At 41.8% G+C, this 72,089-nt stretch overlaps 2 protein-coding genes across 2 annotated transcripts; both read left to right on the top strand.

Moving 5' to 3' along the window:
- Nucleotides 1-1,112: 1,112 nt before the first annotated feature.
- LOC131023087 (uncharacterized) lies at nucleotides 1,113-2,340 on the top strand. Its single transcript, XM_057952630.1, has 2 exons — nucleotides 1,113-1,515; nucleotides 1,562-2,340. Exons 1-2 carry the CDS (start codon nucleotides 1,113-1,115, stop codon nucleotides 2,338-2,340), a joined length of 1,182 nt encoding a protein of 393 aa, XP_057808613.1.
- A 26,556-nt stretch (nucleotides 2,341-28,896) lies between these two features.
- LOC131023086 (uncharacterized) lies at nucleotides 28,897-29,373 on the top strand. Its single transcript, XM_057952629.1, has one exon. The coding sequence runs from the start codon at nucleotides 28,897-28,899 to the stop codon at nucleotides 29,371-29,373; it is 477 nt and encodes a 158-aa protein (XP_057808612.1).
- The last annotated feature ends 42,716 nt before the right edge of the window (nucleotides 29,374-72,089 follow it).

Genomic DNA, 72,089 nt, shown 5'->3' with positions numbered 1-72,089 from the left:
TTGTGATTTTGGGCTTTCTTGTGTGGGGAAAATGGCCTCCTTTATCTTGATTGTTGCTTGGCTTCAAGTAATAATGCACACTTTGATGATTTGTTCACAAGTAAATTTCATGAATTGTTTTGGCTTGGTTGCTATCTTTGTCTCTCAAGCTATGCATATTCCTCACTTGATGTAAGTTGTTTAATGTTTTGAATGCAACACCCTTATGAGCTATTCTTGACGTGATTTGTCCGGTAGATGCTAGAGGGAGTGTTTTAATTGTGATAGCCTACGATCTTATCCTTTGAGTTTGAATGTTGGTTTGTTGTGAAGTTTTCTATAGCTCTGGGTCTCTGCTCCTCTGACGGTAGTGTTATGATCATGGAAAACCACGTGAGAACATTTTGGATTACCTCCAAAAGTGTTGATCTCACGAAAGTTGGCCCATCTATTGAGAATGGAATAACATCTCCTTGAAAAGAAAGATGTATAAAATTAGATTTGGTTTGATTGTTTATCATCTTCAAGGAAAATGGGATTTGATTATAAAGGCAATCACATTAGGGAATTCACCTCTAGCAGAGAATCGGGTCTGATCGGATTTAATTGTATCATGTGGTTCTTGCTTCATAAAATCTTAACAATGAACATCTTGTGAGGAATGTAATGGCAAAGAGACTTAGATTGGTTGGAGATGTGAATGGTGAGGAAGTTTTCTTGTGAACTATCATTTGGTGTAGTGACTTTGCTTGAGGACAAACAAAGGATCAAGTGTGGGGGGGGGGGGGGGCGTTCGTTGCTATCCGGGGAGGCCTCAATTTGAACAGAGGCCCATGTTTACTCAAGGGCAACAAGGCTCTAATTCGGGTTGGAGAAATCAGCAGAATTCGGGATGGAGGAACCAAGCCCCTGGTCAAAGGTCGGGATCAAACCAAGGCAATCAGTTCCGCCGACCTCCACAGCAATTTGGGTATCAGAACCAGCAGCAGTTCTACCCATCTCAACAGCAGTTCTACCCATCTCAACAGCAGTTCTCCTTCCCTCAGCAGCACCAAAATGCACCTCTACAGTTTCAAAAAGTAGTTGTAGTGGCACCCCAAAAGCCGTCTCTCGAGGATACTATGCAGTCATTTATGGAGATTACCAAACAGAGCATGGAGTCTCAGTCTGCCACTATCAAGCGTCTTGAGACAACCGTTGGGCAGCTCTCTGGGACCTTGAACCAGATGCAACAGCCAAGAAAGCTCCATGGCCAAGGATTGCAGCTCCACCAAGCTCAAGCAGTCACTGTTTTACGCAGTGGAAAAGTGGTGGACAACAAAGTGGAAGCCCCTGTGGAAGAACCCCCCAAGGAAGTCCGCATGGAAGAGCAAGTAAAGGAGCCACTGCAGCCAAGAGAGGAGGAGAAGGAGAAGGAGTCCGAAGTGAAGCTCCACAAGGCTGTCAAGCCATATAAACCCCCGATCCCTTACCCGAGCCGATTGAAGAATGAGAAGCTGGACCAACAAATCACCGATTTCTACAACATGCTGGCAGGTGAATGTGAACTTACCTTTGCTAGATGTGATTAGGAACGTACCAGCATATTTGAAGTTCTTCAAGGAGTTGGCCTCGAAGAAGAGGAAGTTCGAGGACAACGAGAAGATTTTGGTGTCCGAGGTTGCAAACTCCATAATGCAACAGCCCTTGTCGCCCAAGCAACGAGACCCAGGTAGTTTTGTGATTAACATTGCCTTGGGAAATGGTAAGGAGGCCTCGGGGATGTTAGATTTAGGGGCTGGAATCAATTTAATGCCTTACTCTATTTTCAAACAACTCGAGTTAGGAAATTTAAAACCCACTCGCATGTGTTTGCAATTAGCTGATAGGTCTGTGAGGTATCCTCATGGGGTAGTCGAGGATATCCTTGTTAGAGTGAGTGGTTTGATTGTGCCCGTTGATTTTGTTGTGTTAGAAATAGGAGAGGTACATGAAAATGGCAAGGAGCATACTCTACTGCTAGGAAGACCATTCATGGCAACTACTAACACGTTGATAGATGTTAAAAATGGCACCATTAAAATGACCGTGTTAGGAGAGTCAGTGTCTTTCTCCGTGCATTATAATCGAGCCATGCCATCATCTTCACTCACTAATGAATGTTCTTACATTGATGTTATTGATGGCTTGGCCGAGATGTTCTTTGTGCAGGAGCAAGAAGTTGTTGAGGTTTTTGCAGGGTCAGCAGACATGGAGGAGTTTGCCCGTGAAGCCGAAGAAAGAGAGAGGGCCCGCAAGGCTAAACTGCCCATCGATGAGGCCGTGGTGATTGATTATGCCACGAAGAGTAAGCAAAAGTTGGAACTCAAGGAGCTCCCCTAAAACCTCAAGTACGTATATATGGAAGGAGAGGAGAAAAAGCCAATGATCATATCTGCCGAGCTCACTCAGGAGCAAGAGTTGGCGTTGATGAAACTACTGCGGAAGAACAAGGCAACTTTTGGATGGAGTCTTGCCGATAATAAAGGCATTAGCCCCGTGATGGGACGCGCGCGCCCGTCGTCCGGCGTGCGGTTATCAAAATAATTATTTGTGTATGCCCAAGACGGACAGTACACGCTCCTATTGCTCGCAACCAAAGAATAGTCTTAGCAGCAAGTATAGGGTCGATCCCACGGAGAGTGAGGAACTACTTTACTCTTCGGGTGCACAAATTGAGTTGTCACGGTCTCAACCTGTTTATCTGCACAAGTAAACTTAAACAAAGATCAAATATAACAAGGGGTAAGGTTTACGGTTAGGTCATAACTGTTGTCAATATTTATTTCGGTCATAGGCATACTGATGATCCGTCCATGATCCGTATAGACTCAAGGCGTGGCCCAAAGATATTGGGGTGTTTCAAGAGGCTATACTTCACACTTAGGATGGTTGAGTCCATTGCGATCACTTGGTCCGAAGGTCACACATTCCCCGGTCACAAGGCAGTGCTTCACTCCTCCTTAGATAGTAGTCATACCCGTTACTCACCAAGTATGACCCTCACCAACCTTCTCTCCCGAGGTCCCCAACTCCACGCTTTTAGTGACACATGCCTCCTGGACTCAACTATTTCCGACTTTGTCAGCCGACCAGTCATAGACATGCTACGGCGCCGAGATTGCTTTCCTCGTTTGATAACCATGGCTTTATGCCTCGTCACAGTTGATGGATAGTCTCTAGAGAAGCCCAAGACTGAGGAAGGACAGTGTATCCCATCAATCCTTTCCCCACTTTCCGGATCTGCAACGCCTTTTGTTGACGCTGCTCAGCTACTCGGTCGTGGGTATACCGGTTGTCACGCCCTGGTATGCCCTGGCCTTTGCTTAACACGAACAGCGTTTTACCGAACGGAGATCACCCGTTAGGCCCCTACTGTCCATGGTTTGGCACAAATCCGTCTGGAACCACGAGACTCAACCGAAAGAACAAATGCCTCTTGAATGTTTACATATTGACAACAATTATTTCCACCCCTTAAACCTTTCCAAGGGGACTACTCACACATATTGAAAAACGTAAATGTGAAATAAAATAAACACATGAATGAAAGGAAATTTGAAATACTTAATATAAAAATACCTAAGGCAACAACCTTGGCTTTGTTCGTCACAACGAAATTGAAATACGAAAAGCAACTAAATCGTTTGGTGCGAAAAATGTAAAAGAACTAAAATAAATTATTTCTTGGTGAACTAACTAAAATCTAAGTCTAGAAAACCACTAAAAATACTATGTAAGTAATGAAAAACTCGTGGATCACTCTCCTCTAAAAAACTGCTCTCTGCCAGCCACACATGTTGAGGTTTATATAGCAGTTCGGTAAACCCTAGCCGGCAGACCAAATCTGGCAGATTATTTCCTTCCATATTTAGCTTGATCTTTGATTTGATTTGATAGATAATGGATCTCCAGCGGATTTGGGGTTGACTCCACATTATTCCAGATCCTTCCATTGCTAGAATTCGCCAGAATCTTCCGGGCAATCTCCTCCACACGTCTTTCCATATATAGCTCCAGCTGCTGACTGTTGTAGACGGGAATGGTCATACTAGCTTCTTTCTTCGGTTGGCCTCATACCAGGTGGTACACTTCGAACGTTCCCGCGCCTCAAATGGTTCTGAGGGGTACTTCATCGAGCTCTCTTCCTGGTTCATATGTAGCTCATCTGTGCTGACTGCGACTGCTGTTATGGCTTTACCAACTGCTTCCTTCGGTTAGCCTCACACCAGGTGGTACACTTCGGAGATTCCCGCGCCTCGAATGGTTCTGAGGGGTACTTCGCCGAGCTCTCTTCCTGATAAGTTTCACTTCTGGAAGTTTGGATAGTTTTGTTCCGGTAATGCCCATTCTGACCACATTTCGTGCATATGCCCTTGACTGAGCCTTCTTCCTCCTGAATACCTGTTTTCTCCCCTAGAGGACTCAAACAAAACAAAAGAAAGAGAAAAATAGGGCCAAATGGCCCAAAAGTCGAAGACGCATCACACCTACACACTTAAACCATACTTGCCCTCAAGTATGCAGATGGATTCACAAAAGACACCAACGAAAAGAGAGGAAATAAAAGAAATAAAGACTCAAGACACGAAACTGCACATTTATCAGTTCAGATCAAACATGCATGCATCATCCGTAATGTCATACCGCAAACCATTGAGCAGAAAAATCACATGCAGAGATAGCAGTTTCTCTCAAACACTCAAGTGTATGGCTAAGTATATACTCTCATACTATGCTGCATTAGCTCACCTATAAGCTTGATCACGGATTCATAGCAAGTGTTCAAATTGATATAATTCATCAAAGGGTCTTTTAAAGGTTGTAGTGGGGCATACGGAGTGGAGGTAAGGATTTCTGGATAAGTAGCTTAAAACTTGGTTCCAGTCATACCGACCTATCTTCTTCAGTACTAGCACACCCACTTCATTTTCTCCCTTTATTTTCAGCAGGGATTGATTTAACTTCTTCAATTCAAGCAAATTTATTGTTTCATTTTTGTGCCCAGACCTTCCTTTCTCAAGTTATGCTTTTTCACTTAGAGCAATAAACTTCCCTTTATCTTTTGCATAGTGTGGAAGTCACACCTTTTAATCCATTTCAATTCAAGGGTTTACAAAAGAGATAATTCGGCTCAAAGTGGTTTAGCAAAGGTTTATCATTTAAAGCTCAAGGAAATAATTCTGGGGCTCTAGATTGAAGAAATTGCCCTAATCATGTAAATTATACCAACTACCTAAAATCCATTAACAAGTTCTAGGGTTACCAAGCAGCATAGTCACACAGAAAATAAATGCAATTTTGGCTCAGATCTCACAGGTGGGAGTATTCAGTATGCTCTCTACTGCTATCATGTGATCATGCTCATCATACCAACAAACCAGTCAAACCAAATAGCATGCATGAATCACCAATACCAACAACATGTGCAGACAGACTCTAACTCAAGACTCAAAAGAAAAACAAAGACTACACTAGGGAGAGAAAACTTATTCATGGAGTGTGAGGACTCGATGGAATGCATCCCGAATGTCCAACAAAATTGCCTTGACATCAGTATGGCGTTGAGATCATGTGTAGCAGCTATGGAGTGGTGGAGAGTGGGCGAATGAATTTCCCAATCCCTCAAAATGCAAAGGTCTTGCCAGTCGGGCAGACCCTCACCAATCATACAGCTGATGCGGTAATCCCTTGACCACCTACTGTATCTCCACCGGCCCCACCTACACACTTTGCTTCGCAAAGTGGGTTTTGATCTTCAATGCTTAGGGTCCAGCTCAATTCTTCTACATGGTTAGTCCTCCAAGAAACACAAAACACAAGAAAAATAAAAGAAACATGAAACTAAAGCAGTAATGGTCATACCAACGACCTTATTCTGGGTTGCCTCCCAGTCAGCGCTCTTGTTTATTGTCTTGAGCTCGACGTTGCCCATCCCTACATTAGTTAGATCAGGTTGGGCATCAAGTTCAGGTCAGCCGGGAATGCCAGCTGACGTATGGTCTGCGGGGCAGCAGTTGCCATCCTGCGTCTCGCCGTACCGCGTCTCACAGTAAGCGGAAGATGAAAAGTGAAGAGTAAAATTGTTGCGCGTCACTCCCCGGCAACGGCGCCAATTTGATGGGACGCGCGCGCCCGTCATTCGGCGCGCGGTTATCAAAATAATTATTTGTGTATGCCCAAGACGGACAGTACACGCTCCTATTGCTCGCAACCAAAGAATAGTCTTAGCAGCAAGTATAGGGTCGATCCCACGGAGAGTGAGGAACTACTTTACTCTTCGGGTGCACAAATTGAGTTGTCACGGTCTCAACCTGTTTATCTGCACAAGTAAACTTAAACAAAGATCAAATATAACAAGGGGTAAGGTTTACGGTTAGGTCATAACTGTTGTCAATATTTATTTCGGTCATAGGCATACTGATGATCCGTCCATGATCCGTATAGACTCAAGGCGTGGCCCAAAGACATTGGGGCGTTTCAAGAGGCTATACTTCACACTTAGGATGGTTGAGTCCATTGCGATCACTTGGTCCGAAGGTCACACATTCCCCGGTCACAAGGCAGTGCTTCACTCCTCCTTAGATAGTAGTCATACCCGTTACTCACCAAGTATGACCCTCACCAACCTTCTCTCTCGAGGTCCCCAACTCCGCGCTTTTAGTGACACATGCCTCCTGGACTCAACTATTTCCGGCTTTGTCAGCCGATCAGTCATAGACATGCTACGGCGCCGAGATTGCTTTCCTCGTTTGATAACCATGGCTTTATGCCTCGTCACAGTTGATGGATAGTCTCTAGAGAAGCCCAAGACTGAGGAAGGACAGTGTATCCCATCAATCCTTTCCCCACCTTCCGGATCTACAACGCCTTTTGTTGACGCTGCTCAGCTACTCGGTCGTGGGTATACCGTTTGTCACGCCCTGGTATGCCCTGGCCTTTGCTTAACACGAACAGCGTTTTACCGAACGGAGATCACCCGTTAGGCCCCTACTGTCCATGGTTTGGCACAAATCCGTCTGGAACCACGAGACTCAACCGAAAGAACAAATGCCTCTCGAATGTTTACATATTGACAACAATTATTTCCACCCCTTAAACCTTACCAAGGGGACTACTCACACATATTGAAAAACGTAAATGTGAAATAAAATAAACACATGAATGAAAGGAAATTTGAAATACTTAATATAAAAATACCTAAGGCAACAACATTGGCTTTGTTCGTCACAACGAAATTGAAATACGAAAAGCAACTAAATCGTTTGGTGCGAAAAATGTAAAAGAACTAAAATAAATTATTTCTTGGTGAACTAACTAAAATCTAAGTCTAGAAAACCACTAAAAATACTATGTAAGTAATGAAAAACTCGTGGATCACTCTCCTCTAAAAAACTGCTCTCTGCCAGCCACACATGCTGAGGTTTATATAGCAGTTCGGTAAACCCTAGCCGGCAGACCAAATCTGGCAGATTATTTCCTTCCATATTTAGCTTGATCTTTGATTTGATTTGATAGATAATGGATCTCCAGCGGATTTGGGGTTGACTCCACATTATTCCAGATCCTTCCATTGCTAGAATTCGCCAGAATCTTCCGAGCAATCTCCTCCACACGTCTTTCCATATATAGCTCCAGCTGCTGACTGCTGTAGACGGGAATGGTCATACTAGCTTCTTTCTTCGGTTGGCCTCATACCAGGTGGTACACTTCGAACGTTCCCGCGCCTCGAATGGTTCTGAGGGGTACTTCATCGAGCTCTCTTCCTGGTTCATATGTAGCTCATCTGTGCTGACTGCGACTGCTGTTATGGCTTTACCAACTGCTTCCTTCGGTTAGCCTCACACCAGGTGGTACACTTCGGAGATTCCCGCGCCTCGAATGGTTCTGAGGGGTACTTCGCCGAGCTCTCTTCCTGATAAGTTTCACTTCTGGAAGTTTGGATAGTTTTGTTCCGGTAATGCCCATTCTGACCACATTTCGTGCATATGCCCTTGACTGAGCCTTCTTCCTCCTGAATACCTGTTTTCTCCCCTAGAGGACTCAAGCAAAACAAAAGAAAGAGAAAAATAGGGCCAAATGGCCCAAAAGTCGAAGACGCATCACCCCGCCACTTGCATGCATAGGATCCACCTGGAGGAAGGAGCGAGGCCCAAGAGAGATGGCCAAAGGAGATTGAATCCTGTTCTCATGGAGGTGGTGTGCAAAGAAATACTCAAGCTATTGGCGGAGGGGATCATCTACCCCATCGCCGATAGTGAGTGGGTAAGTCTGGTGCATGTGGTGCCGAAGAAAGGAGGGATCACGGTCATCCTGAATGACGATCAAGAGTTGGTGCCAACTCGCCCCGTGAGGGGTTGGCGCATGTACATCGACTACAGGAAGTTGAATGCAGCCACCAAAAATGCTCGATCATTTAGCCGGCCATAATTTTTATTGTTTTCTTGATGGCCTTTCAGGTTACTACCAAATAGCTACCAGAGGACGAAGACAAGACGACATTCACCACTCCTTTTGGCACCTTCGCTTGGTCCAACGGTGCATGATGTCGATCTTCGCGGAAGTGATAGGTGATTTCGTTGAAATTTTTATGGATGACTTTTCCGTGTTTGGTTGCTCTTTTAGTGATTGCTTGGCTAAAATTGATGTGGTTTTGCAAAGGTGCATAACTAGTAGTTTGACCTTAAGTTGGGAGAAAAGTCACTTCATGGTGACTAGTGGCATTGTACTTGGCCACGTGGTGTCTAAAAATGGTATAGAGGTCGATAGGGCTAAGGTAGATGTAACACCCCGTACTTTTCCTTATGTTGTGGGATAGTGTCTTAACACTATTGAGAATACTGAGATGTCGAGATGTGAGATTTTTATTTTTATGACCAGATAAGACAGATTGTCTTTTAAATAGAGATACGAGTGAATAAACCGATGATGGAATTAGAGTGATGAGATTTGAGAAATGAGTTGAGATAGAGATGCTGATTGAATTGAGCTGAGATTTTATTTTATTTCCAACTACCGGGAATAGAGTTACCGGATACCGAATTATTAGAGTTTGACTGTCCTATTAAGAAAATAGGAATAATGAGTTGGAAATAGAGTCGAGGAAGAAAGAGTGAGAAACCTTGATAAATAAAGTCGGTCTGAGAGACGTCTAGTTGTTTGTATTTGCCGACTGCTTTGACGTGATGTTATGTGAATTTACGTGACTGATTGATTATGTGATTTTCGTTACTTGTGTCTTTATGAGCAAGTTATTATGTTTTTTTTTATTTGAGACTCTAGCACTTGGAATTTTGATTAAGTTTCCAAAGCAAGTGCGGTTTATTTTTACCGAGAAATCGAATGATGACGGTTTATGGAAATTTTTTCCAAGCATAATATTTTTTTAAATTAGTTTTTTTCCTACGAAGAGGAACATTATAATTGAGTGAGTGCACTAATATTAGTGCCATAATTATTTCATTTTGGTCACATGAATAATTATGTTATGGTATTTTATTAATGAGTAACATTATCATAATTATTGTGATTAATATTTAATCACCCTTCTCACACTATTATTTTAATTTCTCAAGCATGTGACTAAATACCACAATTTACCAAGTGGATTGATTGAGAGAGTAGAGATTGAGAGTGTAGAGATTAGAAAGAGAGTGTAGAGATTAGAGAGAGAGAGAGAGATCAAGGCATTAATGCCAAATATCCTTTAAGATCACAAATCTTTCCTAAGATTTCCAAATCAATTCATATCTTGCTAAAGAATTTCTCTCTCTCCTTCACCCCAAATTTTTGACCACTTCACTCTCTCCCTCATCTCTCATATTTCCTCCATTTTCCTCCATTGTAGAAACCTTCGGAGCTTCCAAAAATTATACCAAACACCTCAATCCACTCTTAAATCTTACATAAACACATCCTAGCTACTTGAATTCAAGAAGATCATTGAAGAAAGGCTTCCAAGCTAGAGTGAGAAAGTGTGAAGTTTTTGTGTAAATTTGGGTAAGTGATCATGCATTCCATAAATCTTGCTTGAATGATGTTGTATGTGAGTATTCTTGAAAGATTGAAGCAAGAAAATCACCCCCTTCCTTTTTCTAAAGTTTTCGAAAATATGGGTCTTCAACCCATCAGAAATTTTTCTTTTTCTGTTCTTGATTTGGGGTGAAAAATGAGATTTATATGATGTTTGTTGATGATTGATGTGTGTTGTGAAGTATGTGCCTTGAGATGTGAAAGTTTGATGGAGTTTAGTTTAACCAAAATTGGGAACTTTTGAGTCAATGATTAAAATGATGAATTGAGGATGAAGATGAGTTCATGAGATGTATATGATGATGATTGATGGAGTAAATTGAGTATATGATGTCAATTGATGATTTTGATATGAGTTAGTTTAATAAAATTAGGGATATGTGTATCTATGCTCTAATTTGTAAATTGATGGATTATATGTGAGATAAATGGGTTAAAATTGGTAGATCTATGATGAGATTAAAGATCCATGTGTGTTTATAAAATGTCAAAGAGTTTAGTTTAATATAAATTAGGATTTTCTTGTCTATGTGCCTATTAAGTGATTTGGCTTAAGATATATGTTTTTGAGCATAATATTAATGTCTATGTATGTTTGATTGGGTCTTTTATTGGCTAAGTAAAATTTTGACTTAATTTAGTTTATGTGAATTTTTGAGTTGTGTGATGTAAGAGGTCATACATGAGTGTTTGAGTAATTTTTGAGCATGAGAATGAAAAGAGAATTGAATTGATGCGTTCGTTGAAACGTTTCCCTTGAGATTTGAATTAAAATGTAAAAGAGGAGAGTTAATTTGAGTATGATGAGTATTATAATGTGCTTGAATGTTTTTGAGTGTTATATGTGTTTAAAATGAGCTTTGATGAGTTTTTTCTTTGAAGGAATGATGAGTTGAGCATTTAAAGAGTTTGAGATGAGATTTTGGTAATTTTCGTAGGCCTACTGACCTACTGTGATCGACGGTTTGTCGATGTCAAAAAGCTTTGAAAATTTTATAGAAAGTCCCTACATGAGTTCTGAGCACACCGGTAAAATTTCAAGTCATTTGGACTTCATTTACTATTTTTATAAAATGGAACACTGAAACTGCACATTACTACCGAGAGTTTCGGAGAGCAGGGGAAAGAGTCATTCTTTTCAGTAGCTTCCTGTGTGATCCACCAAATTTGAGCCCATTTTGAGCCCATTTTGAAAACATTTACTATTTTTGAAAAATCCAAGTTTTCGATTGCTCAAACCTGCCGAATATCGTAGACTGTAGTAAAACAGTCATATCTCCTGCAATACTTGGAGTTTTTGACTCTATTTTTTTTATATGAAACTAGACTGGAAGACCTTTCTTTTGGTATGAGTCTCGAGTCCAGGAGATGTCGGAGTCAGAACAGGTTAAAGTTTGAAGTTGAGTCTGTGTAAAAACAGGGCATGTTTTGATAATGTTTGATTGTGTTTTCTTATGTGCCTTATGTGATTGTGTTGTCTATGTGTTGAATGAGATTAGACGAGCCTTATATGAGAGATAAATCGAGACTTAGAACCATGATTTTCTTGAAACCTATCCTTGAGCTTAAGGATTTGAGATGAGTGAAGAGTTTATATAGAGTTGAGTAAGAAGATAGAATATGAGATAGAATATGATGACGATGATCCCTGAAGACACGAGCAGAGCAAGGAAGTAAGTAACTCCGCTTTGACGGGAGATTTTTGAGTAAGGTCTTCAGGTGGGCAATATTTTGAGTATATGTTTATCATACGAGCTTTCTAGAATGATTTGATGATGTTATGAGATTAACAAATGTTTTGAGATAAATGATATTTGAGAACTGTTTGACTTGCCAATTTTTTATGTTGAGCTTGTGTGTTACCCTCTACTGATGAGACGAATTCGGTCCTGCCACAAGCGGGATTTTGTGCACAGAGGTGACTGCGAGCCGTCTTCGGGTCGGCCGGTCACGGTACTTGAGAGGGAGGCCTACTTCTCAGTACCTTAATTATGATGATGAGTTGTAGATGCGGTACATATATGTCGATTACTTTGTCTGCAGACACTTATTTATGATGTTGATTATGAAAACTGCATGCACAGATTCAATTATATTAACTTATTTCTGTGTATTGCTGAGATGTGGCAAGCTTCAAACTTATAGCTCTAAGAGCACTTTTCTTGTTTTTCGGCGTTTGCCCACTGAGTATTATGTACTCACGCCCTGCATGTATTTCTAAATGTGCAGGCTAAGCGAGGAGTGAGATTGGTCTGGTGCTGGTGGGGGATCGTTAGATGACGTATTTACTTTATCGTATTTTTTTTTATTGATAAAGTCTTGATGTGGAGTTACTTTGAATATGAATCAAGTAATATACTCACGGTTATGTGTCTTCATACATATAATCGGTTCGCTTTTTGCTGCAATACTCTGCGTATTATTCTTCCTTATGAAAAATAAGCTATACCTGTTTTGTTTTTGTTTGTGAAATTCCTGATAATTAAAAAGTTATAACGATGTTGACGATTTTACCCTTGGGTTCATTTATGATGATTTTCCTTAGCATTCTTTGATGCGAGCTTCCGCTTGATGTTCGACCTATTCTTCTTATCTTTTATTCTTTTAAAAATAGTCGTATCGATACTCGTACCCCACTATCACTAGTGTCGGGATTTCGGGCTGCGACAGTAGAGGTCATTCAAAAATTGCCGCCACCTATTGATGTGAAGGGTTCCTCGGTCATGCCGGGTTTTACCGGCGTTTCACTAAGGATTTTTCTAAGATTAGCCAACCTTTATGCCGTTTACTTGCCCAAGATGTGCCTTTTGAATTTAATGATTCTTGCATGCATGCTTTTGAATTGTTAAAGTTTAAGTTGAGCACGGCCACAATTGTGGTTGCACCCGACTGGTCAATCCCGTTTGAAATTATGTGTGATGCATCTAACTCCGCCGTGAGTGCAGTGCTTTGTCAACGTGTTGACAAGATGTTGCGTGTGATTTACTACCCTAGTTTGACATTGAATAATGCACAAGTAAATTACACTACTACAGAAAAAGAGTTGCTCGTTGTGGTGTTTGCTTTAGATAAATTTCGTGCTTATATCATCGGTTCTAAAGTAATTGTACATAGTGATCATGCCGCTCTTAGGTATTTGTTGACCAAGTCTCAGGCCAAACCACGTCTTATTCGTTGGATTTTGTTGTTGCAAGAATTTGATGTTGAGATCAAGGATAGGAAGGGGAGTGAAAACTCTGTGGCCGACCATTTATCTAGACTTGAGCATAATGTGATTGAATCAAACGATGTTACCATTCATGAGTCTTTCCCATTTGAACATGCATATTCATTGACTTCGGTCCCTTAGTTTGCAGACATTGTTAATTACCTTGCTTGTGGAGAACTCCGACCTAACCTCACTTCCCAAGAGAGGAAGCGTTTTCTGTCTCTTTGCAGGAAATACTATTGGGAGGACCCCTACTTGTTCAAGTTGGGAAAGGACGAAGTGATAAGAAGGTGTGTTCCCAACGACGAGCAACAATGCGTCTTACAGTGGTGTCATGATGCTCATTGTGGAGGCCATTTTTGGCGGCCAAAAGACGGCCCACAAAGTGCTCCAATCCGGTTTGTATTGGCCAACTCTCTTTAAGGATGCCCATTCGTTCTATTTAGCTTGCGATCGTTGTCAACGAGTGGGAAACATTGGCCGTAGGAATGAGATGCCCCTAACTAACATTTTAGTTGGGGTGACTTTCGATGTGTGGGGTGATTTATGCCTAATTGTTCTAAATTTTGGGGTTTTCATGTGCATATTTTAAGTTAAATCTTCTGGAAATTGGTGCGTTTTATGGTGTATTTTATGCTTTGCAGGAGATTTAAGTTTTCGAGATGAAGAGTGCAAATTTTGGAGAATTTGGGCTAAGAATTACGTTTTTGTGCATACTCTGGCGATAGCAGAGAAATCATCATTCCGCTGGCGACCCATTCCGCTGGCGACTCATTTCTCTAGCGAGGTCAGAGAAATTATCCATTCCTCTGGCGTGACCCGTTCCCCTGGTGACATCCGTTCCGCTGGCGAGAGCCGCGTTTTCCGCCAGAGTGGAGATTATTTCCAGAGCGCGCGTCACAGCTGGAGAGTTGCCTTATCTTACACGATTCTATTGCCTTTAGAGTTCTACTTTGCATGGCAACTTCCATGGTGATCCATAGGGATTTGAAGTCTATAAGTAGGGCCATACTTTTCATTGTAACAATAATCCCTTGCCCTAGTTTTAGACGCCATCTTTGCGATCTGTTGGCATCCGAAGCTTAGGATTTAATTGCTTTCTTCGTGCTTTCATAGTTTCGAGTTTACATTGTTCTAGTTAGGTTTCAATTTAGTTTTATTTAGTTTTTATTCTTGGATTGTGATTGAGTGACACAATTACACGTTCAAGACATTTACGGTATTTCGTATTTAAATTCAATTTATTTCTGTTTAATCATGTTTATGCTTTTCGTTTATGTTTATGCTTTCTTTTTAATCATGCAATTTAAATTATGCACTTTAGTTTCACGTCTAGATTAGAAGTCTTTAAATTTACAAGTATTTAATTTCATAAGTAGGTTTAATTTAAGTTCTTTAAAATCTTGCCTAGGGTTTAATAGTTTAATTCGCATAGCTTAATTTTAAGTTCGGTTTTTGCTTAAGTTTTTAATTCTAAGTTTTAGGTTAATAATCCAACTCTTTACTGATTTCTTTACTGTTTTTCCTGTGATACAATTAGAAGCCCTTTAAGACTTTCCTTGTGAGATCGACTTGGGTTAGCTTACACGTTACAATAGATCTCGTACTCTTGCGAGTCAATCTAGAGTAGTGTTTAGGTTGAGTCAAATTTTGGCGCCATTGCCGGGGAAGGTTTTAGGCGTTTAGTTGTGTCACTTTTCTTTTCAGTTTTTAATTACTTTCTTTACTTTACGTTTTGTTTTTACTTTTCTTTCCCGCCAGTGCGTTTGATCCGTTTGTTAGTGTTTGTTCAGACGAGTTCAGCACTCCTGCCGAATTCAGCGCTGCCAGCGCAGCCCAGGCCAGCCCTGCTAATTTCAGCACTGAGCAGATTACAAACGAGGAGAAGAAGGAGATAGCGCAAAATATGGAGTACATGGGAGATTTCACCCGACCCGTCATCGGAGACACCAACACATCGGCTATTGTGCTTCCCACCGCCGTCAGAAATTACAATCTAAAGCCGAATGATTCAAGTCTTCTACCTTTGTTCCATGGGATGCCGAGTGAAGATGCCCTACAATTCATCCGTGATTTTTGCACGTAAGTTCAAACCATTCCATTGCTGAATCTCACGGAGGACCAATTAAAGCTCAAGTGTTTCCCCTATGCACTTAGAGATAGAGCAAGGACGTGGATGCTCACTCTGCTGCCCAACTCCATCACCACTTGGGGAGAAGCTTGTGAGAAGTTCATGCTAAAATACTATCCCAACCACAAGACACAAGAGCTCAGAGCGCAGATCGTAGATTTCATCCAAGGACCAGACGAGCCTTTACATGAAGCTTGGGAAAGATTTCAAGAACTACTCCGTCAATGCCCGCAACATCAACTGACGAACGTGATGTTAATGCAATACTTCTACGATGGGTTAGTGCAAACTGCCCAATTCATGGTGGATAGCACTGCAGGAGGTAACATAGCTCGGAAGACTGCAGCAGAGCTGAAGGAGATTTTCAAAACCTTAGCAGAGAGCTCTCAACAAAAGTCGGTGCGTGGAAACAGAGTTGAGGCCAGCGTTGTGACGAACCAGTTTGAGATGCAGAAATAATTGGCCTCAATCATGCGCGATGTACAGCAGCTCAAGATGAGCCATACGGAAGCTGCACCTGTCCCTACGCAGAGCATAAATTATAATCAAAGCAATGGTGAATGGAGAGGTCAGCACCAAGGGAATTTTCAGCGCAATCAATTCCAGAGTGCACAGCAAATTCTAACGCAAAAACAATCTCTGGAGGATACGTTGCAGGCGTTTATGGAGGTTAGCAAGCAGAGCATGGAGTCTCAGGCTGCCACTATCAAACGCCTTGAGACCACCGTAGGGCAACTGTCGGGCGCACTGGACCAGCTACAGCAGCAGCAGAGCCAAATTCATCAAGTGCTAGCTCTGGCGAGGATGCCAGAGCAGACTAGAGAGTCAGCTCTGACTCGGCAGCCAGAGCAGGGGAGAAGGTGAAGGAATATTAAACTGAATTAACGTTCCACTTTGCCCGATGATCGTTTCTTGGTTATTATTAATTTACCATACAACGATTAATCCTAACATGCTCCTATGAATTTAACAGCTGCACACAAGTGTTAGGATTTACTTACTTGTGAATCGGATGCACAGATGATTGATGATCGTATCGAACAACTCCAGTTCTGATCTTCTAGACTGTATCCCGCTCAAGTCTCACCGTTGGATGGACAACGAACTGTGAGAAATCCCAAGCTAAAAATCCCAAACGTGTTTCTGCGCCCTTCTCAGTTCTCAAACTCTAATATTTTTATCAGTGTATTTCCTGAGAGCTGACAGCTGTATTTTATAATACAGAAATAAGGAGGAGGCGCCAGATTTAGGTTATGGGGCATTTTCTAGCTCTTTCTGGGCTAGGAGACTTTGGGCCAGTCCAGGGACCAAATACAAGGAATGAAGATGGGCCTCAAATAAATTAATTATCTATGGTCAGCCCAGACCATAATTAATTTATAAATATTAGTTCATTCCACTAGAGAACCAATATTGACTTACCCCTTTATTATCGGTGATGAGTCGGGGCTTGTATTTAGACTTATTAAATCCTCGTATTTAAAATATCCGACATCCATTAATTAATTAGAGCTCTGACAGCCTAAATTGATTAATCTCTTTCTAATCCTTAAGCAGTACCACTCAAACCTTATTATTGCGCCTGAACTTAATCAACCTGCAGGGTTTAGCGCAATAAACATTATTGAGCTCCTTAAGGGGATGTCATTATCCTATACGGATACGAGTACCAATACAGATAATCAGATATCATATATTAACTGCTATCACCCAAGATACAGAGTACTCAAGTTACTATATAACTCTTGCTCATAGTAAGTCAAAGTGATAGACGAATCAATATATATATCTGACATCTTATTAGTATTAAGATCTTATAAGTCACCGAGATCTCTAATTCTTCAGTTAAGTCAGATAGAAGAATATATCTCACTGTGGTCCTATCAATACGTATTACGTACCAGTATAGATAAGTAGTCAAGACAAACTACCTTTCATCTATACCGCAACCTAAACCAATAACTTGTCCTAGAGTTATTTCGGTTGTGATCATATTATATCTCTTAAGGTTAATCCAATTATATGGTCTTCTGTGATCTACAACACACCATATAATCTACTTATATAGAGATAAAGAACATACATATGCAATCATGAACCCAATCACATAGGAGATTAAATAGTGAAAACAAGAATCATTGTATACAAGCATAAAACGTTCTTGCTTTCAGTATACAAATCCAACAATCTCCCACTTATACTAAAGCAAAACTTTTAGTATACAATGTGTCTAAATACTAGCTATTACAACATCCACTTCACTCTTTACTTCTTCTCCCACTTATACTGAAAGTTTTTCTCTAAGTGGGTGGCATCAACCGCAGCCCCATCCCTCGAGCATGCTTCTCGTAGGCCTTTTACGGTATGCTCTTCGTGAAAGGATCAGCTAAGTTCTCCAAAGTGTTAATCTTCCCAACTAGCACATCTCCTCTGCTTACGATTTCTCGTATGATGTGGTACTTTCTCTCTATGTGTTTGGTCGCCTTGTGGCTCCTGGGTTCCTTAGAATTTGCCACTGCACCCGAGTTATCACAATAAATTATGATACTCTTAGGAAAATTAGGTACCACTCCTAGATCCAAGAGGTAGTTCCGGAACCATACAGCCTCTTTAGCAGCTTCGGAAGCAGCTACATACTCGGCTTCCATGGTGGAGTCTGCAATGCACTTCTGCTTTGCACTCCGCCATGATACGGCTCCACCTCCCAAGGTAAACACATACCCAGAGGTAGATCTCTTCTCATCCCGGTCAGCCTGGAAATCCGAATCGGTGTAACCCAAAGGAGATAGACTGTCTGATTGGTAAACTAGCCTATATGCTTTACCGCAGTCCAGTGTCCTGGTCCAGGGTTCGACTGATATCTTACAACCATGCCAACGACATAGCAAATATCAGGTCTCGTGCATAGCATTGCATACATGAGGCTACCTACAGCGGAAGCATAGGGTATCTTCCTCATCTCCTCAACCTCACTAGGCGTCTTAGGGCACATGTCCTTAGACAGAGGAATGCCATGTCTGAAAGGTAGCAAGCCTTTCTTGGCATTTTGCATGCTAAAACGAGCAATCACAGTATCAATGTAGGTCGCTTGAGATAAGCTCAACATCCTTTTCTGGCGATCACGGACAACCTTGATCCCCAGGATGTATGCTGCATCTCCTAAGTCCTTCATTTGAAACTGTTCGGATAACCACTTCTTTATGTCCGATAATAGCTCAACATTGTTGCCAATGAGGAGGATATCATCTACATAAAGTGCAAGGAAAACCACGTCACCATCGGCATCTAAACGGTACACGCAACTCTCGTTTTCACAGCGAGTAAATCCATAGGATTTAATCACCTCGTCAAAAAGCTTGTTCCATGACCTCGAAGCTTGCTTAAGTCCATAAATAGACTTCTTCAACTTCCAAACAAGATGCTCTTCGCCCTTTTTCACAAACCGTTCGGGTTGCTGCATATAGATGTCCCTTCCTTCTTCAAGGAAACCGTTTATAAAAGCGGTTTTGACATCCATTTGCCAAATCTCAAGGTTCATGTGGGCTGCTATGGCAAGGAGTATTCGGATAGACTTAAGCATGGCAACCGGAGAAAAAGTTTCATCATAATCTATACCCTGTTCCTGGGTATAGCCTTTCGCCACCAGTCTAGCTTTAAAAGCTGCGACTTCGCCATCCGAATCTCGCTTTCTCTTGTATACCCACCTGCTACCTATAGCTTCAAAGCCATCAGGTAGTTCAGTTTTCTCGTATACATCCATAGCAGTCATGGATTCTATTTCAGAAACCATGGCGTCGTACCAAGAATCTGCATCCTGATCTTTCATCGCTTGTCTATAGTTATCAGGGTCGACATCCTTTTGTTCATCAACAGGAAGAAGATCCGAAGATTCTCCCAAGAACATAAATCGATCGGGTTGAACTACAACCCTCCCACTACGACGAAGCGGTGGTGGTACAGCTGTGACAATGGTTTGTGCAGTGTCCTGTGGTGCATTCACTTGCACACTTGGCTGGGGTAATGGAATCGCCTGTCCATTGCCTTCGATTTCTTGAAGGACAATCTCGGACTTTGACTTGTGTTTATTTATAAAATCCTATTCCAAGTATCGTGCGTTGGTGCTAACAACCTCTTTCTGATCCTTAGGATTATAAAAATAACCACCTTTCGTTTCTTTTGGATATCCTACAAACAGCATTACTTCGCATCTAGGATCCAACTTTCTTGCCTCTTTGTCAAGCACGTATGCAGGACAACCCCATATCCTCACATGGCTCAGGCTAGGTTTTCGACCTGACGATAGTTCAATGGGAGTCTTAGGCACAGATTTGGACGGTACTAGATTCAGCATGTAAGCCGTTGTTTCCAAGGCATATCCCTAAAACGAAATAGTCAACGACGCATAACTCATCATCGATCGCACCATTTGCAAAAGAGTTCTATTTCTTCTCTCCGCTACACCATTCTGTTAGGGAGTACCAGGTGCAGTCAATTGGGATGTAATCCCGGAATCTGACAAGTATTGCAAGAATTCGTTTCCGAGGTATTCGCCACCGCGATCAGACCGCAATGACTTGATAGATTTACCCAACTTCTTCTCCACTTCCGCCTTGAATTCTTTGAATTTCTCAAAGCATTCAGACTTGTAGCGAAGTAGGTAAACATACCCATATCTTGAATAATCGTCAATGAAAGTGACGAAATACTCATACCCTCCACGAGCCTTTGTGGACATCGGTCCACACAAGTCAGAGTGAATCAATTCTAACACATGCGATGCCCTATTCCCCTTGGCCTTAAAAGGCCTTGCCGTCATCTTTCCTTCTATACAGGATTCGCAGGTTCTAAATGGAACAGCTTGAAAGTCTTTCAAGATTCCATTTGAAACGAGCCTTTGGATCCTGTTTAGATTGATGTGGCCTAACCTTAGGTGCCACGCATGCGTATATTGTTCATGAGAATAATACTTCCTCTTATTCGGATTTGGAAGGATTTGTGATGTAGATGCAACATGGACAGAATTTTTAATTGGACATGTAATAGTATAGAGAGAGTTGTTCAAAATTCCAGAACAAATAGTCATGTTAGTTTTCATGATAGAAACGCCTCTATCAAAAGTAACAGAATATCCATCCAAAAACAATTTTGAAACATAAATTATGTTCCGCCGAAACTCCGGCACATATAAAATATCTCTCAAAACTAAAATGTCATCACCAAAACATAAAGATAAATCTCCAACAGCAACAGCTGCGACCTTCGACGCGTTGCCCATGGAGATGGTGATCTCATCACTTTCCAGCTCCCTTGTCGGCTTGAAGCCTTGCAAGGTGTAACAAACATGATCAGTTGCCCCCATATCCACTACCCATGAATGAGTAGAAAACGAAGGTAAACATGTTTCAGTTACTAAAACTTGTGACGTACCTTGTCCCTTTGCCTTGAGCATCGGACAATCTTTCTTCCAATGCCCAGTCTTGCCGCACTTGAAGCACTTCCCCTTTCCGGTTGGCTTCTTCACGCCGCCACTAGGGCCGTCCTTTTTGGCTTTGCCACTCCCGCTAGCTTCGTTGTCATTCTTGCCCTTTGGACCTTGCCACTTCTTTTTCCCGCCTTTCGACGAAGAAGTAGATCCCTTGGCAGCGACAAGAACCTCTTTCCCTTTTCGCGAGCCCATGACTCCCTCTGCCGCAACTAGAGCATTCAACAACTCATTAAGAGTATAGTTGACCTTGCTCATAACGACATTGAGACGAAAATTCTCAAAGGATTTGGGGAGAGTGTTGAGGATGATATCGACCTTGGCTTCGCCCTCGATACCCCCTCCTAGCAGATCAAGCCTGTTAAACAGATTTATCATATGCATGACATGATCGTGCATAGGACTGCCCTCGCTCATAACACATCCTAAGATTTCTCTCATGATGTTAAAACGGGCAGACCTTTCGAATTCCCCATAAACCTCAGTGAGATTTAACATGATCGTCGCTGCATCGTCCATGCCCTGATGCTGGAGTTGCAAAGTTTGCGACATAGTCATCATAATATAACACTTGGCCATATTATCCAACTTATGCCACTTCCTATGCGCCTCGCATTCCGCATCAGTCGACAGATCAGTTAAGGCCGCGGGACGTGGAGTGGTAAGCACAAAACTGTGCTCATCAGCGTCAAGAATGTACATGATGTGGCGTTTCCATTCGGTATAGTTAGGACCGGTGAGAGGATTACTAGCTAGAATGTTAATAATCGGAGACATAGACATATCTGAAAGTAAACAATTAAACATGTAAGAACATGAAACGCATATAGTTCGTAACAATAATATTGTAACCTTTTGATAAAACAATATTAGTGAAACCTCCAACTGCCCAAGAAATCTCACGGGTAAGCCACGTTAGGGTGGTCGTTTACACATGAATTTCTCAACCAGACTATTCACCTAGTCATTTAATTTCCATCCATGTCAACTTAACTTTTTGACAAAGGAAATTAATAGTTGGATCTTAACTAGACCATATCTTATTCAAGAAGGGACTCCGTTGGGGAGTTGTACATTGTACTTGAAAAGATATCTAACCAGCGACCACAATTTAACCTTAATAATTAAATTCTCGAAATTAGCATACTCACGAGGACCATACCGCTTTCAATTTAACCTCTTGGTTATCTTATTTAAAATCCATCCTCTAAAGTACTTATGAAAATCATACGAGTAAGCCACGTTAGGGTGGTCGTTTATCGCATAACTCCCACTACTTAAACGGATTTAAATATTTTAATAGAAATCTCAACTTGACAAACTCGTGAAATCAAATATGAAGTAAGCCACGTTAGGGTGGTCATTTACTCACATTCTCAATCACTTTGTCTTGAGACCGCATGTGGAGGTCTAAAATAATTTTTAAGTACTTAAAAATTATTAAAACAGCTTAGTCTTTTTAACTTCAAAAGGTTTGTTCATGCTCAAGCACATAATCCTAATCATGCTTTTCTAGAACGCAACATGTAAAACATGCTCGCAGAATTCTAAAACATGCTTAAGAAAACGATAAACCTACTATCATGCTTGTCTAAGCACAGTTAATAAAGCATATTAACAAGCAGAGACGAACAAAAGCAAGTTAAGAGCATAAGGGATTAACACCACGGCATGCAAAGAACAGTAAAAAAAAAATATTCTTCGCGGCCCATTCGTGGAATCCCATTTCTAATCTATTACAATAAAACAATAGAAAAGAAAAATAAAAATGGGCAAAAAACAGCCCAAAACAGCCACTAAAAGGCTGGAAAAACTCTCCAGTCCAGCAATTGGGCCCAAAAGCCGCGGCCCAGCCGCCCAGGCCCGTTCAGCAGCCGCCCAGACCCGCAAGGAGAAGACCAGCCGCAAGCCCAAACCTTCTCTGGCCCAGATCCGCGCTCAGGACCCGTCGACCCGCGCCCTGCCCGTCTGACCCGCCATCGACCCGCGTCTGGATTTAGGGTTTGCGAGAAAACAGGCGCCGCCTAGGGTTTCGCCTCTTAGCGCGGTGCCGCCCTCTTCTTCAACCGCTGCGCTGCACAACCGTCGAGTAGCACCAGCACACGCCGGAGATCAAGCGCCGTCATCTACCAACTGCACAGCCGCCCGGCGCTGCAGCAACCCGGCGTGCAGCAGCGACAGCAGCCGCCTTGCTCGGCCCCCGGCGCACAGCAACGTCAACAGCAGCGTTCAACCTTGGTGTCTCCAGCACAGGCGCAGCAGCAGCAGACCTCGGCGTGGGCGGAACAGCAGCAGCGGCAGCGGCAGTGCGTCGCCCGCCGGGCACGCCGCGCGCACAGCGCGCAGGCGCTGCCCCAGGCGCGCGCTGCCCCCATCGCTCGCCTCCTCCTCGCCAGTTTCCGGAAAGTCTGAATACATCGATTTGTTCCCGTTCTTCGTGTTCTTCGTTTCGTTCTCCATAATTACAGATTACAACAGAAAAACGAATACAATTCGAAAATCTAATCTAACCACATATTTTCTCGTGGTAGAAAAACAATTACAACGTCAAACCGACATATCCCACGAATCAACAAGCCACGAAGAACAACAGAAGTAAAAACAACGCACATTATTAATCGTACATAAATTAATAATAGAGCCAAGAAATTAATCCTGGGCTCTGATACCAATTGAAGGAATATTAAACTGAATTAACGTTCCACTTTGCCCGATGATCGTTTCTTGGTTATTATTAATTTACCATACAACGATTAATCCTAACATGCTCCTATGAATTTAACAGCTGCATACAGGTGTTAGGATTTACTTACTTGTGAATCGGATGCACAGATGATTGATGATCGTATCGAACAACTCCAGTTCTGATCTTCTAGACTGTATCCCGCTCAAGTCTCACCGTTGGATGGACAACGAACTGTGAGAAATCCCAAGCTAAAAATCCCAAACGTGTTTCTGCTCCCTTCTCAGTTCTCAAACTCTAATATTTTTATCAGTGTATTTCCTGAGAGCTGACAACTGTATTTTATAATACAGAAATAAGGAGGAGGCGCCAGATTTAGGTTATGGGGCATTTTCTAGCTCTTTCTGGGCTAGGAGACTTTGGGCCAGTCCAGGGACCAAATACAAGGAATGAAGATGGGCCTCAAATAAATTAATTATCTATGGTCAGCCCAGACCATAATTAATTTATAAATATTAGTTCATTCCACTAGAGAACCAATATTGACTTACCCCTTTATTACCGGTGATGAGTCGGGGCTTGTATCTAGACTTATTAAATCCTCGTATTTAAAATATCCGACATCCATTAATTAATTAGAGCTCTGACAGCCTAAATTAATTAATCTCTTTCTAATCCTTAAGCAGTACCACTCAAACCTTATTATTGCGCCTGAACTTAATCAACCTGCAGGGTTTAGCGCAATAAACATTATTGAGCTCCTTAAGGGGATGTCATTATCCTATACGGATACGAGTACCAATACAGATAATCAGATATCATATATTAACCGCTATCACCCAAGATACAGAGTACTCAAGTTACTATATAACTCCTGCTCATAGTAAGTCAAAGTGATAGACGAATCAATATATATATCTGACATCTTATTAGTATTAAGATCTTATAAGTCACCGAGATCTCTAATTCTTCAGTTAAGTCAGATAGAAGAATATATCTCACTGTGGTCCTATCAATACGTATTACGTACCAGTATAGATAAGTAGTCAAGACAAACTACCTTTCATCTATACCGCAACCTAAACCAATAACTTGTCCTAGAGTTATTTCGGTTGTGATCATATTATATCTCTTAAGGTTAATCCAATTATATGGTCTTCTGTGATCTACAACACACCATATAATCTACTTATATAGAGATAAAGAACATACATATGCAATCATGAACCCAATCAGATAGGAGATTAAATAGTGAAAACAGGAATCATTGTATACAAGCATAAAACGTTCTTGCTTTCAATATACAAATCCAACAGAAGGCAGCCAGAGCAGAGGAGAGAATCAGCTCTGACTCGGCAGCCAGAGCAGAGGAGAAGGACGCCAGAGCAGAGGAGAATACCAGAGTTGATAAGGCCAGAGAAGAAACTTCATAAATCCAATACGCCATATCAACCACCGAAGCCCAGCCCACCTCTGCCACCATCAAGTTTTGATCCAACCCAACCTTTACCGAAGCAAGAAGATCCAGAGAGTTTCATTATTGGTATTGGATTGGGTCGAGCTGGAGAATTCACGGGCATGTTAGACTTGGGTGCGGCAATCAATTTGATGTCGTATGCTATTTTTCAGAAATTGGGCAGGAAGGAAGAGGAGCTTAAAAGCACGAAAACAAGACTTCAACTAGCTGATGGGGCAAATTGTAGCACTCGTGGTATTTTAAAAGATGTTAAAGTCATGATGAGAGGAATCACGGTGCTAGCCGATTTTGTTGTGCTCGAGGCAGGGCAAGGCATTATAGGAAAGAATGGGCAAATTGTTCTACTTGGTCGGCCTTTTATGGCTACTACCCAGACGCGCATTGATGTGGGTTCTGGAACTTTGAGCATGGCCGGGTCTGGTAGATCGGTAACATTCTCCGTTTTTAATAAAAAGCCTATTATTTCTAACTTCTCAATGCATATCTGTTCTCTTGTTGAGATTGCTGACCATGAGGAAGAAGTAGAAATTTTCAGAGCTAACTGTCTTTCGCCAGCTCTGCCAAGCGCTCCAGCCCATACTCTTCCGCTAGCTCTGCCCGTTCAGCCAGCTCTAACTACTCCAGCTCTGCCGCTGAATGACAGAGCAGAAATTCCTCCGCCAGCTCTGCCTAATCCAGCTCTGACGCTGGATGACAGAGTAGACATTCTTCCGCCAGCGCTGACTACTCCAGCTCTGCCATTGGAGGACAGAGCAGAAATCTTACCGCCAGCGCTGACGAGCTCAGCTCTGAGCAGTACGCCAACTCTGAACAGCACGCGCCAGAATTCTGCTAAGGAGAAACTGATAGTCACCAGCCCGGAAGAGGAAATAATTATTCAGAATTTTCTTGATAATTTGCAGGATGAGGAAGAACGGGCTGATGTGCTGCCATGCAAGGATGATACCGTGCTAAGAGTGTAGAGTGCACTACCTTTGGAAGAGAAGAAAGAGGAGAGATCTCGACATAGCTTTTGGTTCGAGAGAATGATGAATGCAATGAGCTCTGCTTGCTCATTAAGAGGACCCGCAGCTGAACTGGAGGATGATGTGCTTTCACGAGGACTAATTCAGCTGACGTTTCATAGCGATTTTGGTTAAGGGATCCTCTACGTCGGGCTGGCGACTTTAAAACTAGCGCTTGGTGGGAGGCAACCCACCGTTGGTTTAGTTTTTGTTATTTTTGTTTTTCTTGTTCTTTATTTTCCGTTTTTATTTTGTGTTTTCCTAAGTTTTGGTTGCTTTGCGGATACTATGATGCTTGGTGTGCATGTCTTGTTTTCAGCGCTGCAATTCTCAATATGCCGCCAGCGCTACTGCCACTTCTCTACGCTGCTCTGCTAGCGCCATACTTCTCCGCGCTGCTCTGCCAGCGCTGACCTGATTCAGCGTGGCCACTTTCTACTCTGCATCGACCACAAACTCCACTCTTCACCGCCTCTCACGATGCTTCAGTTTCCCCATGCCAATAATCAGGGACGTTTTCTCAACTCTTCTTATTTCTTTTGTGCCCTGAGGACATGGCATGCTTTAAGTGGGGAGGGGGGTGTTTTGTTGTGCTTATATTGAAAATTGGGCGAAATTGATTTTTCTATGCTTAGTTTTTGGTCTCGAATCTTGCTAATTTTTATGAATTTGTGGAAGAGTAGATGGTTTTCGATGCGAATTTCGGGTTTGTGAATGAATGGTGGTTATTCTTGTTTTACTCTTGATATATGTTTCTTGTTTATGCAAAGAATTTGAGTTTTGTTGCAACATGATTGTAAGTTAGTAAAACGTGATTTGTCCGGTAGATGTTAGAAGGAGTGTTGTCATTGTGATTGCCTACGATCGTATCTTATCTGTGATAATGTTGGACGAATTGCCAACTCTAAAATTGCTAGCTCTGAAAACATCTGGCCTGTTCTGAAAATGTGACAGCTCTGAGTCTCTGCTCCTCTAGTCCAACTATGAGCATGGGAAACCACGTGAAAAGACTTTGGATTACATCCAAATGGTTTTTATTTCACGAATTATGGCTCAACTGTCGAAAATCTTAAGCACAAAAAGTGTGAAAAATGGTGATATTGATTATAAAGGCGATTACATTAGGGAATTCACTTCTAGTGGAGAATTGGGTCTGATCGAATTGCTTACATTACTGTTTTGTTGTTTCTTAAACTTTAAGTTACTTGCATGATCGAGAGATGTGAGTTGATTGTAAAATTTTGAATTGGCTTTGTGAATGTTTGGATTGGAAATTAGCATTGTTGAAATCAATCTCTTCCTAGGATTCATATGGATTTTTCTTGAGGACAAGCAAAAGGCTAAGTGTGGGGGGGTTGATTTATGCCTAATTGTTCTAAATTTTGGGGTTTTCATGTGCATATTTTAAGTTAAATCTTCTGAAAATTGGTGCGTTTTATGGTGTATTTTATGCTTTGCAGGAGATTTAAGTTTTCGAGATGAAGAGTGCAACTTTTGGAGAGTTTGGGCTAAGAATTACGTTTTTGTGCATACTCTGGCGATAGCAGAGAAATCACCATTCCGCTGGCGACCCATTCCGCTGGCGACTCATTTCTCTGGCGAGGTCAGAGAAATCATCCATTCCTCTGGCGTGACCCGTTCCCCTGGTGACATCCGTTCCGCTGGCGAGAGCCGCGTTTTCTGCCAGAGTGGAGATTATTTCCAGAGCACGCGTCACAGCTGGAGAGTTGCCTTATCTTACACGATTCTATTGCCTTTAGAGTTCTACTTTGCATGGCAACTTCCATGGTGATCCATAGGAATTTGAAGTCTATAAATAGGGCCATACTTTTCATTGTAACAATAATCCCTTGCCCTAGTTTTAGACGCCATCTTTGCGATCTGTTGGCATCCGAAGCTTAAGATTTAATTGCTTTCTTCGTGCTTTCATAGTTTCGAGTTTACATTGTTCTAGTTAGGTTTCAATTTAGTTTTATTTAGTTTTTATTCTTGGATTGTGATTGAGTGACACAATTACACGTTCAAGACATTTACGGTATTTCGTATTTAAATTCAATTTATTTCTGTTTAATCATGTTTATGCTTTTCGTTTATGTTTATGCTTTCTTTTTAATCATGCAATTTAAATTATGCACTTTAGTTTCACGTCTAGATTAGAAGTCTTTAAATTTACAAGTGTTTAATTTCATAAGTAGGTTTAATTTAAGTTCTTTAAAATCTTGCCTAGGGTTTAATAGTTTAATTCGCCTAGCTTAATTTTAAGTTCGGTTTTTGCTTAAGTTTTTAATTCTAAGTTTTCGGTTAATAATCCAACTCTTTACTGATTTCTTTACTGTTTTTCCTGTGATACAATTAGAAGCCCTTTAAGACTTTCCTTGTGAGATCGACTTGGGTTAGCTTACACGTTACAATAGATCTCGTACTCTTGCGAGTTAATCTAGAATAGTGTTTAGGTTGAGTCATGGGGCATCGATTTCATGGGGCCGTTTCCCATCTCTTATGGCTTTGAGTACATTTTACTGGCGGTTGATTATGTGTCCAAGTGGGTTGAGGCAATCCCCACGACGACTTGTGATGCTAATGTCGTCCTCAAGTTTGTGCAGGAGAACATTTTGTGCCCATTTGGTTTTCCCCGTGCTATCATTAGTGGTGGGGGAAAACATTTCTGTAACAAATTATTTGAGAAGCTCATACGAAAAAATGGCATCACCCATAAGGTTGCAACCCCTTATCATCCGCAGACCTCAGGGCAAGCCGAAACCAAAAACCGACAAATAAAGAGCATACTTGACAAGACCGTGCAACCATCTCGCAAGGATTAGTCCATCAAGCTCTCTGATGCCCTATGGGCATATCGGACCGCCTTCAAAGGAGTTTTTGGGATGAGTCCCTACCGCCTCGTGTATGGCAAAGCTTGCCATTTGCCGGTTGAGATCGAGCATAGCGCTTATTGGGCTATCAAGGCTACAAATTTAGACCTTCGTACCGCAGGGAAACACCGAGCTTTAGAAATGGAAGAGCTTGATGAGTTGCGTAATGAGGCATATGAGAATGCACGCATTTACAAGGATAAAGTGAAGAAAATGCATGATCATCGCGTTGTGCAAAAGGACTTCCACCCGGGCATGATAGTACTATTGTTCAACTCAAGGCTGAAACTCTTTCCGGGAAAACTCAAGTCCCGTTGGATTGGCCCCTTCATCATCAAAGAAGTACTTAACCATGGAGTCGTGGTGTTGACCAAGGAAGGCACCGATGAGCAGTTTACAGTCAATGGGCATAGGGTGAAGCCCTATTTGGAGCATGAAGTTGCCTCCGTTGTAGTGGAGTCTCAAGAACTTCACGACCCGACGTTTTAACAAGTTATACAGTGTCGAGCTCTCAACCTTAACTAGAGGGCTTGTGGGAGGCAACCCACGTTACTTTCTTTCTACATTCTTTTTCGTTTTGTGTGGAGTGGTGTTCTTTGGGTGTTTTATCTCATTCTGTTGGTTGTTTTTGGGTTATAAGAAGTGTTTTATATATCATGGTGATGCAGGAAGTAGGTATGACGGACTCTCACCCGATTGAAAAGGAAGCAAGAATGAGGCTGCTGGATGCCCAAACACACAAACCCATAGGGGGTCCATGGCGGCGCCGTGCCACGGCAGCCGCCGTCACCCCCACCTCAGGCACAAAATCGTAAGGGGTCCACAGCGGCTCCGTGCTACGGCGGCCGCCGTCACCCCCACCTCAGCCAAAACCCCGTAGGGGGTCTACGGCGGCGCCATCCCATGGCGGCCGCCGTCACCCCCAGCCCAGCCTAATCCAGCCCGGCCCGCCCATTCCCCTTAAATACCCAAACCCTAATTCCCCCCACCAATCTCCCACCCGCCCCCCTCAACTCTCTTCCTCTCACTCTTCTGCCTCACATCACCATCACCACCACCACTCTCCACACCCAACGCCGCCGCAGCTACCATCACCACCACCACTCTCCACACCCGCCACCACTGCTGCAGCACACTCGCCGCCGCCGCCACCTTCAACCACCACCACTGCAGCAACTCCACCGCTGCGCCTGTCCTTACACACCGCCGCTGCAGCACCTCCAGCCCAGCACCACCGCCTCCAGCCCTGCGTATCCACCGCCATAAGCACAGCCACCGCCGTCCACAGCCGCCGCCGTAAGCACAGCCCCCGCCGTCCACAGCTGTCCACCTCCTGCTATGGCCAACCTCAACACTTACAAGCGCCGTCGCCTTCTTCTTCTATCCGATGACAAGGACGAGGCTCCACCTAGCCCTCGGCTCTCTCCCAGCCGTCTCCCCCGCCCTCCTACTCCACCGCCGGATATCCGCCACCTCTATGGTGCTCCTTTCGCTATCTATGAAGCATGGGAGGGTACTCGGTGGAAGGCCCTCAAGGAGAAACAGGTCACTCAACCCCGATGCTTGTTGTGGCCATTGCTCACGCAGTTAAAGCTTGACAAATCCATAGAGACACATCTCCAGAATCTCGGCCTCTACAAATATGCCACCACCACACCGCCAGGATTGCTTCCGTTGCACTTGGAATTCTTATGCACTCTGACCTTCACCACCGACAAGACCGAGCTGCATTGCCACCTCCTTAATAGGACGCTCGTGATCAATTACCGGGTGATGCACGAAGATTTTGGTTTTCACCCGAAGCCATTGAAGGGCCAACCGTCAAACTGGGTGGCCGCCAATGCTTAGCAGGACTTGACAGGTTTTCTCACCTGGACCGGCCAGGGTGCCCCTAGTAACCAGCTCCGAGACATCGACATGGGTGTGCTACACAAGTTCTTGTCTTTCTGTGTTCTGGGCAAGGAACAGGCGAACAAGGTTAACGCGTCGGAGATTTACATGTTATGGTATGCTAAGCGTAAGAAGAAGATTGATGCCACCACCTTTATTTGGAACCAGCTTGACTCCATGTCCCGGCACGGGGGGTTCAAACCCTCTCTGAGCCCCATTTCTACCACCCTGGCCCTCCATTTCCGTCTCTTTCCGCCGACCGATGTCCCCGCACACCTGCGTCCCATTGTTGCAAGGCCGATCGATCGCTCCGAGCTCAAGATGTTTGTGGCCTCTGATCTCACAATCATTCCACAGACACACCGCCCCAATGTTCGTGCCCTCTTGCAAAAACGCAACCTGGGCAAAGGCACTTCCTCCTCGGCGCGACATATCTTGGACGATGAGGATGAGGAAGATGATGACGCGGAGGAGGAACCTACGCCACCACCATCTTTCACTTATGATCCTGATGCCGGCTCCTCCGCTTCCTTTCAGCAGTTCCAAACTCACTTTGATGAGTCCTTTGGCCAGTTTTGCCAGGAAGTCTATTCTTATTTTGATCAGGTGCAGGACTCGGAGGGAGGACTCTATGACAGGATTGATGACATTTATGGTCATCTAGACAGTCTTGGCGCCCAAGTGACTCGCATGCAGGCACAGTTGGGCGACGTATATGGCCAGGTGAACACCATATCCGGGGAGGTCACGCGTCTGCGTTAATAAGTGTCGGCCTATGATGCCCGCTTTGCCCAATACAACCAGGGCCTCACCGACAATAATGATTACATTGCCGACGTCGAGAAGCAGTGGAATGCTTTCTCCCTGCAGAATCAGGAGCAGTTCCGGCACCCCCCGGGCCTCCCTCCGAGCCCTTACTGAGCTACCCCTTACCCATCTTTGTACATAGTCTTTTTTGTCTTGTTTTACCTGTTTTATGCTGTTGTCTTCTGTTGGGTTTTGTGGTTGCTCTTTTTGCAGGCTATTGGTCGTCCCCCTCCTTACCGCCGTTGCCGTGTGCGGCTGCACTCCTATTCAGGGATGCTCTCTAACTTTCTCTTCGTTGTGCCCTGAGGACAATGCACGTTTTTCTGTGTGGGAGAGGGGTGTTATTTGTTTATGGGGGTGGTGCGTAGATTATCATTGGTCGTGCTATTGATTGTGATGCATGCGGATTATGATGCCTTATTGCTACGTTGCATGCTTGATTGTTGTAGTTGTTTGATTGGTATGGGGCGAATGGTCCCCTTGTCTTGATTTCTTGTTTGTTTTAAAGTGCACCTCGCATGTTGATGGTGGTTCACTAGCGATTCTGGTTTGTGATTCGAGTTGATTGTTGTCATTGTCTTTTGTGATTGATTTGTTCCCAATGTGGTGTGATTAGTTTACTGTTTGGATGCAACACCCTGATGAGCAACTCTTGACGTAATTTGTCCGGTAGATGTTAGGGCCGTGTTTTCATTGCAATATCCTAATATCTATCTCTGTGTTGAAATGTATGGTTGGTTGTTGAAGTCCTTGATAGCTCTGGGTCTCTGCTCCTCTAATAGCAGCATTATGAGCATGGGAAACCACACGAGAATATTTTGGATCACCTCCAAAAATGTTAATCTCGTGAAATATGGCCTATCTATTAAGAGCGAAAATAACTTGACCGCACAAAAAAAGAGTGAAATGTGAAAAGATGAAAGAATGTGAATTGAAAGGAACGAGATATGATTATAAAGGAAATTGCATTAGGAAATTCACCCCTAGCGGAGAATTGGGTCTGATCGGATTGAGTTGCATCATCTTGTTGTTGCATTTTAAACCTTAGCTTTGAACACTTGATTGGGGACATAGATATCTAGAAAGACTTGGATTGGTTGGTGTTTTGCTTGGTGAGTAGAATCGCTTGTGGATTTCCATCTGATGTTGTGATTGTTGCTTGAGGACAAGCAAGGAATTAAGTGTGGGGGGATGTTGTGATTGTTGCTTGTGGATTTCCATTTGATGTTGTGATTGTTTGCTCTATTCTTCACTTGCTCGATGTATTTGGTGGTGTTATTGTTGTGTGCAGGAATCGGGAGTAATCCAGCTTTTGGCATCGTTTGGGAACATTTTGGGAAGTGAAGCTCACGGCCACTGCCGTCTCACGGCGGCCGCCGTCCTGACATCGGCTGCCGCCCCCACGGCGCGCGCCGTGCAATTGCTTGGAAGCATCAATGAAGGGAGCACACGGCGGCGCCGTATCACGGCGGCTGCCGTCCACGGCGCCACCGTCCTACGGCGGCCGCCGCCCCTGGGCATTTTCGGCAGTTACGTTTTTTCATTTAAAAGCCGATTTTTAGGGTTTTTTTAGGCTTCCCTGACTCCAGCAGCCTCCAGGGCGATTTTAACTTTTGTTCCCCTAGTTTTTGAGTAATTTAAACATAAACAACATCTTGTAGATTCGTTGGATTAAAGTTCATGTTAGTTTACATTCTGTTGGATTGGATCTCTGGATCGTGCTCTTTTGTAAGAACTCACTTGTTTTCTCATTTTAGTTTATTGAATCCTTTGGTTTTTCTTTCTTGTCCCTTTATGTGTTTGATGAATTAGAGCTCTTAGATTATTTTCCTTGATGTGGTTGAGTCTTGATAATTTGAGTGCCTAGTTAATTCGTCGTTGATTTGCTTGCGGAATTCCCTTTTTGATTGCGTGTGTTATGGCATCTTCCTAATGGTGATTAAAGTTCTCATTGAGTTTGATGTTTGGCTTTGTTCTCATGTCTGGATAGTGGTTGATCGTTGATTATGGTTTCATGTTTGTTTGGTTTGGAGTGCTAGATTACAACCCTAGTTTAATAGTTTTAATGTTTTATCGCTGCATTCTTAGTTGCTACTTATCTACTGTCTAGTTAACGTTATATGCTTCTTTTCAATTACGTTTTGGTGAACAAGAGAGCGAGATAGTGTCAGACCTAATTTTTGATTAGAGTGTTTAGGTTATTTCCCGTTTTCTGTGAGTAGCACAATTGAAGCCCTGCTAAGCCTTCCGTGTAGACGACTTGAGTCACCTTACTGCCCTAGGACGACCTCGTATAAATTCGAGTCCATCCGCTAGGTGTTTTTGGATGAGTCAGAGGGTTCGACCGACACTTATTTGAAACATTGGATTACCAAAATAAATCTGGGGGTTACGATTAATGAGAGTTTTTTGAGGCGGATTGCTGAGAGTTAAAGATTGAGTACTTGTTCTCAACATTTTAAAAATTGGATCAAAATGTCACATGGGTCAAAAGTTAAAATGACAATATCCCAAATTAGTACTAACACTTTTGTGCGCGTGTATTTATAGATTTCGGTTTAAAAATTACAACTTTTCAATTTTCAATAATGTACAAATATGATACCACTAAATTATGTTTTAAATTTGAATAGGGTACAAATATGTTACCAGTAAATTATACTCCCTCCGTCCGCGATATCGTTTTCATATTTGCCATTTCAATCCGTTCGCGATATGGTTTCCAATTTCATTTATAGAAGTAGAGTCCACAAACTTCCACTCACAACAATAGTGGGATCCAAACTCCACTCACTACAATATCCACTATCATTCACCACTTTTCTTAAAACCCATGTCGTCCACAATGTGAAAACGATATTGCGGACGGAGGGAGTATTTTAAATTTGAATTCAAATATGGGTACAAATGAAGGAAGAATAAGAAGATATACGCCTTCATTTTAAATATATATTTATCGCAAATTATTGAGTGCGGACAGCCGCATGCTATGCGGCCCGCGTCAGTTATACCCTATATTAACATTGATGTGTCCATTTTCGGTGGATTGTTTAAAGAAGAATTTACCTATTGTGCGTTAAACGAGAGTTGAGAGTAATCGATGAGAAAAATAAAGGTTGTTCTATTCGAAATCACTACTCTGTCATAATGATACAATGGTTCCATTTATAGATACATACAAAGGGGGATAAAGGTAAATTTGGGGTCACAGCCCTGACCTAAATTAAATGATAAGAGACCCTAAGAATGCTTAGAGACAACCCTGCCTCATACACTTTGTTCCTCGTACTCGGCGTTATTCTTCAGCTAGCTTAACCGATACCAGCCTTGCCAGTTTGGTTCCAGCCCATCTCATACCGCGGCACTATACTCATGCTAGTGTAGAATTGTCATGGTCACGTCCCCTCAAGCCTCTTCACGGTCTTTTCGCATAACCCTCGGGTTGATTTATCCTTACCATTCCAAGGTCAGCGCTGGTATCTTCCGCGCGTAATTTACTCCTCATCAGCTACTCCTTCCTAGTCGGGTTAAATCGAGTCTTCTTCGAGTTTAACCGATGTAGCCTTTTATCCAGGTAATCGCTGAACCAGCGCTGCCCTTGCTGCGGCGTAGGGACATCGGCATTGCTCGTTTGAATGCATTAAATGCGTGTCAGTTCTGGGTCCCACTTTTGCCTGCCATTTTAAGTGTGCCACACGTCAGCTCCTGATTGGGCCTCTCGTTTTCCGATGTCCATGCCGCCCTAAATATAAACCCCACCGTCTTCCTCCTTCCGCCTTCTTTTACTTTCTTCCCCTCCCGCTTCTTACAATTTCCGACAATTTTATGCTTTCTGTCCCACTCTGGCGACCATTCACCTTTCTCCGGCGTCTGTTCCACTATTTTCGATTCCCGCGCACTGACTTAGGTATTGCCCTCGACCCTACCCCCTCTTCTTCTCCGGTGGATTTTTTTCGAACTGTTGTGTTGGTGATATCTGGTTTCTGTGTGTCGTGTGTAAATACTATCTTTAGGAAAATATGTCTTCTTCGCGCACCGTACCCCTCTCAATAATCGACGTTAAAGAAGTAAGATGCATAGAGAAAATACTCAAAGGCCCCATTCCTGGCCTGACCTTCAATGTTCCCGATAATAAATCCCTTATGACTCCTAACAACCTTAGGGAAAACACCATAGCCCTGTGGGCACATCAGGTGGTCGCAGGGCTGCGTCTTCCTCCTCTGTCTTTCCTGGTGGAGGTCTGTAATTACTTGCGCATCCCGTTTTACCAGTTAACCCCGGCAGCGCTGCGACGAGCTTTTTTCTTCCTCATAGTGGTTAGGTACCATGGCTGCACTGATACAGCGCAGCTCTTTTGCCAAACCCAGATCCTGAAAAAGACCAACACCCATTACAGTTTTTCCACACATACGAAATTCGAAACCACTTTCCTTAGCAAACTACCCACTAATAAAAATTTTATCAATAAATATTGTTTTGTCCGCACTGATAAAGGAACCTGGCTTTCCTTTGCTGGGGTTCGGGATATGAAGTGGCATCCCGAGTGCCACTCCCAAATTGTTACTTCTCTTCCCCCTCCTTCTTCTGAGGACTTAGATATCCTCAATAAATTAAATGACTTCAGTTGAGTCCTCCCTGCCAAGCGCCTCGTAGAGGACGACTCAGCGCTGGCAGCCAACGGGCTGTTTCCCTGCTATCTCGAATCCCGCATAGGTAAGGAGGGGGATTCCTCTCTTATTAATATCAGTGCTTCCCTATCTTGCATATTTCATTTTCCTTAAGGACATGCTTCTCCTATTTCAGGGATGGATTGGATGGCTTTTTGCGAGGATCTGCTCCCTACCTCTGTAACAACCAGAGACGAGGGTTCTAGCAGCCCTCAACGCACAGCTGTCAACTTTAGCGCTATGCCCACCAGCTCTCATGTCCTATTCGCGGCTGACACCTCCCAAAGTGTTAGCCAATCCCAGGAGCAAGTGGGGGTTTCCAAGGACCCTCCATACATACATATTCCTTTAGGCGGTGGTGAGTCCTCCGCCGTGCCCGTGACTGTCCCTCCCCTCCAACCCGGCTCTCGACCAGCCCCAGCCGCGCTGGTGCCTGTATCCACAGTCCACACTGGGCTGAGGGACGAGTGATAAACACTCAATTTGCATGGTTTTTATGGTTTATATTCTGTAGTTTAAGTCGATTTTACACCCGTTTCATTATAGTTTGGAGTTCATTTACTATTATTTCGTGATTTCATGGTTGGGTGTAATTTTGACTGTTTGGATGCAGAATTGAGTGATATTGGAGCATGGAGTGTATGGAACATGTTGAAGAGAAGAGCTATGCGAGAATCGAGCCCAAAAATCGAGAAAAGACGAAGATTCTGGAGTCCGGATGGAAAAGGAGCAACTCGGCGGTCAAAGGGCGTTGACCGCCGAATTCTGGAGTTTTAAAGGCTGAAAACGGCGACCAAGACGGCGATCGCCGGCCAGGTCGCCGAAAACCCTGACTGAATTTTGGCCTTCGGAGGAAAAAACGGCGGTCGCCGTTTTCGTGTAGAAAATGCCCTGAATTCGGCGACCAGTTCGGCGATCGCCGAACGGGTCGTCGTTTTTAGGCGTGTTTTATTTGCTTCCGCGTTTTTACGATTTTTCAAGTTATTTTCGGTTTAGAACTTGGTTTTTCACCCTAAGACTATAAATAGGTCCTCTTTTGACCTATCTAGGGTTCCCAACATTCATATTTCAGTTTTATAACTATAGAATATTTTAGCTTTCTAGTTTTCAAGGCTTGGATGAAGATTGAAGATTCAAGCCGCTACAATCGTTTTAATTCGGTTTTTATACAATTTGTTTTTACAATTGCTTTCGATTTAATTATGTTTATGTTTGATTTTATTATGTCTGGCTAGTCTTTTAATCTGAACCTAGGGTTTGTATATAGCTGATTAATTATGTGTTTTTGATTTATTGATATCAATTTGCCCTCCAACTTGTGATTCATGATTCCTGGTGCTTGTTCTCTTGTGAATTATCTGATCAATGATTTACATGTCTAGCTGTTCAGTTTGAGTCTTGAATGCGATAATTGTTCAGCCGATTCAGGAATGCATGATATAGTGTTAGCCTTGAGTCTTGAATGCGATAGGTGAAGCTATAGGAAGCTATTCTTTATGTTAGGTCCGGGGGGGTCTCGAATAGGTGTATGGGGGGGGAATACACCTATAGGCTATTTTTAGTCTATCTACCAACCTCAATCAGAGGGATCTCAGTCAGAGATAGAAAAGAAACTTTACAAGCAAACCAGACACCTGTTTAACCGAAATTAGTTTTGACCAACAGGGTTGACGACTGATACTGAAAGCTCTTCAGTAAAGAGTTATCAGTTAAGTCACAAGAACTTAACTGATCCACGTAAGGGCTTCAGTCGTGTTTGCAAAGATAGAGATGGTATCACTCTTCCTTACTATCAGAGGATAGTTCAGTCAGATTGATATCACACGCAGCGGAAATTAAACTTAGTTTCGAATAGCCTCGGTGGAGCAGATAGTTGGATTAAGGTTTCTCTAGTAGTTAGTCAGTGTTCAGTTTTATCAATAGAAATAGCACAGTTAAGAATGTAAAACTGAAAGCTGTAAATAACACAGAGACTTTTACGTGGTTCGGAAAAACTCTTTCCTACATCCACGGCTGGTTGATCAGACCAACAATCCACTCCGCAAGTGCTTGCCTGGTGCACTGCAAACCGTGAACTGAAGATAAACTCTCTTCAGCACCTACACACCTCGCGTAGGGTTTCTCTACCTACACACCTCGTATAGGATTTCAGCACCTACACAACTCGCGTAGGATTTCCCTAAGCACACCTCGTGCTCAGACTTCTCTTTCAGAGTTCAGAGTACCTTCTTGAATCTCCGAATCACTCAAACACTCTTATGGGGGAGAGGTTTAAACGAGTGCCAACTATACTTACAAAGAACAAGTTCTTTGAAGCAAGTTTGACCTTTGGCTTCTGAGTACACAGAATATATGCCTAGGGTCTAAGAGAATGTATGTAATCAGCAGTGACTGATTTTGGCTTTGGAATTCTCTTCTTCGATTCAAGCTTTGAGCGGTTAAGCTTTGGGCTGAGTAGCTATTTCGGCAGAGCTTCAGCTATTTGTAGGAGAACTCTTGAATAGATCCGTTGGCGTAAATCGTCCTCAAGATTTCTTCCGTTGGAGAGCAATTCGAATTTGGGCTGAGGCTTCAATCTTCGAGGTTCCTTGTCTGTGTGGAAACGGCTCTCTTTGACAGGAGATGTGACATCTCTGAAAAATAACCACCAGAGAGGAATGACCTCTGCAGAGATAAGATATTGAGATATCTCTGCATTTAATACGGCTGTACTTGAGCGTACGTGGCTTCCTCTGAACGTTGGAAGATCAGTCCTAGGAGGAATGTTCAACTGATACTTGACTTTAGTATCAGTCTATGGCGCGCATTAAATAATCAGTCTTCAACTGATTCTTCAACTGATACTTCAGTTGGTCACTCCAGTCTTCAGTCTTCAGTCTTTGACACCGCAACTAAACTAGAAACGAACTCTAACACTTGAGTTCAAAACGATTCTAGTCTATTACATTTAAGTCCTATGAATTTTGGTATCATCAAAACAAGGGTTAGGATATTCCACAAGGTTCCCAACAATTTCCCCCTTTTTGATGATGCCAAAACCACACAGCAGTTCTAGACAATAAAAAGACTGAGCTCTCAGTACAAGTTCTAGACGAGGGGTGAAAACAGTTCCCCCTTAACAATAGAACCTAAACAACTTATACTTAGAGCAAGAACGAAAACAGTTCTAAACACAGAACTTTAAAGAAGACAGAAAAACCATAAATCAGAGCCTGGACAAAGAGTCATTGTCTTCAGGGTGAGATCAATAAGAAGTTCATTTCATTAAAAGGACTGATAAGCCATCAGTCGAGGTACAGAGCAAGACTTACATTGGAGTAAAACGATAAACAAAAAAAAAAACATCATGGTTAAACCATGGACTCCAGCAGTCTGCTTGGCTGCGCCTTGAACTTCTTGATCTTCATCTTCTGTCTTCGTGTCTTCATGTTCCTAAGCTTGTTCCACTCTCACTTATTTTCCGTTGAATTGAGGTCTCTTCTGAAACGTCATCCTTCTGGTGATCCATAGCTATCCCATCTACAGTCAAGAAATAGGGACAGGAGTAACCTTTTCAAAAAGATTACTCACTGACTTACTTTCCCAACTTTCCCCCTTTTTGGCAACATCAAAAAGAGAGAGATGACCATGGAAGCTGAAATCAAATGAGACAACAACTCCAACTCTCAAGTTGTGAAAATAGGAGAGGTCCCGAGAATGCAGAAGGAGAGGACGTCAAGAGTGGGTGGAGAAGAGTGAAAAAGAGATGACGGAGAAGGCGGAGAGACAGAGGAATGATGGAAAGCAGTGTGAAGGAAAGGAAAGTATGCATAGCATCGTTAGAGATAATCATGAGATGCAACTATACATACTATCCAAAGAGCGAGGAGACAGACGAGAAGAGAGGAATTAGAAGTGCGAGAAGGTGGGAGGAAAAACGAAGGAAATGTATGGCGAGGCGTTCATGAAAGCATTGGATCAGAACACGCCTTCGTCATACATGGGGGAGAAGAAGATGTGAAGATGGAGAATCGAATCAGTAGCAGTCGTGAGGACTAGCACTGTCAATTTTGCGCGGGATGGCAATGAGCTTCTGCACATTGATGTTGCACCACATGGAGGCTTTACCAAAAGGTGAGAAGCTTCCTGAGGAATAGGTGAAGTCTGTCCATATTCTAGACAGGAACTTCCAATCCATGTGCCGGGCATGAGGATGGAAGACGCTCGTTTCGCTGGATACAAGTGAGGGTAGAGAAAACTTTGACGTCGGAGAGACGTTGTGATCCAGTGGAAGGGTCCGGTGAAGACCAAGACTATGAGTGTCATTCTTCCACTCCATGACTTTGCAATCATAGATTTCTCCTTTAGTCGGAACAATTTTTCTCTGCAACTTTAAAAGAAATTGAAACTTTTTCTCACAGTGAAGGCTGTGGAGAGTTGTTAGTTGATGCAGAAAAATCGTGAAGACAGCATGGTGTATAAATAGACAAGATGTGAACCATGTAGAAGATGAAAAGGTTTTTCGAAAACTGTGCCTAAATTGCAATTGAAGAAAAATTTCGCGTCCGCCGTCACTGCGAAGGACTTTGAAAAGCATCATTACATATGTCATGTCAATGAGCATTTCAAGAAATTTTATTGCAGAGGCAAAAAGGTTGGAAGGATTTTTGGCAAAAAGATCAGGACAAGTTCAATCAAAACAGATTTTCTCTTTATAAAAATCTTGTCATTTTCGGATATTCCATTTTCCAACAATTCCAACAATCAGTTAAAGTTTTTGAAGAAAACTGATCAGTTAGAGAAAAGGTTTTGAACTAAACACTTAAAGCTCTAAACTGAAATAACTGATTTTTGAAAAGGTAAGCATTTAAAATACTTACTGATCAACTGAACATAGTAGTCAGTTGATACCACGTGATCCTGGTTGAATCATCAGGATGACTTCTTCTTCAGATGAGTATTCGGACTTCATTGCATTCCACGTCGGCGATCGTAGAAGCAGCAGTTGGTTGACCACTAGTCAGCAAGACTGTTTGAGAAAATCTTCAAACACAGCATCACTCTTCAGGGTTGATGAGGCCGATCTTTGCACATAGATCATTGAACCTCTCTTCTGGAAGAGCCTTGGTCAGCAGGTCCGCTCTCTGAGAGGTAGTGGGAATCCATTCCATAGAGATATTCTTCTTTTCGACATGATCACGAATGAAGTGATGTCGAATCTCAATGTGTTTGACTCTGGTGTGATGAACTGGATTCTGGGAGATTGCAATAGCACTGGAGCTGTCGCAATAGATAGGAACTTCCTTTTCCTCGATCCCATAGTCCTTTAGTTGATGGACTAACCACAGGATTTGTGAGCAGCAGCTTCCGGCAGCAACATATTCAGCTTCAGTTGTAGAGGTGACGACTGAAGTCTACTTCTTTGAAAACCAAGAGATGAGCTTGTTGCCTAGGAATTGACATGTTCCGGAGGTTGACTTGCGATCAAGCTTGCATCCACCGAAGTCGGAGTCTGAAAATCTGGTGAGCTTGATGTCGTCGTCTACTGGGTACCACAATCCTAAATTGGGTGTGCCCTTGAGATATCTCAGAATCCGCTTAGCTGCATCCAAATGAGCTTCCTTAGGATCTGATTGATATCTTGCACAAACCCCGACTGCAAATGCGATATCTGGTCTGCTCGCAGTCAAATACAGCAAAGATCCAATGATTTCTCTGTACTTCTTCGAAGAGACAGAGCTTCCTTCTGAACCTGGATCGACTTTCCAGTTTGTGTTCATTGGGATCTTGACTGATTTCATGTGCTGAATACCGAACTTAGCTATCAGCTCCTTGGCATACTTGGACTGACTGATTAGTATTCCTTCTTTGGTCTGCTTGACTTGCAATCCGAGAAAGAAATTCATTTCTCCCATCATGGACATTTTGAATTTGTTCGTCATGATGTCAGCAAACTTATTGCACATGCGTTCGGATTTGGATCCGAAGATTATGTCATCGACATAAATTTGAACAAGCAAGAGATCTTCTCCTTCTTTGAGAGTGAACAAGGTTCTGTCCACAGATCCCTTTTTGAAGCCTTGTTCAATTAGATACTCAGAGAGAGTATCATACCACGCTCTTGGTGCTTGCTTCAATCCATAGAGCGCTTTCTTCAGCTTGTACACCTTTTCTGGTCCAGCAACCTCAAATCCGGGAGGTTGTTCTACATAGACTTCATCTGTGAGCACTCCATTAAGAAATGCACACTTGACATCCATTTGGTGTACCTTGAAACCTTTATGAGCTGCGAAGGCTAAGAAGAGTCTGACTGCTTCCAATCTGGCAACTAGGGCGAATGTCTCGTCGTAGTCGATTCCTTCTTCTTGACTGTATCCTTTAGGCACAAGCCTTGCTTTGTTTCTCACAACGTTTCCTTCTCTGTCTTCCTTGTTCTTGAAAATCCATTTCAAGCCAATCACCTTTGCATCGTCTGGTCGATCCACAAGCTCCCAAATTGAATTCCGGTTGAATTCATTGAGTTCCTCTAGCATTGCGATGACCCATTCAGTGGACTTCAGAGCTTCTTCAATATCCTTGGGCTCTGTAGTTGATAAGAAACAACTGAAATTCTTATCTTCATTGATGCAGTTCTGGTTGATGTCGAAGACGAGGTTGCACATTGATCTCCGAGTCTTGACGCCATCTGATGGTTCTCCAATGATGTTCTCCTTAGAGTGGAGTTCAAACCATCTTCGATACTTCTTGATCTCTTCAGGGGATGGTGGAGCTTCTTCGGTCAGAATAGCTCTGGGATGTTGAGCACCTTCTGGAGCAGGGGTGAGTTGAGCTGGGGCGGCTTCTGCGCGTTCAACTTGAACTTCAGCAATTGGAGTTCCCCCTTGACTGATGCCATCTGTATTGGCTCTAGTCTGGACTTCAGACCGTTGGTTGATCTTCTGATACTGAAGCATCTCAGTATCTTCATCTTTGCCAGGTCCCCACACCAAGACAGTAGAGGGCTCGACAGTGTGGATTTCAGCTTTGGAACCTTCAGCGATCTGAACATCCTTTTCAGCATCTTGTTCCCTGAAACCATCTGTAGACTCATCAAAGATCACATGAAGTGTTTCTTCTACACAAAGAGTTTGAGTATTGAACACTCGATAGGCTTTGCTTGAACGTTCTGTTCCAGAGTATCCAAGGAAGACTCCTGGATCAGCCTTGCTATCGAAGGTGTTCAATCTCTTCTTATCATTGTTGTGTATGAAACACTTAGAACCGAAAGCATGAAAGTAGGTAATCGAAGGCTTTCTGTTCTTCCATAACTCGTATGGAGTTCTTCTATGTCTCTGAGTGAGGAAGGAGCGATTCTGCGTGTAGCATGCGTTGTTGACTGCTTCGGCCCAAAACTTCAAGGGAAGTTTTGACTCGGCTAGCATCGTCCTGGCTGCTTCCTTTAGAGACCGGTTTATTCTTTCTGCGACTCCATTCTGCTGGGGAGTTCTTGCTGCAGAAGTTTGATGACTGATTCCTTGTTCATCACAATACTCACGAATGACAGTATTGAGGAACTCAGTCCCACGATCTGATCTGATGCTGATGATGTTGATTTCCTTTTCAACGCTCAGTCTTCTCAGCAGCTTTGGCAGTTCCTCCAGTGTCTCCTTCTTTTTGAAGAGAAAGATAACCCACGTATATCGTGAGTAATCATCCACAACTACCAAGGTGTATTTCCTACCGTTGTATCTTCCTGGAGTGATCGGGCCAAACAGATCCATGTGAAGTAGATGCAGAATCCTTCCAGAGGAGTGTCCTGTCTTTGACTTGAATGACGTCCGCGTCTGCTTTCCTCTGAGGCATGCTTCACATTCTTGCTTCTTCTGGAATACAATAGAAGGAAGACCTTCTACCAGTTGATGTTTAGCAACTTTGTTGATCGTCTTGAAGTTGAGATGGTTGAGTCTCTTGTGCCATAGCCAATTGAGCTCCGAGCTGCTCTTGCTGATGAGGCACGTTTCTGGTGGGCTGTCTTCCCAAGAAACGATGTAGAGACTCCCTTGTCTGAATCCCTTCAGAACCACCTTCTTCTGATTGTTTCTAACAGTGAATTCATCCTTTTTTATTTTCACTGTGAAACCACTGTCACAAAATTGACTCACAGACAACAGATTATGTTTAAGACCAGAAACAAAGCTAACATTACTGATACTGGCGTTACCCATGTTGAGCACACCGTAGCCTTTTGTTTCTCCAATCGAGTTGTCTCCGAATGCAACTTTGGATCCAGCTTTCTCGACATACTGGGATAGATATTCTTTGTAGCCCGTCATATGCTTCGAACAGCCACTATCCACATACCACGTTCTGATTGAAGCTTTGGCCTCTTCCTTCTTTTTATGTTTCCTGACATTGACCTGCAAGGAAGAGTTGCTTCAGGCACCCAATCAAACTTTGTGTCCTTCATTGTTAGTTCGAGTTCCCTTTGGAACCCAAATCTGCTTCAGAATTGGTCTGGCTGATCTTTTGCGCTTTGTTGGATGTCTGATCGATGTCGTTGGCGCTTCAGGTGGCACTTGAGCATTCTTCTGTTGAGAAAACTTTTTGAAGGCCTCACTCTTGTAGCAGTTATGTCTGATGAGAGGTTGAGGTCTTCTTTGCTCGGTGAAGTATCTTCCTTGAGATACTTTAGTCTTTGCAGACTTAAGCAGATTTGTCTGTCGTCCAGTGACTTGTCGTCGAGGAATTGGCATGGCTCGACTGGACTCAGCATTGCTTGATCTCCATGGATGTTGTTCCTTCTGAAACTGAACTGAGGATGTCAGTTTCTGACTGATGTGGCCTTTCTTCCCCCTGGATTGATGAGGAAGATTCTTCTTGGCTCCTGATGTTCCTTCCCGGATCTTTGACTGAAATCTGCTTTCCAGCCTTTTCAATAAGATGATCTGGTTGGGAGCCTCCTTAGCTCGTCTGTAGCTTCGTGGAGGTGGAACATTTGATCTGGCCATCAGTCTGCGCTTGTGAACTTCATCCACATCATGGTCTCTTGATTCTTCTGAGGTTGTGATTTCAGAAGGATCATTCTTAGAGATGATCATGATTTTCTTTCCTTTGGCAGCTGCAACCTTTCCTCCGATGCTGTTGACCAATCTTTTCGATGGAAAGTTGCTCATCATGGGAGACTGCATCATGCAGCTCTTGACTGTTTCTTCCAGCTTGTGATTGAGCCTCTTGATTTCATGAGATGCTCTTTCACATTCTGAGTTGGAGACTCTGAGCTCTTCTTCCAGTCGGCTGTTCTCCATGATTAGCTGATCAAGACAAGTTTCATCCGGAAAGTAGATGATTGTCTGATGTTTAGCTCGTTCATCATTGATCTCCTTATCCATTTTCTGATTCTGCTTGAGGAGATCTTCGAACATTTTCCTCAGCTGACAGTGATCAGTCAGGAGCTGATCAAACTCTACAGTTTCAACGGATGAGCTATCTCCAGATTCTGAGTGGTCTCCTGAAAGCATCAGGAAGTTATCAGTATATGGAGTTTTTATGAGAGATTTTACCTCTGGGCCATTCATTCCATTGTCGTAGCTGTTGTCGGCTACACTTTCTGATTCATTGGCCATCAGGGCTCGGCTCTCATCATCTGAGCTGGAACTGTCGAAGTCGGATGATTCTGATGTGTCGTTGGATGAATCAGCATCATCAGCAACCATAGCTTTCTTCTTCAAAGATCTGCGATCTTTCTTCGCTTTCAGTTCCCTGCGCTCAGCTGGAGTCAATTCAGGGCATTCATTCCGAAAGTGCCCTTTCTTTCTACATCCAAAGCATTCCAATTCTTTGATGTCGTAAGCGGCTGACTTCCTTTCTCCGCTTCGATCTGTGGAATGTCTGGAGTCCCCTTCTCTTTCTTTTCCCTTGTAGTGCTGCTTGTGGAACCTTCTGTACTTCCGGAACTTGGACTCCATCTTGTTGAATCTGTCAGTCAATAGGGCATATTGACTGAAGAAGTCCTCAGGGTTGAGTTCCGTTGGCTCCTTGATCTGCTTCTTGCCTTCTCTGATCGAGGCCTTCAGTGCAACTCCTCTTGAGGTTGATGGACCATCTTCGTCTGATCCTCTAGCCTTCTTGTTACCAAGATTTCTCATAAGGTCGAACTCATTTGCCATGAGATCGGAGAAAAGCTTGTTTGTCGGGAGCTGACTGAATCCTGGCTTATGCTGATGAGCGACTGAGTAGATCTGCCATTCTCCACGTGGCAGTGCTCGAAGAATCTTCAGGTTGATTTCTCGTTGAGTGTATTTGTCTTTGGAAATGGATTGAACTTCATTCAATATAAGATTGAATCTTTGTTCCATTTCCTCGACAGATTCATTCTTGAGCATGAGGAATGAGTCGAATTTCTGGCAAGCTATGGATAGCTTATTCTCCTTAATTTCCTCAGAACCTACGCACATTCTTTCCAGAATGTCCCACATCTCCTTTGCTGTTCTGCACTTGATAATCTTCATGACATACTTGTCAGGAACGGTGCCCGAGATGATGCTTTTGGCGAGGTTGTCTAACTCATCTTGCTTCCTTTCTTCTGTGGTGAAGTCTGCCTTAGACTTGGGTTGGTCCTCATCGTAAGGTTCCTGATGGATGTCAGTAGGAACCCTTTTTACAGTTTCGGTGATGATGATCGGACCGCTGGTGATGACTTCCCACATTCTGCAATGTTGGGCGGTGAGGAAGCTTTCAAGCCGAAACTTCCATATGTCGTATTTTTCAATACTAAACATAGGTAGAGAAGATAATCTGTTGTGGTTAGTCTCCATCAAAAAAGAGAGAACAGATAACAGCAGATAGAGCAAATAGCAAGCACAAAAATAAGAAAGAGTAAAACTTCTTCGAGACCTTTAAGAAAGGATCTAGTTCAAGTAGGAACTAGTCAGAGACAGATAGTTCTTGCGAACAACCTGCTCTGATACCAATTGTTAGGTCCGGGGGGGTCTCGAATAGGTGTATGGGGGGGGGGAATACACCTATAGGCTATTTTTAGTCTATCTACCAACCTCAATCAGAGGGATCTCAGTCAGAGATAGAAAAGAAACTTTACAAGCAAACCAGACACCTGTTTAACCGAAATTAGTTTTGACCAACAGGGTTGACGACTGATACTGAAAGCTCTTCAGTAAAGAGTTATCAGTTAAGTCACAAGAACTTAACTGATCCACGTAAGGGCTTCAGTCGTGTTTGCAAAGATAGAGATGATATCACTCTTCCTTACTATCAGAGGATAGTTCAGTCAGATTGATATCACACGCAGCGGAAATTAAACTTAGTTTCGAATAGCCTCGGTGGAGCAGATAGTTGGATTAAGGTTTCTCTAGCAGTTAGTCAGTGTTCAGTTTTATCAATAGAAATAGCACAGTTAAGAATGTAAAACTGAAAGCTGTAAATAACACAGAGACTTTTACGTGGTTCGGAAAAACTCTTTCCTACATCCACGGCTGGTTGATCAGACCAACAATCCACTCCGCAAGTGCTTGCCTGGTGCACTGCAAACCGTGAACTAAAGATAAACTCTCTTCAGCACCTACACACCTCGCGTAGGGTTTCTCTACCTACACACCTCGTATAGGATTTCAGCACCTACACAACTCGCGTAGGATTTCCCTGCTAAGCACACCTCGTGCTCAGACTTCTCTTTCAGAGTTCAGAGTACCTTCGTGAATCTCCGAATCACTCAAACACTCTTATGGGGGAGAGGTTTAAACGAGCGCCAACTATACTTACAAAGAACAAGTTCTTTGAAGCAAGTTTGACCTTTGGCTTCTGAGTACACAGAATATATGCCTAGGGTCTAAGAGAATGTATGTAATCAGCAGTGACTGATTTTGGCTTTGGAATTCTCTTCTTCGATTCAAGCTTTGAGCGGTTAAGCTTTGGGCTGAGTAGCTATTTCGGCAGAGCTTCAGCTTATGTTGTTGAATCGGTGAAGATTGAAGTGATCCTCGAGCGCTATTTGTAGGAGAACTCTTGAATAGATCCGTTGGCGTAAATCGTCCTCAAGATTTCTTCCGTTGGAGAGCAATTCGAATTTGGGCTGAGGCTTCAATCTTCGAGGTTCCTTGTCTGTGTGGAAACGGCTCTCTTTGAACGACAGGAGATGTGACATCTCTGAAAAATAACCACCAGAGAGGAATGACCTCTGCAGAGATAAGATATTGAGATATCTCTGCATTTAATGCGGCTGTACTTGAGCGTACGTGGCTTCCTCTGAACGTTGGAAGATCAGTCCTAGGAGGAATGTTCAACTGATACTTGACTTTAGTATCAGTCTATGGCGCGCATTAAATAATCAGTCTTCAACTGATTCTTCAACTGATACTTCAGTTGGTCACTCCAGTCTTCAGTCTTCAGTCTTTGACACCGCAACTAAACTAGAAACGAACTCTAACACTTGAGTTCAAAACGATTCTAGTCTATTACATTTAAGTCCTATGAATTTTGGTATCATCAAAACAAGGGTAAGGATATTCCACAAGGTTCCCAACACTTTATGTGCTATTTGGAGTTAATTTATTCCTTGGAGTCTTGAATGTGAAAAGAGATTAATTAATCTACGTTCATAGGTGGTCGTTAGAGACGCTTGTGAATAATATAGTGATCTTTCATCAGGGTTGGATTAAAATTGGTAATTGAATCAATAGGTTGAATGCATGTAGTTGATTAGTGAAAGTACATCCCTAGGGTCAGAGTTTTCCATATTTTTGAGTTAGTATCGTTATTTATATGCTCTTCAGTTTCTATTTAATTACTCTTAGTTCGTAAATCATCTTCATTATTGTTTTACCTGCATACTGTTAGAGTCTGTTTAGAAGATAGCTAAAGTAGTTTCGTTGTGTCAGTCTATGTGGATACGATACTCGGTTACTTATTTGTGCTACAATTGCACCGTGTTAGTTGCGGTAATTTGTTCCTAATAATTTAGTGATCAACGAGGATGATAAAGAAGAAGAAAGTGGGGAGGTCCACATTTACGACGTGCCTCCTATTTCCATGGTTAGGCCGGCGGCCCTGCCTCCCAAACACAAACGAGTTCCCTCCAAGGTTGAGGAGCTGCCAAAAAAACGGGCCCAGATTCATCCGGATGACAAGGCTCATGCCTTGGCAATTCCCAATGAAGACCTGGCCCAAACTCTGGAGCAGCTTTACATGGCCGTAAGTCCTTTTTCTTTCATTTATTTTTTCATTCCTCCCATTTTTTCCTTTAGCTTTATTACTTAAAGTTTTGCCATTGCTCCCCCTTTCCTAGGAGGAAGTCCACAGAGCAGAGGCCATACGTCGAATCAGTTATTTCAGCAGAATAGAGAAGCAGCTGACTAAGGCCATGGCTGCCCAGGAGCAGAAGGAGAAATAGGCTGTCGAGGCTGCTGAGGAGGAGCTGGCCCGTGTCAAGGCTTGACTGGCAGAGGTGGAGGTGGAGAAGGACTCGCTGGAGTCAGCGCTGCGGGAGTAAAAGCGAGAAAATCATGAGATCTAGTACATGTTCAAGAACCGCTACTCCCTGGAATATGAGGAATCGAAGCGCAGATGGCAGAATGCACGTGTGCGAGCCCACCAGGAGAGATACATCTTCGGGGCTCGCGATGAGAGGCTCGAGTTCTTCATATCTCCTCAAGGCCATCAATTTTTGAAGATACTCTTCGAGGGGACACTGGAGGCTTTTATGAGAACCCCCGAGCTCCTGGGCTACTTCGCACCAGGGCTGGCCTATATGGTCACCGAGATAGGGAGAAAGGGGGCAGAACTGGCTGGTGCCTCTTCTGAGACGATGGCTGCTCTAGACCTCCGAGCCCTGCTGAGGTCCATGGATAAGGAAGCTTTGCAGGCCAAGCAGAACATTGATCCCTCCACCCCAAAGCGTCCAGAGTGGTGGTACCCGGTTCTTGATCGGGCCCTCCAACAATTCACTGTGGGTCTTTGTTCTGAGCAGGCCCCAAAGTAGCCCCTCTACCGCAGCCCTTTTCTCGAAGTGCTTCAGGAATTCGTGGAAGAGCTATCTAGCAGCCCCACAGAGGCTCGATCTTTTGTTGAGTTTGGGTTGTACCCTCTCCAGCCCCTATCTATTGATTCGGCTAGTTTTTTGTCGTCTCATGAGGCGATCCTCGCCCGGCTGAGCAGCCTGTATAGGGACGAGGCAAAATTCTCGCAATCTCTCATGGGGGATCTATCTAAGGATCCTGATCCTTTGCCGGATGTGGACGCATCGGCTAGCTTGGCAATGTTCGACGAGCATCCCTCCATCCTGGGCTCCAACATTGGCGACTCCCGTGATCCTCCTGATGACTCTGCCCAGCAGCAAACTCAACCAGCCCCTCCCTGATTTGTTTATAATTCTGTGAACTTTTTTACTTTTATTGTAAATGTATTGAAACAATTCTGCCGTCAAGGCGTGGCACTTACTTTTGATCATGAAGTAACAGGAATATTTTATTTCATTCTTCTGTCATTATTCTATATGTAAACTTCATATCATATTGCACCCCTGATCTCTGAATTTAAGTCAATGTCTCTTAACTAAATCTTACAAGTATGAAAATTTTGTATATAAAAACTTATTGCTCGAACTTAACCCAGCCTCACGAATTTTGTATGCAAGTAAAAAAAAACTTAATGCTCGCGACTAAGGCAGCTCTGTGATTTACTTGCATTTCTCACTCCTTTATCACGTTATTCTTTAGTATTTTGGGCATCTTTCATTGCGTTCTTGAGTGTCTGTGATTTGATTTTGATTAGTTTTGTGGAAGAGACTACTCGTCCGTGCTCATGATGTTTTTACAGGTTCTTGGACTAGATTTGTGAAGTTTTGAATGAAGTGTAGTGAAGTATGTGAAGAGACGAGTCCATAGGCACAAATGGGGCTCAAATCGGGCATCGAATGAGCAAGAACGGGTGTCGGGTAGTTTGCGGGTCGGAGCGCACGCGCTGTAGGTCGCGTGGTCTGGGCATGCGGCCGCATGCCACGGCCTCGCGACGGAGCAGGACTTGCTGGACAGCATACGCGGCCCAGCCATGCGGCCGTGTGAGGAGGCCGCGCTAGCTCACGCGGGCTAGCCATGCGGCCGCGTGAGTCGCCGAGTTTTCGTCCAAAAGTCCATTTTTTAGCTTTATACGCGATTTTGGGGTATTTTTTAGTCCTACTTGACCTAGGGCATATAAATACTCCCCAAGAACTTATTCTATGGACTTTTTATGAACCTTTCATCATATTTTACTTTTCCTGAGAGCTGTGAGAGACGGAGAACGAAGCAAGAGCAAGACTGAAGATTCTCAATTGTACTACGGTTTCATTGTTGAATGTTTTACAGTTTTATTGAGTTATTGATTTTTAGTCATATGGCTATGTGTGGCTAAAATTCTTTTTCCCAGGGTTTATGGAGTAGATATGATTTGAATTTCTGATTGTTCGATTCAATTAATTGAGATTTTTATTCCTTTTTATGTTCTTGTTATAATTGCTTTATTGCTTGATCACCAATTTAGCAGAATCATAGGTTTTAATTTGAGATCGGGAGATGATGATTATTACCTGAACTAAGAACATAGAACACATTTATTTTAATTCTAAAGGGAATTGATAATTGTGAGGGCATTAATCCTAGAAACTTTTAGGAGTTACATGTTAGAAGTGTGATCCAGGGATGGTAGCCTTGCATGTAATCAACGGTTTGTATGCCACAGGAGTGGGTGTGAACTAGCTTAGAGATTACCTTAGGAATCATCTTATTAATTGAATTGAACATGTTAGTTGGGATAATTTGTTGCAACCTTTGCCCTGGGAAATCTTCTCTTATATGTTTCTGTGTTTCGCAGCTTGACTTATTTTGTTTCCTGTTATTTATTTATTTAGTTTCAAAAACAAAACTCTTAATTTCGTTTGTCTAGATAGAGTAGAATAATTTAGGATAGGAATTTATATTAATTAGTCTCTGTGGAATACGACCTTGCTTGCTACTGCACACAATTGCACCCGTACACTTGCGGCGTGTTAAATAAAATAGCGAACACTCTGGGAGCTCACGACTTAGGCAGCGCTAAAACTTAATGCTCGCGACTATGGCAGCTCTGGAAGCACATTAGGCAGCGCTAAAACTTAATGCTCGCGACTAATGCAGCTCTCGAAGCTCGCGACTTAGGCAGCGCTACAACTTAATGCTCGCGACTAAGGTAGCTCAGGAAGCTCGCAACTTAGGCAGCGCTAAAACTTAATGCTCGCAACTAAGGCAGCTCTGGAAGCTCGCGACTTAGGCAGCGCTAAAACTTAATGCTCGCGACTAAGGCAGCACTAGAAGCTCGCAACTTAGGCAGCGCTAAAACTTAATGCTCACGACTAAGGCATCTTTGGAAGCTCACGACTTAGGCAGCGCTACAACTTAATGCTTGCGACTAAGGCAGCTCTAGAAGCTCGCGACTTAGGCGGCGCTACAACTTAATGCTCGCGACTAAGGTAACTCTGGAAGCTCGCGACTTAGGCAGCGCTACAACTTAATGCTCGTGACTAAGGCAGCTCTGGAAGCTCGGGACTAGGCAGCGCAAAAACTTAATGCTCGCAAGTAAGGTAGCTCTGGAAGCTCGCGACTTAGGCAGCGCTAAAACTTAATGCTCACGACTAAGGCAGCTCTGGAAGCTCACGACTTAGGTAGCGCTACAACGTAATGCTCGCGGCTAAGGCAGCTCTGGAAGCTCGCGACTTAGGCAGCTCTACAACTTTCGTTCCTTTAGGTTTTGAATTTTTTATCCCTAAAAAATAGGATTTGAACATTGGTGACGTGGGTATACACCCCCTACTCAGCCCTCACTCCTTTGAGATACTTGAGTTGTTCTTGACTGATGGAGTCTTGACTGGTACTGAGAAGCATGAGACTGGTGTTGTCTGAGCTAAGACTAATAACATCCAGTTGCACGGTGTTGTGAATGAAATTGAGCTTGTCTGGACTTGTCATTGTTCTGTCTCCATGGTTGTTGCTCTCTTTGAAGCTGAATTGGTTTCAGCTTCGTATTGTTCTTCCCCCTGAACTGTTGAGAAAGACTCTGTCTCTTTGCTCCGCTGGCATGTTGTTGTTTCAGTTTGATGTTCCTTCCCCATACTTTGACTGAAATCTATTTTCCAGTCTTCTTAGTAGGATGAACTGGTTGGGGACCTCCTTGGCTCGTCTGTAGCTTTGTGGAGGTGGAACATGTCTTCTCGCCATCAGCTTTCTCTTCTGTATTTCCTCCATGTCATAGTCCCTTGACTCTTCTGAGGTGTCGTCGTTCGATGTGTCAGTCACGTCCTGGATTATGACTTTCTTTCCTTTGTCGGCAGGAACCACCTTTCCTCCGATATTCTCCACAATGGCTTTTGATGGAAAGTTGTTCATTATGGGAGATTTGTTCATGCAGTCCTTGACTGTTTCCTCCAGTTTGTAATTGAGCCTCTAGATTTCATGTGAGGCTCTCTCAAATTCCGATGTAGAAATCATGAACTTTTCTTCCAATCGGTTGTTCTCCCTAATCAGTCCATCAAGATAGGTTTCATCTGGAAACTAGAGGACTGTCCTATTCTTGGTTTGCTCTTCACTGATCTCCATTTTCATTTTTTGATTCTGCATCATGAGATCTTCGAACATCTATATAATATATAAAAGAGGGGTTTTTTCCCTCCATATTTTCCTTCTCTTTTTCTCTCTCTTCTTCCACCAAAATTTTTACTATTTTTTCTTTTTATTTTTTTATAATTTAATTATTTTTCTAATCATCATCAAATTTGATTCATGAAAAAAAATCAATATGTATCTTAAATTTAATATAGTATAAAAATTATCAAAAATGAATTTAAAATGAATAAGTTATGAAAATTTTAAAATATTTTATTTTCTATCTCCTCATTAAAAATTTACAACTTCTTATTTATGTTTATATGTGAAAAATAATTATTATGATTAATAATACTATATAATAATATGCATAATGCAAATTTTCATTATCGAATCATTTTTAAATTTATTTAATAACTATAATATCATTACACTTTGTATAAATTGAAAATTTATATTTTTAAATTCAGAATTTTATTGAGTAATTGATGTGAATTATTATAATTTATTTTAAAACATATTTTGTATTTTTTATATTATTTTATTTATTTATTTATTTATTATTTAAATTTATCATTTAATTTCGATGTTTGTCGTGCATCGCACGAATGGGCATATACTAGTTTTCCTTAACTGACAGTGATCAGTCATGAGCTGATCATACTCATCAATTTTGTTGACCGAGCTACCTCCAAATTCTGAGTTGTCTCCTGTAAACAACAAGGAGTTATCAGTATTAAGAGTTCTTGAGTAAGAATTTATCTCTGGTCCATTCATTCCATTGTCATAGTTGTCGCCAGTGTTGTCAGCTACGCTTTCGGTGTCCTTGGCCATGAGGGCTTGGCTCTCATCATCTGAGCTGGTGGAGTTGAAAGCGGATGATTCTGATGCAGATTCAGAAGATCCTGCATCTTCAGCAACCATCGTTTTCTTCTTCGCATACTTGCGATCTCTCCTAACTTTCATCTCTTTGCGCTCTGCTTGCGACAATTCAGGGCATTCTGATTTGTAGTGCACTTTCTTCTTGCATCCATAGCATTCCACATCTTTTAGATCAGTTGCGGATGATTTCCTTTCTCCGCTTCTGTCAGTGAAATATCTGGAATTGCTCTCTCTTTTCCTTTGTAGTGCTACTTGTGGAACTTCCTGTACTTGCAGAACTTGGATTCCATATTGTTGAACCTCTCAGTCAACATAGCATATTGACTGAAGAAATCTTCAGGTTTGAGTTCAGTCGATTCCTTCGACTGCTTCTTGTTCTCCTTTGCGGAAACTTTTAGCGTTGCTCCTTTCGATGTTGATGGAGCATCATCGTCTGATCCTCTAGCTTTCTTTGTTTCTAGATTTCTCTGGATGTTGAATTCATTTGTCACGAGTGACTCAACCTAAACACTATGCAAGATTGACTCGCAATCATATAAAATCTATTATAGTGTGTACGCTAACCCAAGTCGTTTCTCAAGGAAGATTCAACATGGCTCCTAATTGTATCACAGCGAAAGCAGTAAAGTTTAAGTTTGATTATTATAATTAAACTAATGCTTGGAATTGAAAACTCAACTTAAAACTAAACTCAGAAAATAAACTATTAAACCCTAGGCAGAATTAGATGATAAAGTAAAGGCTACTAGGAATTAAAAGCTACTACGCTAACAATTTAAATAACTGTGAATAAAAACTTCTAATCTAATTTGACATGAATGAAATTGCAAATTGAAAGCGCAACATAATTCATGCAGATTCAAACTGATTAAAGTAAATAAGAAATACCAACAACGTCGCGAGAATGGAATCACTTTCACTGATTACAACTTCAAAATGGAAAATTAAATCAGAACGGAATGGAAAGCTAACTAGAACAGAATCTCGTAAAAACTCGAGGAACTCAGAAAAATAGAAAAGAAACCCTAAGATGTTTTGGTGCCGGAGGCTGAAGATGATCATGATAAAGAGTAGTTAAGCCATTTTTATAGACTGTCTTTCATCAAACCTAATGAAAATACAGGGCCCAGAAAATCTGGGCCTAAAAGAGAGTCAGTAAGACATGCGTGCGCGCACAAGAGATTGCGGCGAGGGATAAGGTGCTCGGCAAGTCTCGGCAGCGCTGGCGAGTGATTGACAGCTCTAAAGCAGTGCTAGTGACCTTGCGAGTGATTACCAGCGCTGGCGACCTTGCGCGTGATTTCCAGCTCTGGAGACTTAGATGAGTGATTGCCAGCTTTGGCAACGGAAATCTGCTCTGGCGAATGAAATTTAGCTTTGTCGAGTGATTGTCAGCTCTGGCTATGGAAATCTACTCTGGCGAATGAAATTCAGCTCTATCGAGTTTGGTCAGCTCTGGCTGCCTTGACCGCTCTGGGGAGTGTTGTTAGTGCTGGCGAGGAATTTTCAGCGCTGGCGGCCTTGTTAGTGCTGGCGAGGCAGCAGAGTACGCACTGCGGGCCTTAATAAGCAATTTCTGATCCAAATTCTCCAACATAGCATTCTCCCTCCTATTTTATCAATATCTCCTGCAAAACAACAAACAGACTCATAAAGGCACTAGATTCCAGAACAAATAACCTCATAATAGCATAATCAAACCCCTAGAATAAGAACAATTAGGCATAAATCAACGAGATCCGAGAAAAGCTTGTTCGTTGGGAGCTGGTTGAATCCTGGCTTGTTCTGATGAGAAACAACATAGATCTGCCAGTCTCCTCGCGGTAGTGCTCGTAGAATCTTCAGGTTGATCTCTCGTTGAGTGTATTTGTCGTTCGAGATGGATTGAACTTCATTCAGGATTTGATTAAATCTGAGCTCTATCTCGTCGATCGATTCATTCTTGAGCATGAGGAAAGAGTCAAACTTTTGACAAGCTATGGATAGCTTATTCTTATTTATCTCCTCTGATCCGATGCACATTCCTTATAGAATGTTCCACATCTCCTTTGTAGTCATGCACTTGGTTATTTTGGTGACGTGTTTGTCTGGGACTGTTCCGAAGATGATGCTTTTGGCAAGATTGTCGAGCTCATCTTGCTTTCTCTCTTTTGTGGTGAAGTCGACCTTTGACTTGATCTGTACTTCATCGAATGGATCTCTTGAAGTATCCAGTGGCACCTGCTTGACAACTTCTGTGATGACAATTGGTCCGCTAGTGATGACTTCCAACTTTCAGCAATGTTGAGCAGTAAGGAAGCTTTCTAGTCGAAACTTCCATATGTCGTACTTTTCAATATTAGACATCGGGAGTGAAGAGACTCTGTTGTGGTTAGTTTTTATTGAACAAGAAACCAGAAAAAGACAGATTGGGAAAGTAGTAAGCACTTTTCAAAAGAGAAAGAGGTTTTGAGACCTTCTAAAGAACAGGATCTAGTTCAGTAGAACTTGGTCAAAGCAAAATTGTTCTTGCGAACAACCTGCTCTGATACCAATTGTTAGGTCCTTGAGGGTCTCGAATAGGTGTGGGAAAGGGGAAATACACCTATAGGCTATTTTGAATCGAAAACAAACTGACATAACCTTTTTCAGTAAAATGAGTTTAGCAAAATTTAGGCTGGCGACTGATACTGAATACTCTTCAGTAAAGAGTTATCAGTTAAGTCAAAGACTTCTGATACACGTTAGGCTTCAGTCGAGTTTGTAAAAAAGAGGAGTGTTATGAATCTTACTGACTATCCGAAGATTGATCAGTTAGACTAATAACACTGACTGCGGAAAACTTTTCTTTCGAAATAGCCTTTGTGATTTAAACAAGTTGTCAAGATTTATGTTTCACTTTGCTATTAATCAATTTCAATTATCAAAATGTTTGTGCACATATACGAAAATTAAATACTGAAAGCGATAAACAACAAGAGAATTTTTATGTGGTTTGGAAAACACTTCCTACATCCACGGTCAGTTGATCACACTGACAACTTCACTGGGCTTGTGCTTACGGGTGCACAGCAAACCTAAACAACCTAAGATCCAATCTTTAGTACCAAAACACTGGGTTGGATTTCTCACTCTTAGCTTCACTGAGACAAAACTATGCCTTTCTGCAAAGACTAAGATCTCACGGAGTCAGAGCACTGGTCTGACCTCCTCTCGGCTCAAACTCTCAATTCGGTCAGTTGAATAGAGGTTCGTAAACTTGCCAACTAGATTACAAAGAACAAGTTCTCTTTAATCAGTTATACCTAGGCTTTGGATATACAATATTTGCCTAAGTTCTAAGAGAATGTATGTAATCAGCAGTGACTAATTTTTGACTTTATAATTTTGTACTTCGATTCAAACTTTGGAATGGCTTTGAATTGCTGAGTGACGAATTCGGCAGCGTTTCACGTCAGTCGGCAACTTCAGTCTTCAATCTTCCAGTCTTCAGTCTTCAGTCTTCATAACACTAACTAAACTAGAAAAATAACTTTAACACTTGATCAGTTCGAACAGTTCTAGTCTATTACAAGGAGAACATAAGGATTTTGGTATCATCAAAACAAGGATTAGGATATTTCATTAAGTTCCCAAAAAAACCCAATTAAGAGTCCAATTAATTAGCTAGATAATTACATCATTTGATTAAATTAATTAAATATGTCAGGGCCAATTAAATGAAATAAGGTCTGGACCATTTTTTTTAAATATAAAGCCCACGACTTTAGCCCAAACCTAATCTAACACAAAAGCTCTCCTCTTTTTTTCTCCTCTTCACAGCTGTGCCCCCCCACCCCCTTCACCCTACATCTTTTATCTCTCTCTCTCAACATCTTTCATCTCTCTCTCTCAATCACTTGACACACACTTCACAGGCAGTGGCGCCGCCTCTCTTTCCCGGCGATGAGCGCCACTATCGGCCCTCTGGACAGCAAAGAGCGTCGCCCTCCTTCCTTGGTGACGGCGAAAGTACCACCTCTTCCATCTCTTTTCTGTCTATCTCTCTATCCGCTCATTTTTTGCACTCCAGCAACAACAATAGCCACTGTCTCTCCCTCATCCTATGGACTCCCTTCGTCTCTGAGAAACGACAATGAGACCGCCGCTGCTCTGAGCCCTAGCCTCCAAATCGCTGACTCTCTCCCTTCCCTTTCTTCCCTAACTCAGACGGCAGCGACAGGGCAACAGCCACCGCCGACCGCCTCACCTCTTACGTTTGCTCTGACCGACAGTAGCATTTAACCCACCGTCCGCTGCCCTCAACTGACTCATGATTAATTCCCTTCCCCACACTCAATACACAACGACAACCTCAACACCAACAACCCCAATTCGTTTCTTTTTATACCCTCATTGTAAAATCAGTTCGTGAAATGCATACTCGATGTACATACAAAGTAAAGTTCTTATCTTTGTCAATTTTCTTGTTTCTCTGCAAATAGATATACTATATGCAGAACACATGTTTATAAATGAATGAGTTTTGAAGTCTTTCAATGGTCTGCTGCACTGAAAATGAGATATAATAATCATGAATAAAAGGAAATGGGCAAGGGAGTTCACATATGTGAAACCATTAGGAGTTTTAGATCGATCTGCGTTGTTGTTGCTGTCTAAATTTGCGATTTTCTTGAAAGTAAAAGGTGACGAATGATGTGTTGAGGAAGAGTTCTTTGAATTTGGGGCTTGTGTGATCTGGAAATGTGCAGTTGCTAAGACTCTGTAACTCCAGTTCGTTCTCCTTTTTTTCATGAAGAGAGGACTTGGTGAATTGAGGAGTATTGTGTGGAAATGGAAGAATGAAAACTTGGCTTCAATGTAACTTGAATTGGCAGATGAAGCATGGCTTAACGTTGAAGTTAGCAGCATGGTGTGGTATAGGGCGGATGTTAAGAGTTGTCGCAGCCCGGCTCCGACGCCAGTGATAGCGTAGACCGAGTATCGATACGACTAAATAAAAGAATAGGTAAAGACAAGAAAAATAGGTTCAACATCAAGCGGAAGCTCACATGAAAAAATGTTAAGCCAATCATCATAATATCATCTCAAGGTATAAACGTCAACGTCATCATAACTCCAAAAGTGTCAGGATTCTCAACAACAAATACAAAGCGGGTATAGATAAATATTCACAAGGAAACATGTTATTTAGAGTATCGCAGCAAAAGGTGAACCGATTATATGTATGAAGACATATAGCCGAGAGTAAATTGCTTGATTCAAATTCAAAGTGACTCCATATCAAGACTCTATCAACAAAATAAAAATGCCGTAAAGAAAACACATCGACCGAAATAATTCCCCTCCAGCACCAGACCAATCTTGCTCCTCGCTTATCCTGCACGTTTAGAAATACATGCAGGGCGTGAGTACATCATACTAAGTGGGCATACGCCGAAAAACAATAAAAGCTGCACTTAGAGCTATAGATTGAACTTGCCCATTTCTCAGCAACATACAAGAGTTAAGTGTAAAAGAGCCTGTTGATTTATGCTTAATTGTTCTAATTTTGGGGGTTTGCATGTGCATATTTTAAGTTAAATTTTCTGGAAATTGGTGCGTTTTATGGTTTGTTTTATGCTTTGCAGGAGATTTAGGTTTTATAGCTAGAAGAGTGTAATTTTGGAGATTTTGGGTTAGAATGGTGTTTTTAGGCGTACTCTGGTGTGCAGAGCTGAAAAGCCCGCTGCAGAGCTGAAAAGCCCGCGCCAGAGTAGAAAAGCCCGTTGCAGAGCAGAGCAGAGAAGCTCGCCAGAGCAGAGCTGCGAGGATAGCTCTGTAGCAGAGTAGAACTGACTTGCAAAGTCAGGGCTGAAGTCCCTAGAGCTGAACTTCCCTATGCAGAGCTAAAATCTCCAGAGCAGAACAAACTTGTCAGAGCAGAGCTAAAGATCGACAGAGTCAACTTTACAGAGTCAACTTTACAGAGCTGAACTTTGCAGAGCTGACTTTCAGCTCTGCCATATTCAGAGCGCAATAACTACAGAGCTGACTTTTAGCTCTGCACTATGCCTTTGCAGAGCCGAGTTTCCAGAGTTAGCCGATTTTTCGCCAGAGTTGACATAACTTGTAGAGCACGCTGCCAGCTGGATTACCATTGGATGCACGATTCTATTACCTTAAGAGTCCAGTTTTGACGCCGAGTTTGATGCTAATTAGGGTTGAAAGAAGTCTATAAAAGGAGGCTTGAACATGAAGAAGACACAATCCTTTTGCCTCCGGCACTTAGTTACACACAATCATTTGCCCTAATCTTTAGTTTCCGCTAGGCAGCCAAAGTTTAGGTTTATTGCTTTCTTAGTCTTAGTTTCGAATTCATGTTCTTGGTTAGTTTATTATAGTTCTTTCAATTCATGCTTTAGATTAGTTCTTCGTTTAGAGTTGTAATTACGTGACAGATTGCTTCTCGAGACGGTTTTACGGTATTTCTTTAATCAAGTTTATTTATTTGTTTTTACTTGCTTTCTTTAAATTACGCACTTTTTAATTATGCAATTTAGTTTTATGCTCATTAGATTAGAAGCTTTTAATTTACAAGTATTTAAATTCCTAGTTAGTATTTAAATTCCAAGTTCCTTTACTTTATTGCGTTTAATCCTGCCTAGGATTTTATAGTTTAATTTGCCTTGATAATTTTAAGATTAAGTTTTAGTTAAGTTTAATTTACAAGCATTAGTTAATAATTCTTTTTCGTCTAGTTAAGTTTAATTCACGTTAATTTACTTTCCATGTTTTAGTTTAATAATCTAAGTTTATAGCTTTCGTGTGACATAATTAATTGCCCTTAAAGATCTTCCTTGAGAGATGACACTGGGTCAACTTACCATCGTTAGGATGTCCTTGTTCTATTGCAAGTCAACTTAGAGGTGTTTCTAGTTGAGTCAAATTTTGGCGCCGTTGCGGGGGAAGGTTTTAGGCGTTTTTATTGCTTTCTTAGTTTCTTCTAGTTTTCGAATTCATTGTTCTAAGTTAGGTTTCGATTAGTTTTTAGTTTATTCTTGGATTGTGATTGAGTGACACGATTGCACGTTCAAGACGTTTACGGTATTTCGTATTTAATTCAATTTATTTTGTTTAATCATGTTTATGCTTTTCGTTTACGTTTATGTTTTCCTTTCAATAATGCAATTTAAATTATGCACTTTAGTTTCACACCTAGATTAGAAGGTTTTTAATTTACAATTCTTTAAATTCTTAAGTTTAGATTTACTTTAAGTTGTTTAATTCTTGCCTAGATTAATTTACAAGTTTAATTTTACTTTCCAAGTTGAGTTTAATTTACGAGTTCTAGTTTTTAAATCAAACGTTTACTGCTTTCTTGCGATACAATTAGAAGCCCTTAAAGATCTTGCTTGAGAGATGACACCGGATCAACTTACCATCGCTAGGATGTCCTTGTTCTATTGCAAGTCAACTTAGAGGTGTTTCTAGTTGAGTCACCTATGTATGTAGTTAAAACATAATCATCACAAATAAACGAACAACAACTGTCAAAACTCAGCAAGTATGTACCACATCTACAACTCATCATTATCTCATCAAAGGTACTAAGAAGTATGCCTCCTTCTCAAGCACCGTGACCGGCCGACCTAAAAGACGCGGTCACCTCTGTATACACAAGTCCCGCTTTTAGCAGGATCCGAATTCATCTCATCTCAATGGTAGAGGGTAGTCATACAAGCTCAACATTATCATAAAACTTGGCAAGTCAATATTAGTTTTCAACAACATTTGTCTCAAAACATCAAAATAAATCATAAACATCATCATCAAAACAGTTTAGAAAGCTCGTATAATATGTATACTCAAAATAATGCCCACATAATAGTGGTAGTGAAAGTAATGCCCACCCGACGACTTTAGCTCAAGCTCTCGTCAAAGTGGAGACAACTTACTTCTTTCCTCTGCTCGTGTCTTCAGATATCATCATCTGCATAGAAGGTTCATGATGTAAAATAAACCTCAATTAGCAACTCGCTTACTAAAGACTCCAATCCTTCTCAATGATATCCCGTCACTCTCATCTCAATTTCCTACGTATATACATATATCTTAAGAAATCACAAATCCTACTCTCGACTTAACACTTAAATAGGGATAGATTAAAAGCAATCAACCACATAGGCACACATAGATGCATAAGGCACATAGAAACACATATATAAGTTATCACATTCAAACATCATTCTGCATTGTCTTAAACCAAAAATTTAATCCATTTCACCTCGAAACTCTCCTGGGTTCGAGAATCATATCAACGGAAACATCTTTGAGTCTATTTTCATTTAAAACAAAGTATGTTGAAAAAATCCAAGTGGTTTAAGAGATATGGCTGTTCTCCTACAGTCTACCATATCCGGCAGTTTTGTGCAACTGAAAATTTTGATTTTTAAAAAAATAGTAAAAATTGCCAAAATGGATTTAAATTTGGTGATTATCTATCTAACACAATAATCTCTTTACCATAAAATTTTAGAAGGTAAAAATTTACGGGAAGCTACTGAAAAGGGTGGCTCTAGGGTCTGTTCTTCGAAATTTTCGGTAGAAAGTTGCAGTTGGAGTTTTATATGTCCGAAAAATAGTAAATGAAGTGCAAATGACTTGAAATTTTACGAGCGTATCCAAGACTCTCATATATACTCACCATAAACCTTTCAAGACTTTTGGGTAATAAAATCCCATCGAAAACAGTAGGTCAGTAGGCTTTAGAAAGGTCTCAAATTAACTCCAAACTTGAACATAAAAGCAATTATCTAAACTCCGGACTTCTTCGATGAAAAATTCTCAAAAATTTAAATTAAGCTCTTATAACACCCAACAACATATATATATGATCAATAGACTCAAGAAAAATCAAACTCGGCTTCCCCTTTTCGACATATACTCGGTTCTCAACCAATAATTTAAGGAATGATCAGTTTCATCTCTTATCACATATTCATGCTCAAATACTTCTCAAATAGTCATATATGATCACATCTATCTCATAACTCAACACATTAGGAAAGAATCCTCTTATTCATTCAAACTAAACTCAAGTAAATTCTCACATAGGCAACAATTAACCAACTTAATCATCAATAAACACTATTAGCATGCTCAATCTCATTTATCCTAAGCCAATACACATAGTTAACACATAGAAATGAAAATCCTAATTTTTGTTACACTAAACTTTTTTAAAAATCTATAAGAATGACTAAATCATTAATCCAACCTTAGATCTATGAATTTAGGTTACTTAATCACATATATAACCATCAATTAGCAATTTAAAGCATAGAGACACATATACCCAATTTTCATCAAACTAACTCTCATCAAAATTAACAGTCCACTTCAAATCATCAATCTACTCCATCAATTATCATATTAGTCATCTCATAAGCTCATACTCATAATCAATTTATCATTCAATCCATAGATTCAAGAATTCCCAAATTGGAGACAAACTAACCTAAGTGAAAATTCATACCTCATGTCAAAGGTTCTCAATACGCATAAGAATCATCTCAATATACATCAATAAGCATAAATCTCACTCCAATTTAAGAAAAGGAAGAGAAAAATTTTTGAAGGGAAAAACTCCAAATTTCAAAATTTTTGAGGAAGAAAAATATGGGCGTTTTCTTCCTCCAATCATGCATATATACACATATATAACTCAAATATGATTAGATCTCTTACTCAAGGATTTTGAGAGAAGTAGAATTTCTTCACTCTATACTCCAAGTTCTAATTCTTCCAAGATCTCTTGATTCAAGTGTATAAGGTGTTTTAGGGCTTGATTTAATGGAGGATACTAACATAGAAGTAATTTAGGAAGCTTGAAGGTTTCTCTAATGGTGATCAATGGATGAGAAAGAGAGAAATGAGAGATAGAGGGTGAGTGGCGTGAGTGAGGGGAATGCGGGAGTGAGAGAAATTTTTGTTTTTGCTTAAGACAACATGTCCCCTAATCCTCTAGCATAATTAATGTTTCATTTAATGCCTTCTTATCCACTTGCCCACATGATAAATTAGTCACATGGCATAAATATTAAAATAATGGTTGTGAGAGTGGCAATGTGTGTAGTGAAATTAAATCATGTAATATATCACTCAAAAATAAAAACTATACTCTATACACTTATATGGCCAAGATAAAAAAATAATAACACTAATAATTAGTGCACTCACTCAATCAACTTCACATGCTCAATCAACTTCACATGCTAATTTTACTACTTCACGATTAAAATAAATTTTGTTCGTTAAAAATCTCAAAATAAATCTCACGTGCTATCATTCTTAAGAAAATCATAATCACTCAATCATAAATGCACACGTAACAAATAGTCACATAATCAGTCAAACAAATAGTCTCAGATAATGTCACACCAAGACAATCCACATTCATCGTCAAACAGATCATCTCTCAAATCGATTCTTCTCTATAGGGATTCTCACTCATTTTCCTCAACTCTAATTCTAACCAGATGTTCCTACTACCATAATAGGACAATTAGTCTCGCAGATAGCTACGTACCTGGCATCGGAAATAAAATATAATCTCTTCTCAATTCAATCAGCATTTCTATCTCAACTCGTTCTCTCATAGTTGTTTACTTTCTAATTTCATCATCAGCTTCTAACAAACTCATATCTCCATCTATATAGAAACTCTGTCTCATCTAAAATAATAAAAAATCTAATATATCAATATTGCAATACTCTCAGTAGTGTCTCGACACTATTGCTAATAAGAAAAAGTACATGGTGTTACATCCTACCCCCCTTAAAAAAAATTCGTCCCAAAATTTGAGTTACTTACCTTCGGGAAAAAGCTCAGGATACTTTTCTTTCATCTTTTCTTCAAGTTTCCATATTGCTTATTCTTGTCCGTGATGTCTCCATTGGATCTTTACCAAATGAATCGACTTATTTCTCAATTGCTGGATCTTCCGGTCCAGAATAGCATCAGGTCTCTCCTCGTAGCTCAAATCTGGTTCCATGGACACTCCTTCTTGGTGGATGACGTGTTTTGGACCAAACACGTACTTTCTCAATTGAGACACATGGAAAACATCATGAACGTTCGCGAAGCTCGGCAGCAACGCAAGTCTATAGGCGACGGGGCCTACTTTCTCTAGTATATCGTAGGGTCCGATATATCTCGGTTTGAATTTTCCTTTGACTCCAAAACGGTGTACTCCTCTGGATGGGGAAACTTTCAGAAAAACTTTGTCTCCCACTTCAAATTGAATCTACATACTTCTGGTGTCTGCATATGATTTATGGCGATCTTGCGCTTCTTTTGTTCTCTGTCGAACCTGTCGCACGATGGTAATCATCCCTTCTATTGCTTCAGGTCCAACCACTTTTCTCTCTCCAACTTCGTCCCAATAAAGCGAGGATCTACACTTCTTTCCATACAAGGCTTCGTATGGAGCCATATTGATAGTCGACTGGAAACTGTTATTATAAGCGAACTCAATCAGGGGTAAAACTTGCTCCAATTGACAATGCGGATCATGTCTTCCAAAACTTGTATAGTCCTCTAGGACTGTCCATCTATTTGCGGATTAAACGCTGTACTAAAGTTCAATTTAGTACCCAACTCGTTCTGCATGCTCATCCAGAAACGTGAAGTAAATTTAGAATCTCGTTCGGATGTAATTGTCATCGGTACTCCGTGCAATCGCACTATCTCACGGATAAAAATCTGAGCTAGTCAGATCCATAGGTAATCAGAATCGATATAAAATGTGCACTATTCGTCAATCGATCGATGATCACCCAAATAGTTGTGTTTCTTCTTCTTGACTTTGGCAATCCAGTCACAAAGTCCATGGCTATATGATCCCATTTCCACTCGGGAATTTCTAATGGGTGTAACTTGCCATAAGGTCGTTGGTGCCGTGTTTTCACTTGCTGGCATGCCAAACATCTTTCAACGAAAGACGCTATCTCTCGCTTCATTCCTTTCCACGAATACTTCATTTTCATGTCTTAGTACATCTTTGTACTTCCTGGGTGTGCAGTGTAAGGCGTGTCATGAGCTTTGCTCATGATTTCATTTTTCAGCTCTTCTTTATTAGGTACACACAGTCTCCCTTCAAACAAAATGGCATTATCTGCCGCTTCTTGATAGTTCTCCACCTTCTCGGTTCGCATCTTCATTCACAACCTTTCCATATTTTTATCCTCTCTTTGAGCCGTGGTTATCCTTGATCGTAAGTCAGGTATGATGCTCAGTGTAGCAATCACCATTTCCGTTGTCTGAGGTGGTAGTACTACCTCCAAATTCATCTTCTCGAATTCCTTGATCAGGTTTTCTTCTCGAGTAAGGAGAATCCCAACTCTCCTTGATTCTTTCTACTCAACGCGTCAGCTACAACATTAGCCTTCCCGGGGTGGTAATTTATTCCACAATCGTAATCTTTCAACAACTCTAGCCATCTTCTTTGTCGCATATTCAAATCTTTTTGCTCAAAGAAATATTTGAGACTTTTGTGATCGGTGTATATCTCACACCGTGCTCCGTAGAGATGGTGTCTCCAAATCTTCAAAGCGTGTACCACGGCTGCTAATTCCAAATCATGTGTTGGATAATTCATCTCATGCGGTCTTAGTTGTCGTGAGGCATATGCGATAACTTTTTCATCTTTCATCAGTACACAGCCCAGACCATTCTTCGATGCATCTGTATAAACTACATACTCTTTATCTGCCTTCGGAACGGCTAACATTGGGGCAGTAGTGAGTCTCTTTTTCAGCTCTTGAAAACTCCGCTCGCATTCGTCTGTCCATTCGAACTTGACTTTCTTCTTTAGTAGGTGCATCAATAGCTTAGTGATTTTCGAAAAGCCCTCAATAAATCTTCGGTAATACCCTGCTAATCCCAGAAAAACTACGGATTTTGTGCGGTGTAGTCGGTGATCTCCACTCTTGTACCGCTTGAACTTTAGCTGGGTCCATTTTAATTCCTCTCGCAGAAACGACATGGCCAAGAAAATTAATTTCTTCTAGCCAAAACTCGCATTTGCTGAACTTAGCATAAAACTTTTCAGCTCGCGGTCTCTCCAACACGATCCTCAAATGCTCTTTGTGTTCTTGCTTACTCTTCGAGTAAATCAGAATGTCATCTATGAAAACTAACACGAACTTGTCCAGGTATTCTTGAAAGAGTCGGTTCATGAGATCCATGAACACGGCAGGGGAATTCGTTAATCTAAAAGGCATCACTATAAATTCATAGTGCCCGTATCTCGTACGAAATGCCGTCTTCAGAATATCTTTCGATCGTATCTTCAGCTGATGGTATCCCGTTCTCAAGTCAATCTTTGAAAAAGTGCTCGCTCCTTGAAGTTGATCAAACAGGTCATCGATTCGAGGTAACGAATACTTATTCTTCAATGTTACCTTATTAAGCTCTCGATAGTCGATACATAACCTCAGGCTGCCATCCTTCTTCTTGACAAAGAGAATTGGTGCTCCCCACGGGGAAACACTAGGTCGAATGAAGCCCATGTTTAGAAGTTCTTGGAGTTGCAGCTTTAACTCTTGCAACTCTGTTGGGGCCATTCTGTACGGTGCTTTCGATGTCGGTGCGGCTCCGGGCTCAAGATCAATCGCAAACTCGAGCTACCGATCTGGTGGTAATCCCGGTAAAGCCTCAGGAAAAACGTCTTTGTACTCTCGCACGACTAGCACGTCATCAATGTTTGCCTTGGTCTCCTCACTCTGGTTCAGGTACACAACGTAAGTGGTTGTATCATTTCTTTGTAAGAGCTTCCTGGCTCGCAATGACGAGATGATTGGCGTCTTCTTCCATTTTCCCTCAATGCCAATGAAGGAAGTAGGTTCTTGGCCAGGAAGCTGGAATGCTATTCGTCTCTTCTTACATTGTATCGTCGCATGGTTTTCCTCTAACCAATCCATTCCCAAAATGATGTCCAAGTGCCACATAGGCATTAATCTCAGGTTTCTAGTCTTAAGTTTGATCGATCCTAAGTCAAATTCTAAGTTAGGGCACACGTGTGGAACCGTAGTAGTTCTGCCTATGGGAGTGGTTACTCTTAGATGTTGTGGAGCAGGCTCTATGTTCAGTTCCAATGTATTGACACATGTATGGGAGATAAAAAAATGCGATGCTACAGTATCGAAAATTATTACTATGGGTACACCTTTCAACTCGCCAATACCTGCTAAATTCTCTTGATTCTTGTCCTGTGCTTTCTGCTCATGTAATACCCGGGCTTTTGATGACGTGATTAATTGCTTAAGTTTGAGTATTTAGGGTTTAGATCCCTTGTTAGAATTTACTTTGTAAAAAGACGATGAGTTATGTGAAGTTTCTTGTTATTTTTGATGAAGTGATGTTGAGATGTTCTTTTGATGATGTGATGATGTGGGATTTTATATCCGTAATCGAGTTCGAGTATTTGAATAATTAGAGATAATTATTTGAATGAGAACGATGAACTCGGAAGTGAAATCTGAGTCTGTTATGACGTTTTTGAAATTTTAGACTTTTTGATGATGAATAGTAAAATACTGCTATTTCGTCTTTTTGTCGACTTTCAAAATCTTACATGCACGTCGTTGAGAAATATTCTTAGTTTTTCGATACGAGTCCAATGACGAAAGTTTTTATTTTTGGACGATGAGTGAATAGTAAACCGGAATTTCTCGATAAGCGAACCGAGCTCGTTTATCAGAATTTCGAGAATGAACTTACGTTTTCTATTTTTATATAGAATTACGAGTGTGATGAAAGTGAGTGGGAGTCGAGAGGGCGAGTAACGAAGAGTACGAGTAGTTAGTCGTTAAAACGAGATATTTAACGACTAAGTGGGATTAATATCCAAAATATCTAGGCCTACCCTACCATCAACCACCCCTCCCAACCGCCCAAGGCCCCTTGCCTTATAAAAAGGTGGTTGTAGCAGCCACCCTTTCTCTCTCCACACTCACGCACAAACACACACTCACACCAAGAACTCCATTAAAGCTTCTTCAAGCTTTTGAGCTCTGATTTGAGCACCGAGATGAGTGCCGATCATCTTTTCGATCACGTATTTACGTAGGTAACATCTCTACCTACGTTTTGATGGTTTGATTTTCATTTTTAGTCGACGTCGAAAAACGTCGATTCTAGACTTTATTTTGAAACGACGTCGGATCGTCGTGAATTTTTTAGTTTGTTCTTGGGTAATTGTTGAGCATGTTTAATGAAAGAGTTAAGGACGGATCGAACCCTAGCTAGGAAACCCATGAGGGCAGCCCGGCGGTGTTCTTCATCGCCATCACTCGTTCTTCGATTTTTGTTTAATCGTTGTAACTTGTGATTGTGTTTTAGGAGCATGCTAGGTTTGTTCTTTGTTAATATTGTATTTACCAAGCATGTTAAGTTGTATGTTTTGTAGAGATGGCTGTACTTTGCGTGAACTTAGAAATGCATGTTAAGGTTTTTCTTGAGTTTTGTGTTCTAAGTTAGAGTTGAGCATGATAGAGTTAGTTTGATGTTTGGAGAAATGTGTAGGATGTTTGCATGAGTTTTGCAGAGCATGTGTGAGTTTGAACTTCGTGATTTTGTTGTGTGAATTCAAGCTTTGCCGAGCTAGTCAGCTCTGGCGGCGTGAAATCTAGCTCTGACGGGTGGTCAGCTCTGCAGTTCAGCTCTGCCGGGTTGGTCAACTCTGACGTATGGATTTCAGCTCTGCCGGGCGAGTCAGCTCTGGCAGTTGTAGTGCTGTTGAGTTCAGCTCTGACTGATGAAGTTCAGCTCTGTCGGGTTGAGTCAGCTCTGCATAGTCAGCTCTGCAGTTTAGCTCTGCATAGTTAGCTCTGCAGTTTAGCTCTGCATAGTCAGCTCTGCAGTTTAGGTCTGCATAGTTAGCTCGGCATAGTCAACTCTGCATAGTCAGCTCTGCAGTTTAGCTCTGCATAGTTAGCTCTGCATAGTTAGCTCTGCATAGTTAGCTCTGTGGGTGGTCAGCTCTGCATAGTCAGCTCTGCATAGTTAGCTCTGCGAGTGGTTAGCTCTGCAAATTAGCTCTGCAGATTAGCTCTGCGAGTGGTCAGCTCTGCCGAGTAAGCTCTGCAGAAAGAGTCAGCTCTGCCTAGTCAGCTCTGCAGAGAGAGTCAGCTCTGCCGAGTCAGCTCTGCAGAGAGAGTTCAGCTCTGCCGAGTCAGCTCTGCAGAGGGAGTTCCGACTCTGCAGGGCAGATGAGCTAAGTGTTTAAGTGTTACGTTTTATTTTCCCTATTTGAGCTTAAGTTAGGAAGTGAGTTTTCTGTTATCATGACCTTTCTTCTCATCGATTCTTCATAACAATGAAGGTCCGTTTGGGAAGTGACGACGAGAGAGAGAGAGTAATGTTACCTTTTGCAGAGACGCAACGATGTGGGTTTTTCTACGCTAAAATCAAGATGTTTACGCGTTTTATGTATTGATGTATTGATGTACGATGCATGATTGAATGGATATTAAATGCATTCATGTTTTATTTTCCTTTCAAAGCTTGAACTGAAAATATTTTTTGAAGTTATTGCATTGCCAAATATTTGAGATTTTAGTATGTTATCTATCTGTCTGAACATAATGATATCGGTTCTACGCGAGGTAGAATTAGTGTACACAGTGATCGTGAGTCAGCTTCCAGGTTAGCCGATTGCAGTGCTGCAGAAGGAGGCCTCCCTCTCAGTACACAAATTAACAGATATGGTACTTACTTGAGAACATAAACTGGCCAGTCAACTTTGAGAAACAAAAATGAGTTTAGCAAACATAAGGCTTTAGATAAATCCCTTATGCTTTGTTTAAAGTATGGCAATGACAATATTTATAGCTTTATAAGCATGAGATGTGATGTTTTGGCATGTGTTCACTGAGTGCTTTTGTACTCAGCCCTGCATATGTTTTTCTGAAAATGTGCAGGTTGAGCCGGTGTGATGATGGTGCTGCAATGAGTGGAGTTACAGGGTTGTTAATAAATATGTAACCTGTCTAGAATATGTCTTCATATATATGTCTAGCTACATTTCCGCTGCAGAACACTTTTAGTACTGTTATGTCGTACTTTAAGTTTAAAAGGATGATTTTGTTGATGTATTAACTTGATTAATGTTTTAATTAAGTTTTATGTCTTCTTTGAGTAATGTTTTCAATTGAGCATTAATGAGTAATTACGATGAGTTTTATTAAAATGATTAAGTTTTATGGTTATAAATGACGCCCCCTTTCTTCCCCTTCTTCTTTAACCCCATCCCTAGTCGTGGATCACTCAGCCTAGCTATCCCTAGCTAGGGCGGGCTGCGACAGAGTGGTATCAGAGCTTTGGCATGCAGGTTAAAGCTCTGAATTAGAAGTCTTG

The sequence above is a fragment of the Salvia miltiorrhiza genome, chromosome 4, assembly GCF_028751815.1.
Source record: "Salvia miltiorrhiza cultivar Shanhuang (shh) chromosome 4, IMPLAD_Smil_shh, whole genome shotgun sequence".
NCBI lineage: Eukaryota > Viridiplantae > Streptophyta > Magnoliopsida > Lamiales > Lamiaceae > Salvia > Salvia miltiorrhiza.
The sequence above is the reverse complement of the archived record's forward strand: the minus strand, read 5'-3'. Positions and strand labels throughout refer to the sequence as shown.

What these genes read in the sequence shown, in the direction of transcription:
- LOC131023087 (XM_057952630.1), top strand. Translation starts at nt 1,113, where the DNA reads ATGGAGATTACCAAACAGAGCATGGAGTCTCAGTCTGCCACTATCAAG. An exon ending in TTTCTACAACATGCTGGCAG is followed by an intron (nt 1,516 to 1,561) that starts GTGAATGTGAAC and finishes GGAACGTACCAG; the next exon opens with CATATTTGAAGTTCTTCAAG.
- LOC131023086 (XM_057952629.1), top strand. Translation starts at nt 28,897, where the DNA reads ATGAGTCCCTACCGCCTCGTGTATGGCAAAGCTTGCCATTTGCCGGTT.